Source organism: Spermophilus citellus, assembly GCF_964194105.1.
Source record: "Spermophilus citellus genome assembly, chromosome: 16".
Lineage (NCBI taxonomy): Eukaryota > Metazoa > Chordata > Mammalia > Rodentia > Sciuridae > Spermophilus > Spermophilus citellus.
In genome coordinates, this window is record NC_138196.1 from 42,458,838 (window position 1) to 42,527,556 (window position 68,719).

General features: G+C 39.5%; 1 protein-coding gene across 12 annotated transcripts; it reads left to right on the forward strand.

The window, feature by feature from the left end:
• Window positions 1–1,889: 1,889 nt before the first annotated feature.
• TRMT9B (tRNA methyltransferase 9B (putative)) lies at window positions 1,890–58,854 on the forward strand. Of its 12 annotated transcripts, XM_081268891.1 has the most exons (8): window positions 2,074–2,623; window positions 31,248–31,442; window positions 33,719–33,817; window positions 38,736–38,781; window positions 41,337–41,507; window positions 42,927–43,081; window positions 49,748–49,921; window positions 55,447–58,854. In XM_081268891.1, exons 6-8 carry the CDS (start codon window positions 42,928–42,930, stop codon window positions 56,478–56,480), a joined length of 1,362 nt encoding a protein of 453 aa, XP_081125017.1. In that variant the 5' UTR covers window positions 2,074–2,623; window positions 31,248–31,442; window positions 33,719–33,817; window positions 38,736–38,781; window positions 41,337–41,507; window position 42,927; the 3' UTR covers window positions 56,481–58,854. The 12 variants fall into 12 exon arrangements, with proteins under 12 accessions (XP_081125021.1, XP_081125017.1, XP_081125019.1 ...); XM_081268893.1 differs by lacking the exons at window positions 38,736–38,781; window positions 41,337–41,507; XM_081268896.1 differs by lacking the exons at window positions 38,736–38,781; window positions 41,337–41,507 and having other exon boundaries at window positions 33,761–33,817.
• The last annotated feature ends 9,865 nt before the right edge of the window (window positions 58,855–68,719 follow it).

Genomic DNA, 68,719 nt, shown 5'->3' on the forward strand with positions numbered 1-68,719 from the left:
GGAATATATTTAGATTCTAGCTCCTCTTTTTCCTCTCTTTGCTTCTGAGCCATCATATATGAGCAGCTTTGCTCTATCATACACTCCCCACCATGATGTGCTTGCTATCTTGCCACAGGCCCCAAAACAACAGAGCCAACCTATCATAGACTGAAAACTCTGAAATTGTGAGCCAAAATAAACTTTTCTTCCTCTTAAGTAACTTATCTCAGGTATTTTGCCACAGGAGCAAACAGCTAACACATTTTCTTTATTTTTCTTCCTGCTTCCAAAGAATTAGAAATTCAAGTCTGCAGACTTTAGAGATTCTACAGATCTGCTTCAGCCGTCTATGAACTCCCAGAATACATATGTAAATATCTTTATTATTTGTTTATTAGGTAGGGTGCCTCTAGAACTTCTGTCACATTCTTATAAGGATCTATTTGTACAAAAAGTTAAGAACCTCTACCATGCCCATATCTTGAAATCACATCAAACATACTTTTATTCTCCCTCCTCCTAAGCCAGTTCCTTGTATCAAAATTCCTCACCTGTCACTTCCTCTAGGATTATTTCCCTGACCACCTCATCTGAATGTGAATGTTTTCCTGAAACATTTAAAACAGGCCACTTTCCTGTTCATCACACTCTGTTTAGATAACATTCACTCCATAAGTATTGATTAGGTCTCTACAAAATGTCAGGCACTATACTATTTAGATGTGCTTTGTCTTGCTCTGTTGGAAGAGGCAGGGAACATTTCAGTATCTAATACTCATCCTCTGTACTGAAGTTGCAGCTTCACTGAATGGAAACGAAAATGAACAGTGACATTTCTAGTGGGTGGCATTCAGCTGAAGAAGAATACATAAAACCAGGCTCATGACCTGCCCTGCACCTCACCACTAAACAGGGGTGGGGGAGTGAGGGTACTTACAGAAAAAGGCAATGCCTATTTGGTTACCCTTGGCATGACAATAAAGAGGTGTGAGCAGCTGTTCCCTGTACCCCACCTCAATATACTGTGGCACTAGGAAACTGTTCCAGAATCAGAAACTGTCTGCTGATCTCCAACAGGCCCTCTTAGTACCACCCTGAATATACCAGTGTCTACACACTAGACATATAGCTGGGTCCACACAAACGAACAAGACTGGAAAAACAACTCAAGGTGAAGTGGTCCCTCCACCCCATGGGAACGGGAGTCCCAGCCTTGTACATAAAGGTCAACAGAACAGTTAAAGTACTAATCATTTGACTTGGAAAACAAGGTTTTTAAAAAAAAAAAAATACATAGACCCCTGATGACAACTGAGTAGTTTACTGATAGAGGTTGAATGTGATTACGCTAAAGACGTGGTGGCAGAGATATTCTTACAGAAATAAGGGGGTGTGTGTCTGTGTCCCCTTTTGGGGAAAAGCTTCTAGGTTCCATCCTGTCCTCTGATAGATGCCACTTGATGGGGCTCCTTTGGCAAAAACTCTTTAACAGATGGAGCATACTGTTTCAGGAAAACGATTCGGAGCGTCCATGCAGTGGCACTCTGGACTATGCAAAAATCCTCTGATCTAGTTATCTATCCCGTGTACACAGGTACCCAATGGGGGGCATTTCCGTTGAAGTAGGTGGCTGCCAGAACCAAATAAGAAAAGACGCGCTGAAGCGTCACGGTGTTGTCACCCCAGGTACTGCGTTGCAGCGCTTTGGGCCGACCAGGTGTACCCGCCTCGGTGTCCTCGCCCACTGAGGACAGGCCACGCCAGAGACCGAGCAGAAGAGCGAGGGGGAGGAGGCAGTTAGGTCACCCCCGGCCTCAGGCAGGGAGAGAGCGCTCGAGCCTCACTTCCCCGGCACGTTCGGAGGAGACGGGGTGGGAGGGGACACTCCCCCGGCTCGCCAGGCGTCCGCCGCCCCTCCGAGTCTGCTCGTCCTCCCGACCCGGAGACGCCGCGGGCCCGAGTTCCCGGACAGCCGGAGCCGGAGCGCCGCCTCCTGAGAGGTGAGGGCGGGTCTGGGAGGCGGGATGGTGACTGGGCGGCAGCCCGCGCTCCCAGGGCCGCGGGCGGTCGTCCAGGTACCGTTGGCGGGACTGCCCGAAGCACCCCGAGCTCCGGAAGCTCGTTTCCGCGCGGGGAAGGGTCTGGCGAGGGTGGTACTTCGGCCGCGGCGGAAGGAGCCGGGCAGCGAGCCTCGGAGCGGGAGGCCTCCGGGGCCTCACTCCAACTTCTCTTCCAGAGCCCCACATGAGCTCGGGCGCGCGGGCGCGCGCGCGTTCCCCGCGGCCTCGCGCGCAACAGCACCCCGCGCGCTCGCGCGCCCTCCGTCTATTTTTTTTCCTCTTTCTTTCATTCTCACGCTCCAAAATAGGTCAAGAGGTGGAAGTTACACCTAGAACCGCCCCGACCTGGATGCAAAAGAGCTTTTCTTCGGCAGCTCCCCGGAGAGCATTGTAACTATTTGGTTCGGAGAGCTTCCCGCCCCGATACCGTGCAGAAAGCGCCCGCGACCCGGGCGCTGACAATGGTCTGCAGGGGGGAGCCGCGAGAAGCCTCTTTTCCGCCCTAGTTCTGCTGGCTCTGCGCCCTTTGGGAGGAGAGGGCGCGACAGGTCGCCTTGCACGCCCGGGGTCTGACCGCCTGGGTGAGTTCCTGCTCTTCCTAGGCCATTCCAGTCACCGTGGGTGACCTGTTTACCTTGCAAACTTAGACACGACCAAAACCGGCGAGCCTGCGGAGCAGTAAGGGATTGCGGGATGTGCCTCAGATGGGAGAACCGATCTATCAGAGCTCAGAGCTGAAGGGGACACGGTTAGTGGCTGAGGCGAAAATGAATTTGTATTTTCGTGGAGTGCACGTGTATCTTTCCCTTCAGAACCTATCACTTGGGAATTGATTTTTAACTAGCAGGAGGCGGAGAACTAAGATAACTCGAAGGCAGAAAGTTTTCAAAGCTGAAGATGAAAATACGGTTTTTAGAAAGGAATGCCAAAATAGAATGGTAGGATTTATATAATATTACTTGTGTTCTCAATCTCCCTCTCTCTCTCTCTCTCTCTCTCTCTCTCTCTCTCTCTCTCTCTCTGTCTCTCTCTCTCTCTCTCTGTTTATATTGCTTTGGTTCTTTGTAATACATGATATAAGCAAACCATACTTTATGTAGAAAGGGGAAGATTACAAAGATATACGGGCAAAGCTTTATTTAAGTGGGTATGCATGAATTTGAATATACATAGGAAATTTCACATGGGGAAAAGAGCTAGAATGAATCTATCTATATAGCTTTGTATTAAGGTTATTGCAATATTACAGGTAACGATTGGTGTTGTTTCAGCAGAGGAAAACATTATTCGTGTGACTAATTAGCAAGTCAAATCCTTTGCCTTCCTGGCTAATGAATGGTTAATTTGTTTTGAAGTTTACAAGGGAGACTGTAGGTTTTTATGTCCTTGATTCCCGGCTGAAAATGCAGTGTAAACAACTCTGATATTGTGAGTGGTGCCTTAGAGATGCTCAGAAGAGAGGATCACTGGAGAAGGATGCTAGCGGCTCTGATGCCGTTGATTGCATGTAACTTATTTAAAGGAGACCTTGACAAGTTGGAAAGTATCTCGTCACTAAGGAAACTGCTTCAGAAAACTGCCGCTTTATTAATGTGCTTGGTCAGATTTGAAAAAGAGAACTCTTACAGACTCTCCCTAATTCAAAAGAAATCATATTTCTAGAAAGATTCAATTACTGTAATGATGTTCTTTGGAAATAATTCCCCCCCCCCATTTGGGGCATATATCTTAATATAGTTAAAGCATCAAGGTAGTTTGGAGGTTTCAATAAAATTTTACTTACCAGAGGGATGGTGACATTGAAAATACTTAGTCTGCATAGTTAACTAATTCTGCCTTAAAATGGAGGGTCAGGTTAGCAGGAGGAAGTCCAAGAACATCTTAAATCTCTGTTTATGTGTATTTTCCAAAGCCAAATCTTACTTATGATTAAAAGGGCTATGTAGAAAAGGTATTAGTCAGACACCGCATATAGTATTTCTGAGAGATGGGTGTGTGAATACGTCAATGCATTTCACTTGAAAGTATGGAGAACTAGGCTCCAAAATTTGAGACACATGTTGAAGGCTTTATCATTGCTTTGAAGAAGGCACAAGCTAGGGATGCTTAGCAATACTCAGAATCTAAATTTTGAGAGAAAAACACAATGAATTTCTTGTGTTTACTGCATGTGGATGTTGGGTTTATATTTTTAAGAAGGAATTGAGTGAATACTCTAATTGCAGTTAGCCCATGGTGTAACGAATGTTAAAATTAGGCTGTCAGCACTTGTCTGTGCAATTTTACGTTTTTACTCTTAGACAAATTAGGAAGTGTTCTGAAGAGTGGCATGCAAGTATTAAGATAACTGAAGAATTATGTAAGGACAAACTGAAGGATCTACATATTGAGCTGGATCTGGCATAGTTTGGTCCCTGGGAAGGCTGAAAGGAATAGTGATCCTACATGGCCATAGCTTTTGTGATTCTCTTCTCTTGATGGCATAAGAGAGGATAAAAGCCCTAGCTAAGAGCTGTTCAAAGAGGGGATAATGCCATTTATTTCGGGTACTTACATCTCATGCAGAGACCCTTCCAACTACTCCAGGGAGGCTTTTTAAGTTTGAACTAGATTGCCTGGAATGAAATTTAGCCTAGTGCCATTTCCCCATCTGTGAAATGGGCATAATGATCCTTCTAAGGTGGTTATGAGAAGCAGATGGAATAATGAGTGTGAAATGCTGAGTATACTGTTGGCACATTGTGAACAGTCGTGAAGAGTGGTTATAGTAAGAAGTAGCAGTGTTGATTTAATATCATTTCCCGGGGCTGCAGAGGGGTTGCTGCATAATTGACTCTAGAATTTAATATTTGAGTCAATGGGTCATTCCCCCTTCCTCTTCTAGTCAGTGTTGCCTAGGAGCTTGAGGCTAACACTGTCACACTTGCTTCTCCTCTACCCTAGACAGACCTTTGAGTTACCAAGGTTAAAGAGGTCACTTGCAATTATTTTTGGAGATAATGATGAGATAGATAATAGGGTAAGGGAGGAGCTTTCCAAGTGAACTTGTAAAATAAATTTTATGCATTTGCTTAACTAGTTTCTGTTAATGTCTTTAGAAATATAGTCTTGATAACAGGATGTTAATTTTTGGTTTTTACAAAATTTACATCCTTTAGGATTTAGAAATAGGGTCTAGTATTTAGACTGTGGAAAGGAAGTAGAAATACTATTTATTCAGCTTTTCAGGCATTCAACATTCCCAAGGCACCCAAGGCACTAAGAGCAAGAAAAACATACTTGAACCTTTTGCTTGCAGAATGCATGTCTGCTGGTAAGAGGTAAACCTATCATGTTAATCTTTACTAAGTGCTTTGCGGGGAAAAATGTCAAGGGAAGTACTATAGTCTAGGTGTGTGTCCCTCCGAAACTCCTGTTGAAACTTAATCCTCGGAGTTGTATGTTAATGGTATTTGGAAATGGGGCTTTTGGGGGTCAGAATAATGAGGTCATAAGGCTGGAGTCCTAGGATTGTATTAGTGGTTTTTAGGAAAAGACCCAAGTCACTAGGCTTGCTCTCTTGCCATGTGATACCTCTTTGGGACTTTGCAGAGATTCACCACCAGCAGGAAGTCCCCTACCAGATGCTGAGTAGAGCAATATTCTTAGATTGCCTAGCCTCCAGAACCATGAGATAAATAAGACTCAATTCTTTATGAATTACCCAGTCTTTGCTACTCAGTTATAGCATCTAGAAATGCATGAAGGTAGAAATAAGGAATTAGATCTGTGGGATAGGAGGTGAGGAATGCTTACATAAGGAAGTGATATGAGGGAAGAATGTTTAATGCAGAATAAACAGCACCTGCAGGGACCCTAAATGTGACTCTGTGTGTGTGTGTGTGTGTGTGTGTGTGTGTGTGTGTGTGTGTGTTTCAGGGAGAACAAAGAAGAGAGCAGGTACTTTTGAAGAAGGGGGCAAGACAGTATGTACGAGGCCGAAGCAGTATGTCTGTTATGAGAAACATTTTTTTTTTCTATGTAAGGCTATGGTTTGAGTAGAACTCTTAATTGTTTTTGAAACATATTACCTTAGAGTTTTTCAGACTACTCTACTGAATTATAAAAATGATATTTGTAATCTTTTATTAACTGATCAGAAATGAAAACAGTTTTACCATGATAGATTAATTTGCCAGCTCTTTGTATTATAGTCTGAATTTAAAATACTTTGGATTAATTTCTTTTTCAAATTGAACAGATTTCTGTTTAAAAAACATGTCATGGATACTTATAGCTATCATAATATCACACCCACACACCCACACACAGTCACCCCTTCAGTTTTAATCCATATCTATAGAAGAGCTGCAGGGACCGATTGCTTCATATTTCTCACATGGAAAGGTCACCAAAGTATCTGAGAGTCCCTGAGCCCAGCTCTGTGAGGTTGTGATATACACTCTGCAGAGCAGTGGCCGGAAACAACCTCCCCCTTGGATTGCTCTCTCAAGGTCATTTCAAGGACTTGGTGGGCAGTCCTCTTCCCCAAGTACATAGTATTATTCTCTGTTTTTTCCTTGTCTCCTTCTCTCTCCAGTGTTCCCTATGGTTATTTCCCAGATTTCATAAGTTTTTTCTTTTTTTTTCCCTCAATTCCAGACCCTAAAGTGCCATCAACCCTGACTTAGGTACACCTGACTGGTTTTGTATTGCATAACTGTGTTTGCCAGATGGGCACAACCTTTCCCCCTTCATGGTTCTCCCAAGGTATTCCCTTCCATCTTGGTGTACAGAATGCTCTCATCTCTGCCTTCACTTTCTCTTATCAGTAAGGTTGCAGATAAGGGAAGCAGCCCTAGCTACCATAAGCAGAAAGAGCTTTAAAAAGGGAATTAGTTGCTCACAGAGAAGGTTGGAAGGGAAAGTTGCTACTTATAAGAGATGAGAGGATCTTGGCTAAGCCTCATGAGGTGATTCTCAGGCAGCTTGCCTGAACCTGCCCAGGTTTGCTCCCATTACTGCCACAGGCTAGAGGCTGGGAATGAGAGCCACTGGAACTGCTGACATCAAAAGCACACTGTTTGGCTGTATTCCATTGATCAGAGAAGCTGCTGCAAAGTGCCAGGAAGCTAGTGACTGACCATTGCTACCAACAACAAAAACCAGCTAGCAAACATCATCCTTAGAAACCCTCCACCTCCCTTCTTCTCCATCTCATCTTATTGGTAGAATCTATTCCATGCCCAGAGTCCTGGGGGCAAGGGACTCTGGGAAATGTAATTTTTAGGCCTCTAGCCAGAGTTGTGAAATAATGTACAGTTGAAGGAGGTAGAAACAAATGTTAAGTGACAAGCCATCATATCCAACACATCTAAAATACAGTTTATTGGAGATTTAGAATACTTAATTTGAAGCAGGTTGAGATTGATTTTGGAAGATGTGTTACAGAAATCAAAAACAACCTAGTAGCTAGCATGGTAGCACGCACCTGTAATCCCAGTAGCTCAGGAGGCTGAGGCAGGAGGATCCTGAGTTCAAAGCCAGCCTCAGCAATTTAGCAGGACACTAAATAACTCAGTGAGAACCTGTCTCTAATAAAATACAAAATAGGGCTAGGGATGTGGCTCAGTAGTCAAGGGCCCCTAAGTTCAATCCCTGGTACCCCTTCCCCCCCAAAAAAAAAACCTAGTTACTAACCAGTTACTCTTTCAAACAGATGGATATTATAGGTTATAATTACTAGAGTAAGCATTAAGTAAATAAACAAAAAATTTATTTTAAGTGGAAATAAATTTTTAAGTAAAATATATTCCTTTGATTTGGATTAGTAATCAAAGTAAAATATTTTAAAAAATGATTTTTAAAATGGTTCTCCCCACCAAAGCTCCATATAGCCTTCCTATTTCATGAATCATAATGCAAAGAAAGAATATAGTACTATTATTAGAAATAATAGTCCTGACTGGCTAGTTTATTCATTAGATGTATTAACTGTGTACTTGTGTTTTTGCTGAATCTATCTTTTCTCTGTAACTTTCATTGTGTTCTTTTTAAGGATTACAAAGATAGACATGATCTATTTATCATAGATTAAAATAAGAGTATGCTTGAATTTACTCCAGTCACTTATTTTATACCCTCACACCTGTTCAATTCCCTTTTTTTACAAACCACTAATGTGAATATGATTGTATCTCTTCTATTCCTGGGTAATAAATTATCAGTTTATTTTCACTCAGAAATTACATGAGTATATCTAAGAAGAGTCTTGGTTGTTGGATAAAAATCATCTTGAATTTGCCTCTGATGCTTGGAGTTAGAAAAGACAGAAGGGTAGCTTAAGGAAATGAACTAACAGTGAATTTGTTACTGTTTGCATGCATTTTCTTAGATTGAGTATCTCAGAAGGTAAGATTATTCATCTCTTGTTAGGCGATGAAAGCATTTTAGTGCAGAATTACAAATGCTGCTGGGAGCAAATTATACTATAATATGACTGCATTTTGGGGTTCAGTGGTGATAATTTTGGCTCTACCCCAAGCCACCCCAGATTAACACATGAAGATAACACAATGCTCGTACTCTGTAAATGCAGCTTTAAGTCTTCCATCCAGGGAATAACTAAATTGAATGTTATTTGATCAAATAAAGGAGAGTAGGAGTATTCATCTTTGTGTTATAGTAATGCATGAACGCTCTCTCCCTTCAGGCACTTTTTCCCTTTGATTCAAATTTGTACAAACATTGGAGGCAAGACCCTGGGTTTCCCTTACTCTAGGTTATAAGAATCATAAATTCTTGTTTTCTCTTGCTGCATGGAGCTTGGTTGAAAATAGAGTTCTAATACAAAATTTCCTTCTGTGGATTGAAAATCAAAATTATCTTTTAATTTGCTAAATAGTCTATAAAATTTTTTTAGAAAATCCCAATCTGAAATCTCTCTCAGATTAGATCATTGATGAGCCACATGGAAGTGGGGGGGAGCTAGGTAAAGGGAACATGCATCTTTTTTAAGGCAAAATTTGAGGAGAATTAAGCAAAACTAGTATTTGAACATCACTGAATGATTTGTTTACTTGGCAATTCAAGAAGTGGATATTAAGAGCATGTTGTGTATGGAGAATGGTGACTGGTGTTCTATCCTTGAGAGGCAGATGGTCTAAGGGGTGGATAACAAAGGGTTGTGATAGTGGGCTCTCTTGTAATAAGCATGAAGAACATGGCTTTGTCAAAGAGAAAGTGGCATATTCTGTCATTGCAAGGTGAAAGATGGAATTATTTCAAACAAATATAGTTTTGACCTCAAAGAATAGTTGCTCATATTTTTAACAAAAATAAAAAGGTAGCTAAGAGGCAAAAAGTAACTGCAGTTCTTATATTTGTTTCTTCAACCCACAGAAATTTAAATAGGTGAGCTTGTTGAAAATCAAAGGGCTTTAGTATTTAAAGAGGTAATGTGTTTGTAAGAGAAAAGGACTGCTTTTGGTACTCTAATCAATGTTCAAAAGTAATCAGGTATCCTTAAAAAATTCTCAGACTCTGTAATTACTCACTGGTCATCAAATTTAGAATTAGAGTAATTCAACTTAAAACTAAAAAATAAATATTTAGAATTAGAGTAATTCAAGAAAATACAGAGACAGTCAGAAAAAGTCCTTCGTAAACAAAGATGGCAATGAAATGATTTATGCAGTTATGAACTAGATCTAAGGTGAACATGTCTACAGTGACCAACTTGTTGTCTAAACCAGGACACTCTAAGAATAAAGAGGACAGTACTAATATTTGCCCTGGGAAAAGAAGTATAAGTGAAGACTACTTAGAAAACTTTGAGTGATCAAAACTTATGGATGTCCAAGATTGAGGTGCTAGTTATCTCACAGGATTGCATTAATTTTAATATTGACTTTTTTAAAAAAAATCCATTGTGGTGAGATATGCATAACTTAAAATATATTATTTTAACCACTTTAAAAGTACAGTTCGACAAACAGCATGAAATACATTCCCATTGATTAACAATCACTGCCATCAATCTCCGGAACTTTTTCATCTTCTCAAAGTTGAATTCCAGACCCACTAAACAATAACTCCCCGTCTCCCTCCCCAAGGTCCCTAGCAACCCCATTCTACCTTCTGCCTGTGTGACTGACTATTCTAGGAATCTTACATAAGTGGAATCATACGGTATTGGTTGTGTTGTGACTGGCACATTTCACTTGGCATAATGTCTTTAAGATTCATCTGTATTGTAGCATGTATTAGAATTCCATTCCTTTTTAAGGTTGAATAATATTCTATAATATGTACCTGCCATACTTTGTTTACCCATTCATCTGTAGTTGGAACATTTCAGTTGCTTCCACCTTTTGGCTACTGTATATAATGCTGCCCTGAACTTGGGTATATAAATATCTCTTCCAGTTACTGCTTTCAGTTCTTTTTGGTATATTCTCACAATATTTATTTTATTTTATTTTTTAATATTTATTTTTTTTTAGTTTTCAGTGGACACAACATCTTTATTTTATTTTTATGTGGTGCTGAGGATCAAACCCAGCGCCCCGCGCATGCCAGGCAAGCATGCTACCACTTGAGCTACATCCCCAGCCCACAATATTGATTTTAAAATGAAGAAGTTCAAAATGGAGGAAAAAGAAAAAAAATTATTTTACTCTATAGGATCTTTCTGATCATGTTTCTCCAACACAGTATTGCTTCAGATTGGAGCCCAGCTCAGCCTTTGCAGAATTCATCAGAAACAGCAGATGTTGCAGATAACCTCAAGAAACTTCCTGCTGCAAAAAGCATCCAAGGTCTCAAATTTCATCCCAACACAGAAAGGAAGCTCTTTTTTCTGTCATAACTACCAGTCATACACAGACTACAGATGTTGCTAGGGGGAAAGGGCAGGCATCTTAAATATCTGATTCTAGGTCAGGCAAGTGGCCTTCAAGAGAACCAAAAACTAGAACAGCATGAGGTGGAACCCAGAATATTCCACGTGACCAAGAACATTTCTGAAACACAGGGGATCATGTACTTCTTGGGGAAAAGGGAATGGAACCAACTACTATTGAGTTGGGAACTGAAACAGATTCTACTTGAATATGGACCTTCCAGTTACAGAAAAAAGTAATCTACCTTTGACTGTGGATATTGATATCAGAACGCCAATGTCAAGAATATTGGTGCCTGTGATCTAAATTTAGCTAATCCCCTTATAGAAGCAGAGGCATCAAAATGTGACTATTCTTTGAAATTTTAAGTAGCTCTATTTCCACTGGGTAGGTATAGTCCTGGAGAATAATGTTGACATTTGGAATTGCTATATTCATTGGATGTAATTGTTCCTCCTCTCTTTAGGCAGAAACAGAACTCTGTAGTCAACAGAAGATACCTGTTCGTTAATAACAGGATCCTTGGAAAAAATTGATAAACTTTTGTATATAGGTAGTTACTGAACTGCAGAAAATACATTTGCAGAAGTTATCTGATAATCAGAAATGGTAGCCAAAAGCCAAAGAATTATTAAAGGTGCTTTCAGAAAAAATGGACCCCAAATTAGTGTCTTTCAGCTTCCTGGAATGAACAGTGTCTTCAGGTCTACTCTCATCGAACTGCTCCTATATCAATGAAGACTGGAAAATTAATAGGCAAGTCAACACAAAAACCAGCATGTGAATATTTGTAGCAGCTTTATTCATAATTGTCAAAACTGGATGCAATCAAGGTGTCCTTCCATAGGTGAATGAATAAATAGATTGTAGCATATCCATACAATAGAATATCATTTAGTGATTTAAAAAAAATGATCAAGCTACAAGAAGACATGGAGGAACTTTAAATGCATATTGCTAGGTGAAAGAAACCAGTCTGAAAAGGGTACATACTGTATGATTCTAACTATATGACATGCTGGAAAGGCAAAATTATAGAGATATTAAAATGATCATTGGTTGCCAGAGGGCTGGATTCAGAATGAGAGATGAATAAGTGGAGCCCAGGGAAGTTTTAGGGCCATAAAACTGTTCTGTGTGAGGCTGTAATTGTGGATACACAACATTATGCATTTTTCAAAATTCAGAACTGTGCAATACAAAGAGTAGATCCTAGAATAGACTATGGGTGTTTATTAATATTCACGAATCAATATTGGTTCATTAGTGGTAACTTAAGAATCACACAGATGCAAGGTTTTAATTTAAACATTTCATGAAACATTTTTTTTAAATGAACAAGAAATTCTATTTGGTGCTAGAATAGAAGATGTAGAAAGTGTTAACTCCAGGGGTCTGAGTGACAGCAGGTCCAGTAGTAAGGAGCAGAGCTCCAGGTCAAGGACATTAATATTTCTGTTGTTCCTTTCCCAGCAGAAACATCTTATCAGCTTCAATGTACCATAAGTGCAGAAATTTCTCCCAAGCTTTTAGCAGGAGAAGAGGATGCACTCAGCCAGATTTCTGAGCAGAGTTGCCATCCAGTTTCATATTGGTTAAAGGTTTGAGTTAGAGCCCACAGAATGCATTGACAGGCCAAAAACAGAGAGATCTACAGCCCCAAAGTGGCAATGACATCCATCTTCATGGCCTTCCAACCTTCTACTATTGATTTTTCCTACTGCAGACCTGAACAGATTCTCCACCCGGCTTTCCTCTGCAGAAAGCTGTTGAGGTTTTGTATCAAGTTGGCCGAAAAGCCAATCTAACTTCTCTTGTTTTGCTAGGAAGGAATATTGTGGTTGCTACATAATTGTAGGAAAGGAAGGAGATCATATACCATTTCCTTAAAAAGGCTAGATAGCCACTCCTGTAAGGAGGCAGTATATAGAAAAACCTGTGAGCAGAACTTTGAGTTAGATATTTTTAAAGAATCTTTTTTTTAGCCAAAGTAATTTATGATATCTTGTTTGATAGTTTGTCTATTCTGCTTGTTAAAATGTGGGTCTTTTGAAATGTAGTGGCAGGGTGTGCGAACAGAAAGTTTTATTCTCATTAAGATGATGAATTTGGACATAAAATGAATGGCTTTATGGGTGGAATACCATGTGAACCTCTGAAATGAGAAGGTCCTAGGAATCCTACTCCCGGTGCAACTAAAATCTGATCAACTTCATACTAAGGCTCTGTATTTTGCTATTGGCCATGTTTACCTTGCCAGCTTACTTTTTTAAGTTACCAACTTTTAACCACATTATTTTGAAGTTTGAATTATTCCCACTGCTCTGTGTATTATGACTGATTCATTAAAGTGAGAAATCAAAGACTAACTGAATAATTAAAAAAATGGAGGAAATACTGTTGTATTTGGACGTGTTAAATTTTATTGCAGGTAAATAATAATCACTGAAACATTCACATAGGTTATTGACTGTTTTGTGTAACATGTACTTTGGTTAAGGCTGTGTATGAGTAATGTCAGTTTTGTTTATTTGAACTAAACTGCAGGATGACATGGTGGATCTATGGACTTGTAGAATCAACACCCATGGCTTCCAGTCCTTGGTCCTCAAGAAACTAATTAGATAGTTTTTGTACTGGTTGATTCTCAAGTATTTACAAAACGACAGCTTTGGTTTTACACCCATTTGCTGAATTTTGCATCTGGTTTTCTTATGTCTAATCTCTTGAACTTCTCATTTTCCAAAAACTTGGGACACTATAAAACAAAGAAATTTGTTGACCAAAATAGAATGTTGGTCTTCCTAAGAAAATTTAAAAGACTCAAGTCATTTGTTGTCATGTTATTTCTGTGATTTTAAAACTAAGTTCCAAAAATATTGTATTTCATTATTTTAAAAACATTATTTCACATTTCAACATCACTGGCATGAGTGTGCATCTTCAGTGGAGGCATATCCTCATCTTTCTTGGCAATAAGTAAAATAATTATACATATGAGAAAACAGATGGCATCCTAGCTTCCATGAAATGTTGTGTATCCATTTACAAGAAATATTTCCATCCTGCCTCAGGAACTTCGGGTTGAATGTTTTTTTTTTTTTTTTTTTTTTTTTTTTTTTTTAGAGAGAGTGAGAGAGGAGAGAGAGAGAGAGAATTTTTAATATTTATTTTTAGTTCTCAGCGGACACAACATCTTTGTTGGTATGTGGTGCTGAGGATCGAACCCGGGCCGCACGCATGCCAGGCGAGCGCGCTACCGCTTGAGCCACATCCCCAGCCCTTGAATGTTTTGTCTTTACTTATTTTTTTAATTTTTAGCTTAGGACCCGAATACTGTTTTCCTGTTTGTTTACTTATTTTTTAATTTTTTAAAAGTAGATTATGATGGAACCCCTTGAGGGTTAAAGAAATGATATCTGTCCTTTTAAATGGAAAATAATAGACAATATGCTTTTACACAGTCTTACCTCTGAAGAAACAAACACAGTCATAAAATGGAGTATGGAAACTGAAAAAAATTAAACTTTCCAAAACAGTCTGGTTTATTCTGGGCACAGACTTAATAACTCCGGCTGCTAGGAGAAGTATAATTTGCTGCCACGGGAAAGCTTAAAATGTCAAACACATTCTTATAAAATACAACGCGAGCTGCCTGCAAATGAGACCTTTCTTTCAACTGGTCTATTTCCTATTTCAGTGCAGCTTTCATAATTGTGGCACTTACTCAGAATTGAAAGCCTCTGGGTGTGATGTAAACATGCAAATCATACTCCCTGCATCAGTTTTCACAGGTATTAAGCAGGTGTGGGGTGCTGCAGACAATGGGGGAGCTACGGGCTACTAAGGGGCTCAGAATATATAAAAGCAAACTAGCCCAGAAATGAACACAGAGCCCTGAAATGGTGTCAGGGAGCTCTGACTAAAATGCAAAAGGCTGGCTATCAGAGGACCGGTACCCAAGGACACAGCAGAGGTCACAGGTGCAGCCAGCCTTCCCCAGCATCCCACCCAGAGCAAAGAGCCTGTGAACTGATGTCACCAAGCCCATTTATCCAAAGCTGACCCCTCCTGACCCGAACCATATGACATGCTGGAAAGGCAAATGTTTTTCTTCATATTTTAGATAGGATTCCAACAACATTGTCTGATTTAAGTCCAAAGCAGACTAAATGCAGCAAATTAGAAAGTGGAAGCACTTACTGGAGATGGGAACACTGAGAATGAGAAGTGACAGCCAGCAAAGTAGGGCAGAGGAAGGATTAAGAAGTACACTTTGGCCGGGTGGCAAACACCTGTAATCCCAGCAGCTGGGGAGGCTGAGGTGGGAGGATTGCCTGTTCAGAGTCAGCCTCAGCAACTTGGTGAGGCACTAAGCAACTCAGTGAGACTCTATCTCTAAATAAAATACAAAAAAAGGGCTGGGGGTGTGACTCAGAGGTTAAGTGCCCCTGGGTAGAATTCCAGGGGAAAAAAAAAAAAAGTACACTTTGCCCTCAATATCTGTGGTTTCTCAGGGACTGAAAATATTTGGGGAAAAAAAACTGTGTACTGAACTTATACAGAATTTTTCTTGTCATTACTTCCTAAACAATACACTATAACAACAATTTACATAGCATTTTCATTGTATTTGATAGTATAAATAATCTGGAGATCATTTAAAATATATAAGAAGATGTGCATATGTTTATATGCAAATACGTAATTTTAAATAAGGGTCACAAGCATCCTCATATTTTGGTATCCATGGGTGGAGTGGAATTTCCAGAAATAAATCCTCTGGAACTTTATTAAGCCTGGGAGAACATCGCTGCTATTATTGTGGCAAATAAAATATGTTATTTATAGACTACTTAGAATAAAAGTATGTAAAATATGTTCGAAAGGTTTCCATGAACATTATTAAAATATCGAAAAGGATCAATCTCAGCTTTATCTATTGTTAAATATTGTGACTTAGCGTTTACTTAAATTGAGCTGGATTTCGACATCAGTATCTATTTATTTAGCATTGGACTTTCAGACTAATACAGATGGCACACACATCATCCATTACATATGATGGGAGCAGATCATGGTGCAGCTGGGACTTGTGGTCTTCAAAGTCCTGTTCTTAACTCCTGCCCCACTGATGGGGTTACCAGCATGCCCACAGGGTAGATTCCTGCTCAGGAGGTGTGAGCTGCCTGGGAAATAAGAAGTCTGAAATAATCAGTAAGAAATAAAAACAGATCCAGAAACTAGATATGGAAAGGGGAGACCTGATGGGTCTTGCAGTCCTGATAGGAGCTGGAACTGAAAACTGGAAAGGGCTTCCATTCTTTATATAAGGGGGAGTACATCAAAGGCAGAGATAAGGTTTTAATGGGAGGAGTCTTGGTTGGGTGCTTGCTTCCGGGTGTGGAACGGTCTTGCAGTAAACACCGTTGACTGGCACTTTGGCAAGCCACACCCATCTGGGAGAGGTTATGTGACTCCAAAGGGTCACCCCATCTCCGGAACTATGCTAGAGCTTGAATGGGAGGTAGGTAGAATGTCACATGATCCCTGGCTTTCCTGCCTAGTGGCTTCGACAGGGCTCAGTTTACACACGGCTCAGTTCACATGTGGGTCATGGATGGCTCCTGGCACTCCACTCTACAGCTTCCACACAAAGGCTGACCCTCATTAGATCACAGCGCAGTGGCAGGGATGACGACAATGGTGATTTGCCTGCCCCACCAATTTTTCTTCTATTAATGTTGACATGGAAAGTAGACTTACTCTTAGGCATTTGACCAACTCAGGCTTTCTCCATTTAGATTGTTAAATTCTCCCCACCAATGCACTATAACTAAATGGATCCTTTCAAATTAAAGTGACTCTTTAAAAAAATGACAAAACCTGCTGGTTTAAAAAAAAAATTTTTTTAAGTAGTCACTTCCCTGGTAGAATTACAATTACTAATCCACTTAGAATGCCAGAATAATATTAATACATTTTCAGAACATTCACTTTAGACCTAAGAGTAATTGTAGGTATGAAAGTGGTAACTGGGGCTTAACGGATGGACTTTGAAACATTATTGCAGGTTTACTTTAGCCATATCGTTGACCAGGCTGAGGGCATCTTTCAACACAGCTGCTAAAAAAAAAAAAAAAGACGACAGAATAGAACTATTTGTGTTTTAAGTGAGATACTACTCAGATCACAAAGGGCATCCAAGATCCAAGGGACAATAAAGGTCTGCAGAAGTATGTGAAGTCCCTGAAATGTGGCCTGTTTGATGAAGATGAGGTCAGGAAGAGGTGGGAAGATCTTCCCAGTTTTTATTCCTTTCATTTAGAAACTTACCGGCTACATCTTGTAGATGAAATTGCTATAAATGAAAATTTTTCCTCTCATAAACAAATATTAGCTAGTGCTTTAGTCAGCTTTTTCACTGCTATCACCAAAAAAAAAACCTGATAAGAACAATTGGGGGAGGAAAAGTTTATTTGGAGCTCATAGTTTTAGACGTCTCAGTCCACAGACTGCCAACTCCATGGCTGTGGGCCCACAGTGAAGTAGAATATCATGGAGGAAGGCAGCTCAGGACACGGCCACAAGGAAACAGAAGAGATCCCTGCTCACCAGAGACAAAATATATACCCCAAAGGCACACCTTCAGAGACCTGCCCCCTCCAGCGACACCCTACCTGGCTAAGATTATCATCTAGTTAATCCATTCAACTGGATTAATGCGCTAATTAGGTTAAGGCTCTTATGACCCAATTATTTCACCTCTAAATTTCTTGCTTGTCTTACACATGAACTTTGGGGGGAATGCCTCATATCGAAACCATAACATCTAGTGAAAGATACTTGAATAATTCAGGTTGATTTGTCATAAAGAGCTCAATGGCTTCTAATTAATTACCAAAATCTTTTCCTGCTTTTAATATGTGGCCCAGTTTTTTTATAAAATGAAATTAGGTTAGGAGGAATCTTAAAACAGGGATGTTTCCAGGTGTGAGCTGATGCCCACATGAATTCCATGTTCAGCTCTCCACTCATGGAGAACCCAGTCCTCAGAATGGTAAGGACAAGCCTGAGCATGAGGCTGCCCTCATGTGGCCGACACAGGGCTCCTTGTGTGTACCTCTTCCTCTATCAATATGTATCTTCCAGTTAGTCACTAGAAGAGATGATATGCAGCCATGCTTTCATTAACTACATGGGCCAGGTCTGCAATACTGCACTTGAGAAGTCTCCTATGTAAGCGTACGCTTATTTACATAACAGACCTCACTTGGCATATAGGAGGGACTAGTTCCAGAACCCCCAAGAGGACCAAAATCTGCAGATGCACTAGTCACTTATAGAACATACTTAAGTATTTGCATAACCTGCATATCTCCTCCCAGATAATTTAAATCATCTTTAGATTACTCATAACTCCTAATACAACGTAGATGCTATATGAATAGTTGTTACAATGGATTACTCAGAGAATAATGGCCAAAAAAAATCTGTACATGCTTACTATGGATTCTTTTTTTTTTTTTTCAAATATTTTTCATCTGAGGTTGGTTAAATCTGCAGATACTAGAAGGCTGATTATTTATATAAAACCAGAGTTCCTGCCTCCCTTGGTCACACCTAGGTTTTCCTCCTGGGCTCTGGGACAGTGCTACATATTTTTGTATTCACATAAGTTTATAAGTCCACCACTCTTGGTTTTTGTAATGTTTACTACACATATTTACATATTTAAATTTATTTATTTGTTTGTTTATCTTGCAGTGTTGGAGGTGAAACCTAGGGCCTCTTACATACAAGGTAAACTCTGTACCACTGAACTATACCCCCAGCCCCTGACATACAGGTTTAAATAGAATTGTTCTAGGTGCTAGATTCCCTAATTGATGCCAAGTTTTTCTTTTTTTTTTTTTTTTAAGGTCTTTCCTGGTGATAATTCCAATACTACTTGATTTTGTTCTAGGCATATGCAAACCATACTTCTATGAATAAAATTTTATGGAAAAAAAAACAAATTTCCTCCTCTAACTTCTGTAGACATGTGTTGTTATTAAATGGCTTGGTATGTTCTTCGCTCTCCTTGAACTTTTGTTTCTGGGGTTCATGTTTCAGGGGAAGCCTGTTTTCCCTCTGTTTTCACCATTTCTAAAGAAGCATTTGGCCAACATCCATTTATTTATTTATTTATTTATTTAGCGGTCCTGGAGATTGACTTCACACAAGCTAGGCAAGCTCCCTACCACTGAGCTACACAGTCCCAGCCCTCAGCCAACATTTATATTGCGGTTCTCTCCTTACAGTAAAGAGAGAACATACGTGGCGGTTACATTGGTAATCGTGTATTCTGTTCAGATCTCAGGCTGTTGCCTTCTGGGCTGTCTGACACAGTCTGGCCACTGTGTCAGTAAAAGATGAGCTGGCTGCCCCGAGCTGTATTCCAGTGTGTTTGATGATCTACGCAGCTGTCAATATAAATACTCTTCCACTGGTCAGGGTCTTACAAATACCCAGATAACTTTCTTACTACAGAAAATTATAATTTCATTTTGAAGTGGAACTAGAAATTGCCACCACAGATTTTTTCTTAGACTGCCTATTTACTGTCAATCACTTCGTGCCTTTCAGACCCTGGGAATCATGAGCATGGAGACTGTGATGAGAAAGATTTGAGTCTGCATTGTGACTACCAGTGTTTGTAAATTCTGTTGTACTCTTGGAAATTTAGAGAACATTTCTATATGAAGAATCAGGAGTCATAAAAAGGAAGGACACTTGAGAAATTATCTGTACTTCTTTATTTCTAAGAGGAGGCAACAGATACCTAGAGAAGCCAAATTACTTGACCAAGCTCATATTGCCAGGGAATAGCAGGCCTGGGTTTACAACCTGGGTATTCTTCTTCTAGCATAGTATTGTTGTTGTTGTTGTTTTTATCATCCCCAAATGCTGTGACTCACTTTTGAAGTTTTGTGAGGTTTAAACACATCATATTGATGCTTCAGTTTTCAATTATATATTAGCTGGATTTAAAATGGACTTATCATTAAAGCATCTAGAATAATATCTAGTATATAGTTGAGATTAAAAAGTATTTTATTTTATTGACTGAGTGAGCATCTCATGGATAACATACCCTAAGGCACAAGAAGAATATGGAGAAACTTGCACTGATAAAAATTAGTAAGCAAGAAAATCAATAAGCAAGATAAAAAGCAGAAAATAAATATTGCTAAAAAATTCTGAAAGAGAGTTTTGCAAAGTTGAGTTACTTATCTTCCTCTGAATATATTACCTTATATGTTATAAACACAGTTTTATAACCACATTTTGTGTGTGTATATTGAAATTAAACATTTCCTTTTCATTTATCCAATGAATATGATGGGTTACCTGCTGCAGGCCAGGTTGTGTTCAGAGTACTATGTGTATATTTTACCAACCCAAATTCCCTGGTGGGGTATAATATCATGGTATTTACAAACTAGTTGGAAGAAATGGACAATAAATAACTGTTGTAGGATGATGAAGAGGAAATCATTTCTTGTTTTTGTATTTTTCAAAGAAGTGTTAGGGTCTGGTCAGGAAAACAAACCACACTAGTGATGTTAGCAGAGAGAATTTAATGTAAGGAATTGGCTGGACCAATATTAGAGGAGTAGAAGTGCAAAAAAAGGAATAAGGTAGGAAGGAAGAGTGACTGCAGGAAGCGCCTCTCGCCGTGTTTGGGAGGGGCAAAGAGAAGAGCCAGGGCTTGTCAGAACCTGAGGACTGAAGGAGACCCAGACTTGGGAACTGAGAGGAGTTCCCTGGAGTTGGGACCCAGTCCTGTGAGGAGAGGTCCCTGAGCAGCTTGTGCTGATACGTGGAGAACACAGAACAGGTCCCCTGAGGATGTGGGACACAGGTCTCTTGGAAGGTCTTGCTTGGTTGGTGTGGTGCCTCTTGGGGTGCAAAGGGTTCTCTGGGAGAGTGGAAAAGACTGGAAGTTAAGGGTATACCTGGAAACAAACACTGCCACCCAGGAAGGCCTGTTGCTGGGCAACACTGGCAGGAAAATGACAGACAGGAGCTGGTCCCTTCTGCCTCTTGTGCCCACAGGGATCCCTATGGTGTCCCCTCTGGCAGAGTCACCTGGCAAAGAAAAAATGTTGTTTGTAGAGTTCCCACCCTCACTACACAGAGCAGAGTGTAGAAGGGAGAGTCCAGAGACAATTACTTGATAACAGGCAGGGTCCCAAGTGTGTTAGTGGCAGTCACTCCCCTGTCCTCAAGCCAGTTGCCAGATTACACAAGCAGGACTTGTAGAAGAAATGGCTGCAATTTATGGCTTATTGTGGTAAAATATACATGACAATATTTATCATTTTCACCATTCCTTAATGTGCAGTTCAGTGGCATTATGTACTGTCACATCACTGTGCAACATCACCTCTATTCATTTCCAGCACTTTCCACCCTTCCCAACTGTCCCGGCAACCACCATTCTACTTTTCATCTCTGCGAATTTGTTTGGGGAACCTCATGTAATTGAAATCATAGAGCATTTGTTCTTTCATGACTGGCTAATTTCACTTAGCATAATGCCTTCTAGGTCCATCCATGGTGTAGCACACATCAGAATTTCCTTCCTTTTCAAGGAAATCTGGTTCTGTGGCCCTTGGGATAACCCCTATGTTGAAGCAGTTGGGTGCTGGGGAGAGGATGCTTTGGGGGAGAATTTTAACATGCTGTGCTTGCTTCTTCCCTTGCTAACTCACATGTGGCTTCTTGGAAGAGGAGAGGGAGCTATTTGTCCTCATCTTCAAGCCAAGTGGCAGGGGACTGAAAAGGACCACACAGTGAACTCCTCATGTGCCTCCTGCAGTTTAGAGAGCTTTGTGGTCTGTGGTCCAGCTTACACCTGGAAAACCCAAAGGCCGGTGAAAGCAGCCTGCAGCAGTGGAGAAGGGGTATTATTCGGGGAGCACCGGCACCCTCACTGAGCTGGATCACAGGCGTGTGTGTGCCTTGGACTGGATGTTGGCCTCACAAGACAGATGGCATTGGTCTAGGTGATGGTCTCATCTGGACAGGTGAAGAGGTCAAGGGTGGAAAGTGGTGGACATATAAGGCTAGATGACCCCCTGCTGAAGGAATTGTCATAAGCAGTCAGCAGAACAATGACTCACTGTGTCAGGAAACTACAGGTGATAGGTCTTCAACCACGAAGGTCTGCAAAGAACCAGTGGAATGTTCCATGAGGACAAAATGCTCCAGCCTTCAGTTCCCACCATGCCCAGAGATCACTGACATTGATATCATTCAAAAAGGATTTGTATGGCTCCCTGACTTCTCCTTGCCAGCTCCTCTCCTCTAACCCTGCAGCCCTAGAAGGGCCAGAAACTAGCTGGAGCTGGGAGTGAGGGGGTCAAGAAAGACAGGAGACCACCATGCTCCAACTTCCTACCACGGGCTTTCTGATGGCAGCAGGCTGTTCTGGGGATGAGGAATTTCAAAGGGGAATGAAATCCGGAGCCTTGATTTTTACACTGGATGGGCAATATTAATTTCAGAAGGGGGAGCGTTTTGCAAATAAAGGGTTTGGAGAGCATTTTCTTAACTGAAAGTTAATGTAAAAATCAGTGGCCCTGCCTGGGTTTTCTTCAAAAGCAGCAGAAGAACAGGCCCCACGGGCTAGATTTCCAGGGACATAAAATTGCCTACAAATGCTGTTTGTGTGACATGATGGCTTTGCAAGTCAACGTTTTCAGTAGTGGGGAAGACCTCAGGTAAAACGAAGCAGTGTGTGGTCGTCTGGGGCAGCCCGATCTGCAGCGAAAGTGATGATCTGGGGTTGTGGAAAGTGGAGGACCCCGGGCCACCCCTGCATTCTTAGTGAAACAAGATTTCACCTCTTCTGCATGAAGCAAGACAGCAGCAGGTGACACTCTTTTCCTCTTCTTTTCTTGCCACCCAGTCTTCTGGATACAGCTCTGCAGTCCTGAGACAGGCAGATGTTTTGCACTCACCTAAAAGATCATAAGCCGGAAGTTGTCAACAAATAGAGACTTTTTAAAAGGACTTTGCCATAAGAGGAAGCAGTAAAATTCGGACCTAAAATAGACCATGATCTGTGATGATGTAAGAGGGAATGGTTGTGTTTTTTCAGTTAAGAGATCTTGAAGCGTATATTGACACTAATGGGAAAGATCCAGCCGTGAGGGGGGAAATTGATTAAGGAAATTGGAGGAGGGAAGTTGTTCATTATCCAAACAGGATTCCATGTACAGCTGATTGAGGATGTTTCATTGGATGGTACAGACAGTCTGTGCTCTTCCCTCTGGCAGGAAGAGCCACCTCTGAGAACAGATACAAATAGATGAGTGGGTTCACTGTTATGAGACCCTGGGAACCCAATGTTCCACTCCCTGGAACAACATACTTGATATATATAGCAGATATTAGGTTGCACATATAATTGTCAAGCATACGTAGGGTAACATTTAGAATTTATCTTTTGCTTCTTTCTTCTAAAAGTAGTGGAAGAGGAAAAAGATGCTTTTAAATAGATGCTCCTGGCTATTTGGGGACATTCATTCGCTTAACCACCTGTAATTTTTCTGTTGTGTTCAGCCCTCCGGGTTTGACTTTATAATTGTCTCTCTGGAACATATAGAAAGTGACTAGTTACAGATTTGGGGACATTGAGAGGTGGAGGGAAGGCAGAGGTGTGGAATGGGCAGCACTAAGTCAGGTGGAGAGAATTGTAGGGCCTTTTGGAAAATAAGGATTGTCCTTATCAGGCAGGGAGGAGGGGCTGCATCCATCTATTCTTATTGCTGTTCTCAGGGTCCCATCTTTTCTCCTGGACAATGGCCTGAAATACATGTAAAATACCTGGAAAGACTGCAGGTTTAAGTAATCAGTCAAGCCACTGGCTCTAACCAGGATTTTATTTTTTCAGTCTGTCCTGGCCATGTGCAGCTTCAAGAGGGAAGAGGATCAAGGCTGCTTCTTGAGCTAAGAATTAAGTGGTGAGAGTTTTCTTTCTTAAGTTATGCAGATGCCTCATCACCCCCTTATTTTCCAGGCTGTCATATATTCTCTGATGGGAGCAGCCTTGACCACCCCCCACAAACCTTACCTTATTTGGAAACTAATTCCTATGACCACAGGTCATGACTAATTAAATTAGATTTTAACGACCGTATACTGTTGGCTGCCAGGTTCCCTTTCTGGAATATTAATGATGCTTTTTGAAATTCATATTTCCCTAAATAGATTGAACAACAACTACCCATGCTTTTTTTTTTAAATGAATCAAAATTTTGAATTGCAAGCAATAGCAATTAATTCTGGACATCTTAAGCAGGGAAGAAACTTTCTAGAATATGCTGGGGACTGCACAGACTCAAGAGAACCCAAACTGGGAAATGGGACAAGGCAGTTGGAGAAAGACAAGGTCCCTTTGTAGTTGCAGTCACGTCACTTGGCCAGGCCACTGCCACCACTGCTATAGGCTAGTTGCAGCTGACACCATCATAGTGCATTGGCCTTTGGACATTTTGCTTTGGTTTTAGAATCCAGGGTTGACCAAATCTAGGTCACATGATCTGGCCATTGTGTTTGTTTCCTAGCACCACTGTAAATAAACTACCACAAACTGGGCGGGTGAGAACAACAGACATTCATTCTCTCACGGCTCTGGAGATATCTTAAATCAGTCCTCAGTGGGGGTAATGCTCCCCTTGAAGGTTCTAGAAGAGAATCTGTCCTTGCCTTTTCCTGCTCCTGATAGTCGTGGGCATTTCTTGGCTTGTGGCAGCTTTGCTCTCATCCCTGCCTCTGGGCTTTTCCTCTCTGCCTTCTCCTCTTCTACTTGTGAGGACAGTTGCCATTGGATGTAGGATCTACCTGTTACAAAACAGGATGATCTCATCTTGAGATCCTTAATTACATTTTCAGTTCTTTGTTTCCAAACAAAGTCACATTCACAGGTTCCAGTGATCAGATAGTGGACATTTTTTTTTTTGAGGGGGGTGGTGGAGGTCACCAGTCAGCTCCCTATCCCATCCCACCGGGGCCCAGGGAGTGGGAAATATTCTGTTTCAGAGTCTATGGTGAGAGGCAAGGCCCAGATCCCACCAGTACTCTACACAATGAGGTTGTTCCAACGGAAAACCCAGCAGGACGTTAGACAGCCAAGGTAAACAAAGACTGGCCACCCCAGTGCCAAGACCCAAGTGCTGAGTCTAATTCAGGAACAGCACAGGGAGTACCGGTGGTGAATCCTATCTGGGGCACAGGAAAGACTTCATAGAGAGATGACACAGCTGGGTCTCGGTTATATCAGTTCTGTGGTCTAGAGGAAGAAGAAAATTCCAGGAAAAAAAAAGAGAACAAAAATATGAAAACTTCAACTGTCCAAAACCTGACCTTAGGCTGAGGAGGTGGCATGGAGATGGGGAGATAGGTGAGAGGAGAGAGTCTGAGGTAGAATGCACAGGATGAGATTTCAACAACCCAGATTTCACTCCACCTTGTGTGCAAATGGAATCTCTTCCTGAAACCCAAATGCACAGACCTTATTTTTTATTTTAGTAATAACTCCTGGAATGCCTGTTTGGGGGTCAATTATATTGTAAATATATTCACATGAAAGAGGCTCCTATGTAAATCATCCTCACGTTTCCCCCTTAATCCCATTGCTGGAAGATCATTAGATGATTTATAGGTTTACAGATTTCAAACTGTCCTTTGCGGGGGGAAATAACTGGGATTCCTCATCTCCCATTCTGCCCAAACCATCCTTCCTGAGAGGAAAGAGGGAGAATAATGAAGGTTTTGCTTCTGCTCTAGGATTGTCATTCATAACAGCAGAACCCTCTTCTTGCAAGCTGCTGTTCCGGGATCCTATTCCTTTTATCTTAGCACAGACTGAGAGCTGGTTTTGTCAAATTGACACCAGCAGTGAATGCCTGGGGGAAGCCGGTGCTTTATTTTCATTTTCCTTAAATCTCACATTTGATTTTTCTTGTTCTTTTCTGGCATCCTCTAATCTACAAAATCAAAATGAATTGTAACACAGTTAGATCCAATATGGCCTCGGCATGGCCTGTGGAGGAACGACCTTCTTCATAAGGGATCTCATGATCAATATCGGGCTATGAGTTCTTGTTGCCTATTTTTTATATCCCCCTCCTGTAGCCACACACCCTCACGTTCCCCGCCTGCATGTTATCACACTCATGTCTTTTATTTAGATACTGGAGATAATAGCCTACTCCTCTCAGAAGTCCACTGAGACATGGAATCCTTGAAAATTTTCAAGAAAAACAAAATACTCTTAGGGAATATGTGGTCTCTCTCCTTTAAGATAAATTTCACTCCCATTGCCTATTTTCTTTCAACATATACTTCCTCCAGGTAACTTTATAGTCCCTGTTGGGATTATAGAGGGGGGTTATATTTTCCCAGTGTCACATATTTTGTTGTTTTGAAGCCCTGAGTTTGTTCTGCTCTTAGAATTTCAATTAGAAATGCCAGTTAGTTGTTCCTCTGCCTTCCGTGTTCACTGTGATCTCTCTGACGCATCATTAAGGAGTTCAGTGTAGAGCTGGGAATATTAATGAGGCTATTTCACTTGCCTCATTATTTAGAGGGAGTCAGAGTCACAATGTCACCCCCAAACTGTGGAATCGACTACTGCTTGCTATCTGTAATTTTCTATCAATCAGTCACATACTTGCTTCCTACCCTTGTAATTCAGCTGTCATGCTATGCTAGTCTTGTGTGAGCCTGTAGTTTCTAGACAGTGGGACCTTCCTCCCAACATCTTTGGCTCTTAGAGCTTCCAATGCCACTGTTGCCTAGTTGGGTGCTTAGTCAATAATTCTTTAATTCAATTCAGTTGCAGTAGCTGTGTTACCTCTTTATTGCTGACCAAGACACCTGATAAGAACAACTTAGAGGAGGAAAATTTTATTCTGTGCTCATGGTTTCAGAGGTTTAGTCCATGGGCGGCTGGTTCCATCCCTCTGGGCTCCAAGATAGGGCAGAGCATCATGGCCCTACCTTGGCATGGCAGTAGAAAGTTGCTCGGCTCAGGGCAGCCAGAAAGCAGAGAGAGAGGAAGGGAAGGGGCCATAGAGAACATGCACCCTTTTGGAGCAGCCCCCAGTGACCTAACTTCCTCCAGCCACACTCCACCTGCCTGAAGTTACCACCCAGTTAGTCCATTCAGATTTGGATGGACTGATTAGGTTATGGCTCTCATAATCAAATCATTTCACTTCCTGTATTCACACAGGAGCTTTTAAGAGACACTATCTAGCCGAACCATAATGGTAGCATTCTAATGCAGGTGGCTAGCTGCTCCTCTAGTACTGGCATTTACGGGAGTTAAATGTTCATGACCCTTGGTGTTCTGACCTCATTCCTTTTCTTCCTCTACACATTATCTTTTGATTTAATTTATGCCCTGGGCTGTAACTGCCAAGTCCTAGGATAATGATGATTTTTTACATGATCTCTAATCCAGCCTGCTCCCTGAGCTTCATGTCCATCTTACTTATACATCCTTCTGTTATTACAGAAACACTGCCCAAGCCTGAAAACCCCACCTCCTCTTGCATTCTTTCTGGTGGTAAATCAGCATCATACACCCAGAGTCATTGTTTTAACCTCTTTGTTTTTCTTTCTTCACCTGCTTATGTAGTAGACATTTATTGAACACCGTGAACCGCAGTACCAGACAAAGATGCAGAGATCATAAGAGATGTTGCCTCTGGGCGTTGTCTGGAAAGTGCTGAAATCAAATACACAATATAAAGAATTATACAAACAATGCATATCGTAATATAAAATATAACACATTGACCATCATGTTGGGATTTCAAAATCCATTAACAACATCTAGATTTTCCTATATTCTGTGTCCTACATATGCATAAATCTTAAGTAAATGTCTTTGGATATATTCACGTGCATTCCAAAGGAAGGGTTTCTCAGAGATTTTTAAGATTCCTACCAGAGTTTCCTATTGTTTACCTTGCAGATTTTTTCTTCCACCTCATTTTAGCACAGAAGTGGCACATCCAACTATGTCAGCCCCATGCTTACTACAACTTCACCTTCAGAGTGTCCTTTGCCTTAATTCTTCATCAGTCACCTATCAATTTAGTTCTTTCTCCTTTTTTACCCCTTTTAAGTATCTCTAATATCATTCTTTGTCTGAAGAGTTTAACCAGGTTCTTTCTCTGTCTTCCTTGTGATCCATAGGCAATGCTAATCTGCACCATCGCCCTAAGAGATTTCTAAAACCCAGGACCAATTTTGTCATTGCTTCTACTTAAATAACTTAAGGGTTCCCCATTTTATGTTCAGGATAAAATCCAGACTCCTTCGAAGGCCGAAGTAGGTCCTGTGAGATCTGACTCCTTCCTACTATTGTAGGCTTTGATTTCTCCTTCCCTTCCCTTCCCTTCCTCCTCTCTTCCCCATCAGCTGGAGTTAGGAATGTGAACTATGGAGTCAAACTTTCTGGGTTCAAATCCTGGCTGTGCCATTTATTAGCTGTGTTACTTTGAGAAAGTCACTTGTACTCTCTTTACCTCAGATTTTTTTTGTCTGGAAGGTGGGAGAAATAGTAATTCCTGTTTCATACAGTTATTGGGAAGATTTCAGTGAGCTAATGGAATATGCTAAACACTTACAAGAGGGTCTGACCCATAGTAAGTAATTAATATATTGTGTTACTATTGTTGTTGTTGTAAGTTTGCCTTAAATTTATCCAAAAAAATTGTGATTGGTCTCATTTCTTCCTTTGGGGGGCATAGAATCACCACCTTCAGCTGACCCCCTACCCATCTTTTGAGCTTCAGTTTGGCTGTGATCCCTTTGGGGGAGACTTTGTTGCCCCCCTCCCCCACTATAGGCTGCATTAGTTGTCTCTCCCATGTGCCCCTATGTTACCTGTGCACGCTTGGATCATAACTTGAACACTCCAGATGTGGGCCATTGGCATGTGTGATTTTGAATATTTGTGAGTGACCTAAAAGTTCATAATGTTTAGCAATTTATAATGAGGTTAATAAAATTCTATCTAAATATTTGTGATTATTTGGATAAAATAAAGCAAGGCATGAAGTTAGCAATTGTCAGGAGCTATCCATCCCCAAACTAAATTCTATATATTTCTATATATACTATATTTAAATTTTCTATTTCTTTGTATATTTCCCATATTAAATCCTGGGTTTCTGATTGATGGGGAAGGGATGTGGATATCTTTCTCTTTAATAATTTGTAAGTATCAGAATATTTTCCTGGCAAATACTTAATTAGTATTTGTTGAATAGATGAATGTATTTTTAAATTGACACAGAATTCCTTTTTTATTTGGGTACTGGGGATTGAACTCAGGGGTACCTGACCACTGAGCCACATCCCCAGTCCTATCTTGTATTTTATTTAGAGACAGGGTCTCACTGAGTTGCTTAATGCCTTGCCATTGCAGAGAATGGCTTTGAACTCTCAGTCCTCCTGCTTCAGCCTCCCCAGCTGCTGGGATTACAGGAGGGTGCCACCACCTCCGGCTCCTTTTTTTAATATTAAAAAAAAAAAACCCTGACTTTGCTGAGTCATAGTGTGAGGTATTGACCCTCTTCCTAGGACGATTCACACACATGACTTTACCCCAAAATTTCAGAAGGTTTAAGTTATGGAGCTTTGCTTGAGAATATGGCTTCCCATTTATTCAACAAGAAAGAAGAGAGGGAAACACATTTCTTTTCATTCTAAATATGCAGAGCTATATGGCTGCTATAGTAAAAGGACTTACCAACATTCAACTTTTTTTTTTTTTTAGATTGTACTATACTAGTTTATCCTTACCCAGCAAGTTCTTGCTAAAGATAGTAGGATTCATACATTTTAGAGGCAAAATTTTCCTGTGATTTTGGAAAATTAAGGGACATCAGTAATATGTGTAGGTATGTGTATGTGGGGGGTGTAAATTAGACATATAGAAAAACCTCCAGTCCCGCTCCCACTCCATTAGCTCACATAAGCCTTAATCACTATCTAAAATTCTTTTCATAGGTTACTCTTTCTAACTATGGTGTTGAACACTGTCTTGAGTAGCTACCTGAGAAGGCTAATATCTTTGGGCATAGGAAAGGTATATAGGAAAGATATATAGAGAGCAAGGTCAGCTGGGACAGAGGATGCCCAGGCCAGGTCTAGAAGGGCATCCAAGTAGAGAGCTGTTGGCTTGCAGCCCTGCATGAGGGTGAATTAACAAATGCATGCTCCTTTATAGATTCTAAAACTATATGAGGAAGGATGAGGTGCTTTGATTGGTAGCTCTTTCAAAATCCTTCTTAAATGTACCTTCTAAAGAGCCAGCTTCTATGACTCTCAATAGCACAGTTCATATACTCCCATATGGTTAGGAAAGAGTTGCCTCAGGGTGAATTATATATGCAGATTCCCAAGACCAGAGGGAAGCTTGCGAAAGCACACACAGATTGATGATTCTTAAACAGGGATCCAGATTGGGGTGAGGTGGGCAGCAGCCAGAAGTTGGGGGAAGCCACATGCATCCCATGCTGCCATCTTGAGAATCCCTGTGTAGTAAGAGGCACAGCTGGTGGTGGCAGTGGTGTACACACTAGAGATAGGAAGACCAGGAGAAGTGATTGTGATCCAGCCTTAGGTCCAGTCATCTCATTTACAGATAAGCAGTTAGGACCTGGAGTAGGGTTAGCGGGTTTTTCCTACCATACTAGGCTGCTTTTGGGATCTCATGCTCTATCCAAACGCTTTTATGTTACAAAGTGTTTTTTGGTATGCAAAGTACAATTTTTTTCAAGTAGCTAGGAACCTTTTAATGGGGCTCATGACAGGCTTATAAAAAAGAAAAAAAAGTTAAGTATGAACAAATGAAGAAGAACCAGGATTCCTTGTCAAAGTAATGGAAGTGGCTGATACTAGGAACAAATACGGAGCAGTCCTGTTGTATCTGTAGTAACATTGTTTTAAATAGTTGATATATATTTAACTTAGTTATTATATTCAGAGTTTACTATCCATCATTGTACTTTTTCCAGGAACAAGATGAAATCATTCAATTTAATTTGGGGAGAAAGTACTGTATATTTTACAGAAAGCTGAAGAATTGGTTTATAAACTGCTCTTGTAATTCTGGCACATTAACTTTTCTCTTTAGTCCCTTCATTGCTGGATGATTTATGCAGAGGTCAAGAGGCCAGGCTGGGCTATAGCTGCTTCAGTATTTCTGTTATGTAAAATGACCTCAGTATTTGTTTTTTCCTTGTAGGGCCTGTATTCCCTTCAGAGACTCCTACCAAGTGGCTGATCATGTGAAGGACCGAGCTATTTGATTTCATTCCTACTACTTTTCATTTACATTACACACTGAGTCATGAGAAACAACTGTCACTCTCCGAGGGAGGAAACTGCCATGATTTACAAAGTCAAGAAGTGATTTCCTTGTAACCACAAGATGACTCAGGTTAGTAGCTTTCAGCTCTTACTGCAATTCAAATACTGTGTTTTTGATAATGTGCATGTTAAATAAACCTAATGAATCCCAAATCCCATAATTGTAAATGCATAACAATGTGATATAAAGTAAGCTGAAGTTTGTTTGTGCACCAAGTAGAAAAACATTTGAAAATATTTTTTTTGGGGGGGGGGCGTGCAGGGGGTAAGGAAAATCTTACAAACATATTTATTTATTTTTGGTGCTTTTCTAAGACTTTAGTGATAGTTTTTTAAAATAATATAGAGATGTTAAGTTTGAAGTACCCATGAATTAAAAAGCATAAAAGCTACATATATTACATTTAAGTCTTTTTAATAATATAAAGGTTTTAACTGTCTTGACCAACTTGTATTTGGAATTAGGATTTGAGTGTATCTTTGAAATTTAATGCAGACATTTTTGCTCTTTCTCTTTCTCTAATACTTGTCTTCTATGGCATTTAAAATAGAGGAAGAATTTATAATACTTATAGTTGGCTTTAGTTATTAAAATGTGGCAATCATATATCTAAGGTATGTCTATAAAACAAATCACTGCTAGGGCAGGGAATCTTAAAACACAAAACAAATCCAGGTAAGCTCAGTCTCAGCTCTGCTTTCCTATGAGTGCTGCTGGGCCCATAGTAGTGTATTTATAATTTGTGACCAAAGACTTGAAGAACAACTTGCTGGAGTAAAGTATCATTGTTTTGCAGAGGAAGTCAAAGAAATAGCCCATTGATTCATTTGCTATATAATTAATTGTTCACACGCATATATATATGACCCATACATGGGATCCATGTATATATAGCTTGAATTATATTTATCCCATATATGTGTTATCCATAGATACATCATACATATCACATGTATGTATATATGTGTATGTAAACGTGTATGTGTGTGACCATGTATATACATGTGATCACACACATATGGATCAAATGTCATATCCACCCTCCAAGAACTTATAATACAGTTGCGAACACAGAGTTGGGAGCTTAAAATGGTATCAGGAGAAATGACCTAAAAGAGGTAGAGATGATAAATTTTCAATATGTAGAAATATAGGAGAGACCATTTTTATCTATAGTTATCCACAAAGCCTTTATGGAGCAAGAAGAAGCTGTGCTAAAATTTGAAAACCAGGTAATATTTTGAAGGGGAATGTGATAGGAGAGCATTTCAGATGATAAAGTTATAGATGATAGAGAAAGTTTGCTGGATTCACCAAAGGCATGAATAAGGGATAGTATAAGGGACAGTATACAAGACCCACTCAGGAAAAAGTGAGTAGATGTGTTAGCCATTTTCTGTTCCTGTGTAAAACATCTGAGGCTGGGTAATGTATAGGAAAACAAGTTTATTTAGCTTGTAATTTGGGAAGTTGAAAGTCCCAGATTGAGTGGCTGCATTATTTCAGCCTCTGGTGGGAGCCTGCAGAGCCACATCACAACATGCTGAATGGAGTGTGGCAAGAGTGTGCAAAAGAGGTAGAGTGAAGACACGGTGACACAGGAAGTCAGAGGAATTTAGGAGCCTGGCTTGATCTTTTCATAACAACTTGCTCTTGCAAGAACTGACCACTCCACAAGAACAACATTAATGCCTTCGAGGGAGGATGCCCTCATTACTTCATTACCCTGCACTAGGATCTTAAAGATCCTACCTCTTAAAGCTTCTACCACCTTAACATCACCATACTGGGACCAAACTTCCAGCTTGTGCAACTCTGGGGGACAGACCCAAACCCTAGCAGATTTCTTTGGGTGGAGCTGAGATTGCAGTTGTGGCAATTACAGTATCTGAGACAGGACAGGTAGGCTGGCCCCAAGCTGTGGAGGGTTTTCATGGCAACAGAGGACCCTTGAAGGGTTTTTCAACAGGATGGAGTATTAGTAAAAGGATATTGCAGGAAAAATAATCCAGCACTGGCCTGAAATAGAGTTCTAATCTTCTTCTTTGGATCCATGGGGTGGGGATTACAAATTGTAGGTAGAAGCCAGGCATGACACAAATGATTTATTGCCCCTAGGGACAGGAACCACTCTTGGGGACAAAACAAAGCCTTCTCAAACCTAGATCCCTATCTGTGTAGGTCAAGTGCAGTGTCTCATCTCTTTGATGACATATGAGGAAAACCTTTTCCCTGTTGCTGAAAATATTTGGCAACACTGAGGTGGATGGGTACTGGGGATTGAACTCAGGGCCACTCAATCACTGAGCCACATACCCAGCCCTATTTTGTATTTTTATTTAAAGACAGGATCTCACTGAGTTGCTTAGTGCCTCTCTTTTGCTAAGGTTGGCTTTGAACTCGTGATCCTCTGGTCTCAACCTCCCGAGCCTCTGGGATTATAGGTGTGTGCCACTGTGCCCAGCAATATTTTTACTCTTGATTTATGTGTGCACTTTGCAGTGATCATTAGGAAGTTATACACTTGGAAAAAAATCTTTTTCATTTTGTTTTATTTGTGGACATACCACGTATTTAAAGTTGCCTTGGAAATCATGACCGTTGGATATACACCTCAATGTTCACCCTTTCTGTCACTCTTTCCATTCCAGAAACATAGCATTCAGGAAGATCATTCAAGGTGGGGACTGATGGGAGGGATGTCTTACAGAGGGACATAAGGAAACTTTAGGGTGATGGATTCATCATCATGCCTTGCTGGCTTCCTGGGTGTATACATATGTCAGAACTTATCAAACTATACACTTTAAATATGTGCAGGTTGTTATATGTCAATTATACCTAAATAAAAGTATTTAAAAATAAATAAAAAAAATAAAAATAAAATTTAAAAATAAAAACAGAGATATTGCTCACTTGGCTGGAGTTTCATTCTTCATCTACTCATTAAACATATTTAGTCTGAGAAGCAAAGGGCATGTCATTTCAAAATGTGTCAGATTGATATATTGATTGTGTCAAGCGAAATCACCTGAGGAACTATAACTTCAGAATGGGCCATTTGACCTGTATATTACTACGGGCAGCAAGCCATGAAGATTCTTGTGGGACGGATGTCCTTCACATACAAGGTTGAGAATTCACCCCGATCACCATAGACTCATAACTGGGGCTGCAGTGAACCTGAATAAGCAAAAGTTGCCCTCATCTTGCACTTGCTTTTATGTCCCTGCCCACCATGTAGCTACCCTTACCCAGATCCATCTGTCCTTTCATTCTTTCCAAACTTACTACTTTTTGTCTAAAAAGCATTAAAAGTGCCATGCTTTAGTCATTTCTTCAGACTTCACTAGCTCGTGAAGATCCCCACGTACATGCAAAATTAATAAAACTTTTATGCTTTCTTTTTTTTAATATCTTTTAGTTGCCAATGGATTTTTTTAAATTTTATTTGTTTGTTCATATGTGGTGCTGAGGATCCAAACCCAGGGCCTCATACATGCTAGGCAAGCGCTGTAACCACTGAGCAACAACCCCAGTCCCTTTTATGCTTTCTTTTATTAATCAGCTCTTATATTAATTGTGTTCCTAGATTTCAATCAAAGATCTCTAAGAACTCAGGGGTGTAGAGGGTATCTCTTTTCTCCACAATACCTATAAGTCTAGTGCTAGATACTGGGGGCTAAATAAGCATACAAGAAAATGTTTCTTCTTTTAAAATTAAGAATCCAGTAAAAGTACCTAATTTTCTATGATAGAAGTACCCAAGTCTTCAATAGTGTATGATAACTTTGCAAAACATTTCAAGTCCTGTAGAATTTAGGCATTAAATCTTCTAGGATTTAGGCATTAAATCTTCTAAGATTGGAGAATACCATAGGAATTACTACTTTGTTCACAACATTAAATTAAATTTTTAAAATACGATATGAAACTGTATCCAGTTTTCTAATTTTTTAATAATACATCTACATGAAATAGGAAAGATTTATCAAGAAAAAATTAGTAGCAAGTTACTTTTTTAAATTTTTTTTTTTTGAGTTGTAGATGGACACAATATCTTTATTTTATGTTTATGTAGTGCTGAGGATCGAACCCAGTGCCTCTCACGTGTGAAAAGAACACTCTACCACTGAGCTACAACCCCAGCTCATAGCAAGTTACTTTCTAATAGGTCATTTTCATTATTTAGATAGTTAGCATTTCTTACAATGAGCTAAGCTATTCATTCCTTTCTTTGTTTCTTCTTCTTTTTTTTTTTTTGAAAAGCCTAAAATGCCTCTGGAGACCTAACCTTCCATGACAAGAAAACTTTCCTTGCAGAGAGCAGGGAAAGAGAATTTAGCAAGCCTGTGCAGCTGCTGCCAAGCAGCTAATCATGTTTAATACCCACAGCAAGTCCCATGGCTTTGCCTGAATTCAAGTGGGTGAATGTTATCCTAATCACATATCCAGAAAAGGAAATCCGAACACTGGGACTTCCCAATGGGCTCCTGATGCTAGAAGCAGGAATTGTTCATGTCCTTCTGACTATGCATCCTTTGGGAAATATATTAAACCATTTACCCCTCCTGTCAACTTCCTGTTCCTTTCTCCCCGCTCTTCCATCCTCCAAGAAGTAAAGACTGCAAGTAAAACAAAACCCCAAATACTTGGTGTAAAAAGTCTGCTGAACTAGGGTGGACTCTTCTGATGGTCAGGTCAGAAATTCTACAATATTAAGCATAGCGGAAATTATTGACTCTTTGTGTTGAAAAAGGTAAGGTGTAATCCTCAGAAGCCAAACCTCAGAGACTTGAACAAGAAATCCATGCTGCCATGACTCGTTCTTCTCATTTATCTTTCCTCTCAGATTGTCTTACCTGACTTCACCCTCTCTACCTGAAGACAGGTCTTTTCTGTACAGTACAAAACATGCTGCCAACACCTTAATCTTTACATCCTTCAGTTCTGTGATGCCAAAGGCAGCACCATTTCTTATTAGCCCCATACTGAGATATCTTAGACAGCCACAGTACTAGGCTCGCCTTTCATCACCAGCCCACTTCTGACCAATGTCTGTGGCCCAGGATATGGGACACCAAGAATGGCCAGGCCTGGGTCATATGCTCATCCAGGGAGGGCAAGATACAAATGATCAGAAGAAGGTTGATGATGAACAGAATTGGACAAATAAAAAAACAACAGCTATTCTAGTTCACTGAGTTGGATAAACCTCTAGGGGTCTTCTAAAATTGTAAATCCATTCATGCTTCCTCTCCCCATGTCTGCAACATAAAGCTTCCTGCCATTTCACTTCGAATAAAATCCAAATTAGTTCTGATTTTCAGGGCTGTACTTTATATGACTAATCCCTACCTTTCACATGATCTTCCCTTTTCTTGTGGCGTCAGCTACAGGAGCCTTCTTTCCCCAAGTATGTTTTAACCTTTGGGCAATGAAACTAGTTCACTTATCTTTACATGCTTACCTTTCTTATCCTTCACTCCCTTTGTCTGTCTGTCTTCCCCTCTTCTCTCTCTTCTTGTTCCCAACCTCCCAAAACACACACACACACACACACACACACACACACACACACACACACAGCAGGTTTATTGTTGGGAGACAATTCTCCACGTTTTGCTCTCATTTCTGCATGTGTGTATCAACTTTTGTTCTAGACTATCTTTTCAAGGATGGTTGGATAGCTAATGGGCTTGAAATTCAGCCACAGGGCTGCAAATGCCCCAATGTACTATTCACTGATCCTCAAAAAGAACTTGGAAGATTCAATGAAGAAGGTTTGGACATTTTATTACTCTCCTGCTTCTTGGTGGCAGCAGATTAGGATGCAATGGAGGGCCACATCACACCCACAAGCAGGAAGAATATATATGATAGGTTGCATGCCAACTGCACAGGTGGATTCCTTCAGATGTTTTTCTTAATGAGAACATTCTTTTACTTTACAACCAAGGTTGCTCTGCTTTGATCCTCACCTAAGGATTAGAGACAAGGGAAGTGACCAACTTCCCTCCTCCATTTCCTTTGTTATCACATTCTTTAGAGTCTTTCTTATCTCACTGCAAGCTTTCCTAAGGCACTGACTAATGTTTAACCCAACATGTCTCCTTTAGGCAGAGAGCAGATTTATCCATTTTTTTTTTCTCTGATAATAAAATGTCTCTCTTCAGGGCAAGAGTAATGTAGGTTGACTAGGAGCCCCCTTGTCAGATTGAGCTTCCCTGAAGTTGGAGATTCCTCATCTGTAATGCAAACTCACTGGTTGTAGATTTTCTGCCTCGGCATCATCTATCTGCATGAGACTTGAGGCCAAGGGGAAACATTGCGAACCTCAGCTCATGCTGTGTGCTGTGCTTTGAAAAATAACATCCTTTGTCCATGACCTTGGAGTCTTGTGCCTTCTTCCAGCATCCATGAAACTTGCAGGATACAATCTCAGATGTTTGGTGGTTCGTTAACATATGTGTAATTTACTTCCAGTCAAAATTCATACTTTTAAAGTTTACTTTTCCCTATGTTGTAACATAGGTCATACCAAAAATTAACGAAACCAAGCCTGGAGGTATAGCTCAGTGGTAGCAAGGTTGCCTAGCATGCACAGGCCCTGAGTTCCAGCCTCAGCACTGCAAGAAAACCACAACAATAAAAGTTGCATAACCAACACTACCATCAAAACATGGACTATTTCTATTGCCCTGAAAAATATCCTCATTCCCCTTTGCAGTCAGTTCTGACCCTCTATCTCAAGCTCTGGCAGACACTAATCAGAATCTAGTACATTTAGGCTTTCTCTGATAATTAGGGGGGAAAAAATCTTTTAAATTACTTCAGAGATTAAGAAAACAAAAAGAACTTGAACTCTGAAGCGTCAGCAGGATGCCTGCAATAGAAGCAAACAGGAAGGGAAAGCACAGACTGGGCTTTTTTTAGAGTCAGAATAAGAAAGATTTGCAAATGATTGATAGGTCATGAACAAGTATAGGAAGTATTAAGAAGTAGCTAAAAGCAGCGTGTTCCTGAATACCAGTCCGAGACCTAGGGAGGGCAAGCAGAGTTTGTCAGGGAAGGGGAGGGACAGCAGAGTTGATTTAATACTCAAGGGGTTCTTGTGTGCTTCCATCAGCTTCCTGGCAAAATTAGTTCCTACTTTCTGTTCTCAGTTTTGCTTATGGTGTTTTGTTGTTGCTGTTTGTTTTCTAGTGTTGGGGATTGAATCCAGGGCCTTGTGCATGCCAGGCAAGTGCTCCAACACTGAGTCACATCTCCAACCCTTACTTATTGGTTTTGTTCTAATGTTTACAATTTCTTTTGACTGTTAGCATTCTATTTTTTGTTTGTTTGTTTGTTTGTTTCAAGGTTCCATTGTAAACTTTACAAGACTGCTTGAATAGTAGCAATGAAGGTAAGATATTGTAACAATACATGTCTGCATCCAGAACACTAATTATTTGAAGTGTAAAATCATATTTTACTTTTCAATGTTTTGAAATGTTCTTTAATTAAAAACAGTGTACCTGCATAGGAAAGATATAGTTATAAGAAACAGAAATAAGCTGAAGTGAAGAATATTTTACAGCTAAAATGGGATGTGATGGAGAGTCAAAGTTAGGGAGTGAAGTACATCAAAAGCAAGCCCAGTCCTATAAAATCAACAGGTTTCTTGGAGTTGAGTTACCCTGAGCTGCTGCCTAGACCCCACACAGGAACTAAAACACTAAGATCAGATAAGCCAGGCACAGTGGAGCATGCCTATAACCCAGCTGATCTAGAGGCTGGGGGTGGGGGGAGTGTCACAAGTTCAAAGCCAGCCTCAGCAACTTAGTGAGGGCCTAAGCAACTCAGTGACACCTTGTCTCTAAATAAAATACAAAAAAAAAAAAAAAGTTGGGGATGTGATCTAGTGGTTGAGTGCCCCTGGGTTCAACCCCTGGTACCAAAAAACATAAAAAATAAACAAGAAGATCAGATATCAGTTATCCCTCTCAGTTTCCCTTTCTCCTCTCCACAATCTTTATAAAAAGACTGTGTCCTGCTTTTCTCACTATAGCTACATTTATTTTTCAGATCAGTTTTCTCCTGATTCATCTACATGTGCATGGTTTAAAATAGATTCCCAAACACAGGCTCCAAGTGACCACATCCAACCACCTGCAGGCATCTGACTATGCAGGTCCTTAGTTCAGCTCCTTAAGGCTGGACCAGACTCACCCATGAACTGTCTCCCTGTGGATCCAGTTTTCAGTGTGGGTCCAGCCAGCATAGCATCTAGCATGTGCTCCAGAAGCAGCTTCTCTCAGATACACGGTGATGAGCAACTGTTAGGCTTCCTTCTGACTCTTCATTTAAAATTACATGAATGTTGAAGGATACCCAGGGAATATAGTTCCCTTTGTTCTGGGGATACTCTTAAATTGGAAAACATTAAAGTAACATTTCCCAAAATGTCACCTGCAGAATATAGTTCTATAAGAAGACAAGAGATATTTAAAGAAAGAAAAAAGCATTATAGGCACAATGATTTTGAGAAAACCAAATTTAAAAAAAAAGTCAATTGGGACACTTTAGCAGGTTTCTCAAACCTATAGTATGGTAGTGTACATTTTGGATATCAAAGAAGGGGCAAAAATCTGGGGCTTTGACTCTTGACCCCTTCATCTGGAACACTTCATTGCTCTGGAATTTAGTAGTACACAGGTTGGGAAACTTGACTGAACTGATTCCATATTCTTGCTTCAACTGGAATCCTGTGCTTTTTTTTTCTTTTCGTTTTATTATTTATCTATTTATTTTGGTACTAGGGATAGAACCCAGGGATGCTTTACCACTGAGCTACATCCCCTACCATTTTATGTTTTATTTTGAGACAGGACCTTGCTAAATTGCTTAGGGTCTCACTAAGTTGCTGAGACTGGCCTATAACTTTCGATCCTCCTATCTTAGCCTCTTCAGTCACTGGGATTACAGGCATGTGTCACAGTACCTGTCATTTTATTTTACTACTATTTTACTATTACTCATGCTATCAAATTCACAAGGAATTTGCTTTTATAGTATATATAACATTCACAGAGAAAATTTTATAGGAGGGGCTGAGGCTTGGGCTCAGTGGTAGAGCACTCGCCTAGCATGTGTGAGGCACTGGATTTGATCCTCAGCAACACATTAAATAAATAATTAAATAAATAAAGGTATTGTGTCCATCTACCAAAAAAAAAAAATATATATTATAGGAAATTTAAATCCAGAGAGTTTTAGAAATAGCATTTTGGATAGCCCCGACTATATAAATCAATATTCATGGTCAGCAATTTATTCTGCAGCATTTAAACTTAACTATAAAATATAATAAAAATGAAATGGATTCATATTGCCAACTCATTTAAGAACAGCAGTCTCAAGGTTACTTATAGTCAAGGCCAGGCAACTTGGGGGAGAATTAAGAGAAATGTCTCCAAGTAGTGCTGTTCTGATACTACACATTCTGAACTTAAATTGGAACTATTTCTTAAATGCAAATTGGAAGGAATCAAGTTTATGTCAGTTGTCACTTAACATTTGCAAGTACAATAAAATTAAATGTATTTGTTCCAGGGTTCTCCAAATTATACCATCTGGTTGATTTCTTGAGGGGGGAATTTAAATAGACTTAAATCTATTGAGATTTTTTGATTTAAAAGAAAAGCATGCAGTGTTTGGATATTTCTCCTATGTGAGCAGTTAAAGCCAGCCATATATTTACTTTGTAAATTCCATTTGAAGGTGCCACATAAAAATCTTTCAATTTGCGTGGAAGTTTTGTCAGGCCTCACAGATTAGATTTATATGGTTAGCAGTCTGGTAGGGTGTTTTGAAGGGACTGTGGGCAGGCCCACCAAGATAAAAGACAGCCTATTGCTTCTAAAGAGTAAATCCCCCCAAAATCAATCTCTCTCTCTCTCTCTCTCTCTCTCTCTGCAGTAGAAGGAATGATGGAATTAGGTACATGGGAATTTGGTGATACTGGTGGGAATGATTGTTTTGTGCAAGAATCAACAGTGGATGCTTAAACGGGAGATGAACATATGAAAAACAGAATGTGTGGGAGTCACAAAGTATCTCTCCACCTGATATTTGTAAAATTTATAAAAGGTACTTTACAGTGACATGACCTGGTAGATGCCATTTTACCCAAGTGCCTCCCACTTCACAGGCTGGAGGTAGGGAAGAGAGGACAGAAGCTATCCAGGGACAATACTTTCTTTTTGTCACACTGAACAAGCACTCTTGGCAGTGGAGGGTCCCCGCCTTTGCCTCACTCTCCTGTGTGACATTTGTTGGGGGCCTGCTCTGCCTAAGTGCTAAAGATTCAGCATTATATAAGACAAGTCCCTGCCCTTTAGGGCCTTCCAGCTAATGGTAGAGATACATATCTAAATAAAACTATTACAGAACTTCGTGACACATACAGATATACAAGAGAGGCAATTGTCCAAGGGAAGGTGCTGAGCTAGCTGTTAGGCACAAGTAGGGACAAATGGGTTTTTTAATTATTGAAAATACTTTAATGCTGATTGGCAAAAGCCACCAAATCCTTGGCCTTTTCCCTGGGCTGCCCCTCACTCATACGTCACACTAGAATACAGGATTAAGTGCTAAGCAGCTGGGACCTCCAGGACCTGCCCTTGTACCATTCTCATTCCTTTCTAATTGACCTCGTCTCACAAGGAAGGTCATGCCAAGAATGAATAGAAGTCAGCCGCATAAAGTACAGTATCTATTTAGGTCCCTGGATGTCAGGGAATGTATCACTTACGAGAAACCATGGGTCATTGGGTGTTCCAGGCTCTTTGATACTGGGGGAAGATGTGAGAAATGAATCCTAAGAAGTAAGTTGAGGACAGATCAGAAAGGCTCTGCATGACCTCCTACACCAACTGTACTCAACTGGACACTATAAAATGCCTTTGGAGAAGTGGTAGCATTGTGAGCAACTCAATTAGATCTATATTTCAGAAAAAAAATAGTTAAGGCATAATTGAGGGAAAAGCAATGAAGAGTTAGAAAATGCATTTCCAGACTGTTGAAGTAATTCAGGCAAGAAATCAGCACCTTATTTAAAACAGAAGCAGTAACGGATGTGGAAAAATGGCTGAAATCCAAAGACATTAAAAAGGTAAAATTCCTAGGGCTTCTTGATTGGAGTGAAGAACTACTTGTTATAAAATGTTAAAATCTATTTAGCATCAGATAGAATGATCTTATCGGAAGTGAACCATTTGGTAAGAATGTGCCTGTGCTTCCAAAATTTAAGAATTCATCTTGCACAGGAACTTACAAGGATTAACTCATTCCCCAACCATTCTTTTCTGAAGATTAGCAGATGCATACTTTGCTAATCTTTTGTCAACCGTGCGGTTACATGAAGGTTTCCTTGCAGCACCGAGAAAGCGTAAGAACCCTGCCGCTTTTGCAGTTGTAGGTCCCTAGTTCAGGAAGTCTGCACCTCCCTCAGCCGCCTCTGGTGCGTTCTCTGACCTGCTTGCTTTGGGTGGGTCCTGCTTTCCCCAGGATGGATCATGAAGCTGCCCTGCTGGAGAAGCAGCACGTGCATGATGTCTATGAGAACACGGCCCCCTTCTTCAGTGACCTGCAGAGCAAAGCCTGGCCCCGAGTTCGCCAGTTCCTCCAGGAGCAGAAGCCAGGCAGCCTCGTCGCTGACATCGGTAATCCAGGCTTGTGCCCCCTAGCATGACGTATATTCCATCACGCCTGTTCTTTTCAGATTCATCTTTCATTTTTATTGTAACAAGAACCCTGAAATGGTGCCCTTGGCCTGCCCGTTCCTAGAATATTCTCTTTTTATAGAAGAAATGCATACCATCAAGTCACAAAGCAGATAGAGCACAGCTTCAAACCTACATTTAGATAGGGTCCATCTTTGTACATTCTCCACCAAAGCTGACCTAATCAATTGAATGAATAAGATAGAAATGATAGTGACAATGATAATTTCATATGTAGTGATGGTCATATTTATAAAATGTGTTTTATAGTGGAGACTCACCTTGGGTAAAAGAGCCAGAATCGTGGGGCTATGGAAGAGGTCTTACATCCTTTTATTAATCTCATGGTTCCTCTTCTCTTTTATTGTGTAGTTATTTTGTTATTAGAGCATAGCTTTAAATGGATAACATTTTCATAATCACTGATTTGTCTGGAAGACTTTAGCGCTGTATCTTTCTGAATCAAGAAGTGATAAACCACAGCTCAGTAGATCTAAGACTAAAATTAACATGGGGTTGGTTTCCCACTGAGGCATGCCTATCTAAAACTGCTTTCTAGCAATTACACCGTTGATTGTGCCCGTAAGAATCGTTAAGTCTGCAGTTACAATCTCTCAGTCTAGTTGACCCACTCAATAAGGGTAAGAGAAACACATACATGTCCACAGTTCCTGGCTTGTTATATGGTTATAAACAGTGTGGAATTTTTGGAAGAGGAGCATGTCACATTGAAATTAGGAGTCTTTGAAAAATACCACTGTAATGTCAATTTTTAAAAATAAATCTGATTTCAGAGGTTGGGGATGGAATTCAGTGTGGAGTATGTGCTCTGCATGCATGAAACCTTGGCTTCAGTCCCCAGCACCTCATAAGGGGGAACAAGATTTCAGAAGATGCAGTGATTCTGAAACTCCTACTACCCACAATCTAAGCAAAGTACCAAGACCTTAAAATTAATGGGGGAGTGGGTATTCAATAAATGGCTTTGGCACAATTGTACATATAATAAGAGAGTTACTTTCTTATAGCTTTCACCAAAATAAGTTCCACATGAAGCAAAGATATAAGAAAATGAAATCATTGAAGGAATAGATGATGATTAGTTTATTTAAAAATATTTTCCAAAGCAAATGGCCTCTCTGCATATAACACATATGCACACACACCTAAAATTATAAAAACAGAATTGTCATTATTCGTGGTATTCATGTTTTACGAAGTTCTCATAAATACAGAATTAGTGAATACTGAAACATTGTTCTGAGAAGAACATTTTTGTCCGTGTATCAATGCATAACCTTGAGTTCCTGTTTAAAGGCATCTTACTTACTATCTATTGTTGATTCATTAACACTGAACTCACAACAGCACATTATAACTCATACTTGAACAAAGCTTATCATTTCCATATTTTGTTCCTAAGAGACCTTACAGCCTTCTTCTGTTCTGAAAGACTAGACTATTTGGGGGCCTTTTGAAAAGAAAGATCACCAACAAAATAATCACAAAAATGCAAAAAACATGGCACTCGATAGATTATGGAAAGAACACTTATTTATAGTGCTGACCGAGATAAAAATCAATCTAGTCAAGAACAAAGGATAATTACATGTATTTTGGGACTTATTAGGATTGGAATCCAGGAGACACTGAATTTAAGTAGCCATGAAACTGTGCTCTTAGGTTTTGCAAGAAGATGCCTGCTTTTATAGCATAAATAGCAAGGCAGGTTGCTAATTACACCACTTGTTTGTCAGGAATTATGATTATAAGAAAGGAAATAGGCACATTCTCAGTCTCTGGACAGTTTTAAGGGGGAAGAGGAGTCTCACAAACTGTTGCAAAGACTGGTGAATTTCATTCCAGAAAATTGCATTTTGGCCCAGTTAACAAGAACAGTATGTCCTGGGGTGGTGTAGACAGCTCCATTTAAAGATCAGCTGCAGTTGTGTCTGAAACCTGGCTTAACAAGTTCTCCCAACGCCATTCTAAGTGCCTGGGATCAATGCAGCTCCACTTAGATCTCCCCTGGCAACAGCAGGAGAGCTGAAACAGGAAGGCCCGATACAAGGATCTTGGGCAGGTCAAAGTTTGGGCTGCTGTGTCAATGCACATGTCTGAGAGCGACCACGCAAGTGCTCAGACTTTAGGGTTACAAGTAAATTTTAACATACAAAAGAATAAGCAAAGATGAATCTATTAGGAACAAAGATCAACTGTGTTGATAACTTTCACTCCCATGGAAACTAAAAAATACTGTAAGACAAAAATCTAGATAAATATATAAATCAAGTCAAAAGACAAAAAAAACCTGAAGTATCTGCAACACATCTGATAGAAAAAAAATACATTATTTTCTTAATCTCCAGGACATTTTTAAGTCAATATAAAAAAAGGCCCAACATCCTATCATTTGTTATAGTAGGGTTAACCTGGAGGATGTTATGTTCAGTGAAATAAGCAGGGCATAGAAGGAAAATACTGCATGACTTCACTTATATGCAACAACTTTAAAAAGATGAACTTGCAAAGCAGAGAATAGAATAGTGGTTACTAAGGGCTGGGGCAGGGCTGGGGAGGGAGGGGAGGGAAATGGGAAGTTTTTGGTTAAAGGGTGCAGAGTTTCAGTTAGACAAAAAAAAATAATTTCAAAAAGGGGAAGAAAAATGACAACCAAGCTGGGCACAATGGCACACATCTTTAATCCCAGCAGTTTAGGAGGCTGAGGCAGGAGGATCTCCAGTTCAAAGCCAGCCTCAGCAACAGCAAGGCACTAAGCAACTCAGTGAGACTCTGTCTCTAAATAAAATACAAAATAGGGCTGGTGTTGTGACTCAGTGGCCTAGTGCTCCTGAGTTCAATCCCTGGTATCTCCCCCCACACACACACACACACACAAAATGACAACCAAAAGAAAATGGGAAAAGGATATGAACAAATAGTATTTTTTTAAGTTGCTGTTTACAAACTGCTTAAAGATATTTTGATAGGCAATCCATTGACAAGGTTCAGCAACAAAGACACATAAGGGTGCAAAACATCTTCATCCCAGTCCCTGGTACCAAATAAACCCATGCCCGAGGTAACCATGCTCTTAGCTTCTTATGTACCTTGGGTAGGTTATGTAAATATAAGTATCTTTGTGCCTCTAGGAATGTGTATGGTTGGGCATTTGTAGAGTTGCATAAGATTTAAAACTACATAGCATTTTATACTAATAGTGCCAAGTTAACAAACAATATGTTATTTTATATACTTTACTGCTATAAATTATGAGCAAATAATATTCTTTGAACACTTCAATGGGAACCAACAATTGGATCGGTAACAAATATTTCTCTGCCCGTTTGTACATATGTTTTGAATTTTGTATAATTCACACTTTTAAACTAGTCAATAAGCAGTAATGTTTTGATGACAAAAGGAAGGATATATTACAAAATAAAGTTAAGGAAGAAATAGAAGAAAATGAAAGAAAGGAGTCCAAAGGGATGAGCAGAAGAAAAGACAACCTGATAATATGACTATCTTCATAAGGAAAGTTGATTTCTAGGTTTTTTATGTTGCCAAAACTGACTGTTATGCTGTTTAATTTGACTACATTAGCAATTTATAATTAATTATAATGAGTTAAAACTAGTCAAACATGGTAGTAAAAAAAAAAATTCAGCAGTAACCAGGTTCCAGTTCCCAGACTGGAAATGTCTAGGCAGTTTCACAAGTTTAGTGGGAAGCTTTTAGTTAACTGAAATGTTATTCACCGCATCACCCCGTTCCCTAGCCAAGCTGATTAGCTGAGGTGTGTGGCAGGCACTCCCAGAGGGAAGCTAAATCTCAGAATCAGGGAGTAAATGAGCAGGAAAAGTGGCCTAACTAAAAACAACTTCAAAGAGCAGGAACACCACAGTACTTTCAGGCAGTACTGTGACCCGGGCAATTATGGCAATACCTTGACCTGAAACACATCATACATAAATGGAATATAATTTCTCATTCTTCTAGTTGTACATGATGTAGAATTACACTGGTCGTGTAATCATACATGTGCATAGGGTAATAATATCCAATTTGTTCTACTATCCTTCCTACCGGTATCCCTTCCCCTCCCTTCACTCCCCTCTGTCTAATCCAAAGTACCTCTATTCTTCCCTAACACTCCCCCACCCCAGTCAATTTTAAGTGCATCAGACATGGAGGGCATTGTGTGCTTTGAAATCTTCACTTGCATGAATTTAGAAAGTAGGAGAAAGTCCAGAGCTGGATTTTTTTTTTTTTGAGCAAAATTCCCTTTTTTTTCTTGACCCCAAAGAAAAGTATCCTAAAATCTTAAAAAAAAAAAATTAATATTTTTTTACTTGTTGATGTACCTTTATTCTTTATTTATTTATATGTGGTGCTGAGGATCGAACCCAGTGCCTCACACATGCTAGGCAAGTGCTCTGCCACTGAGCCACAACCCCAGCCCCTTAAAAATGTTATTTTTGTGTACATAAAAATTAACTTGTCAGTAATTAGGATTCCATTTGCCTCTTAACTCTCAAAGTATTTATTTTCAGTATCAATAGTCATTTTTGACTGACTAAATCCCATACAGCAGACACCATGCCTAATAGAATAAAACATTTCCTCATTCCTGGACTTAAGAAATTGTGTATAAAATGCATATAGTATTTGTCTTTTTTTTGTCATAGGAAAAGAGAATTCTCTTTCAGAGAAGATTTTAGTCAAGAACTCCCAATTTTAAAAATGTGATTCTGTTTCAAAACTTTGGAGAGAATGTTTGTATTAGTATATCAGCAAATATTTGCCCATACTGGACCAAAAACATTTTGTTGAATTGAGGCAATTATCTGTTCTCTCCTTTAGCCATAGTGTGGTGCAGAATACAAAATCCAGGAGACTGTAAGCATGCAGACACTTCCTGGTATCTCTCTTTAGTACTATGCAAGGTTATCACTTAATGAGATTTTATAAAGGAGCGTGATTATTGTGGACTGAAGCAAAGCGTGCCGCAGTATTCAGCTTCTGATTTACATTGAAAATAATGGAACAATTTAGCCTGGCAATATTCTTGATTTCCTTGTGAGGATGGAATCTTCCCCTCACTAGCATCTCAGTGTATGCACTTAGAATATGGATAATTGCATCATATTTGGAAGTTCCACTACTACCTTTTGAAGTGAATGTCATTAGAAATGAATATGGGATAAATCTAATGTCATTAGAAATGAATATGGGATAAATCAAGGATGCCAGGACATTGGAAAGGTATCAGACACTGTTTAAATTTGAAAATACCTCAGTTTCTTCTTTTTTACTAAATGTTTTCTGAATAGTTCCTTTCAGCAGTAATGGTTTATTAACCTATTTTTATTAATATCTTTAAAGTGATTTTCTCTTTCATTTTTCCAAATGTATCTTTCAAGCCAATAAATAAGCAAATGAATTTGCAAGATTTTTTTAAGTATAACTATCATCTTTGAAATATACAGGATTTCAATTTTAAAATACATTGTGAAATATATTTTCCCCATGATTACCTTCAAACAATGGGGCTTTTTCTCATAAGCATTAGGAACAGGGGATATGAGATCTAACGTTTCTAAGACCTCAGTCATTCTCATTGAGATAATAATGTTGCAAATGTTATATTTATCCATATGCTCTCCACTATCTCATCTGGCATCAGAGGACTTTAAATTGGTTTTTATTTTTTTAGAAGTTTGAAAAGCACCTATTAAGGAGGAGTTAATAAGGAGTGTCATGACGTATTACCGAAGCTGCAAACCAGTAGTCTTTGATTAGTGATAGATAAGTAATGGCAATAATATAATAATTGAATGAAATGATGTTAACAATTCTTTTTTTCATTCATTTTAGATTTTTTTAAAAATTTTAAGAAGTCCACGTGAGCCATCTTTTTTTTTTAATATTTTTTAGTTGTGGATAGACACAATGCTTTTATTTTATTTTATTTATTTATTTATTTATTTATTTTGATGTGGTGCCACTGGATGGCTTGAACAACACACACTAATTTCTCACATATGCGAGGCAAGCACTCTACCACTAAGCTACAACACCCCATTCAGATTTAAGAATTTTTAAGAGTGTGTTTTATTGTGTAGATTCTTTTATTTATAGCTACTGAAAGTTGCTGGCAGTAGTTGAACCTAGTGGGCAAATGATAAGAATCTTTGGAGAAGCATCAGGAGAACAAATGCTATAATATACACACAGGCACAGTGGGGATAGACGTTAAGCTAGAGACTGTACCCTGTCTGTCCCTTGTTCAGGTTGCTGAAACTGTCATTCCCAGCAATGGGCTAGCTAACATGTCTAGTTGTGCAAGTATGCTCAGTCAGTCCTAAAGGCATTAACTCAGTGACTATTCAAGAAATATTTTTTTTTCCATTCCATTTCTCTTTTCTCTTCTATATGAAAATATGTGAGTGCTCTCTGAAGCCTCTTCCTTTGCCTCCGTGAATACCTTCACACTCATATTCTACCTTGGTGATTTAATGTAAACTTCATACTGATGTGAGAAAAGTTATTTTCCTCACTCTCTATTAAAGATTGCATATAACACAGGCTTTTCTTTTATAGGCTGTGGAACTGGAAAGTATCTTAAAGTAAACAGCCAGGTACATACCCTGGGCTGTGACTACTGTGGACCTTTGGTAGAGATTGCCCGGAGTAGAGGATGTGAAGTCATGGTATGTGACAACCTTAATCTCCCCTTTAGGGATCAGGGCTTCGATGCCATCATCTCCATAGGAGGTAAGGCAGCAGGGTCACATGTTCATATTTTGCCATGAGAATAACATACATGGTTGAAGCTACTCTCGTGACTCAACATTTTTTCTGTATATAGAGTGGTCTATGTAATCCAATTTATCTAACTTTTTAAAATATTTCAGCTGCTTGAGTTATTTGGCTAACCTCAAATACATTTATGGTACATATGTTGTCATAACTATTTAAACCTTTAAGCTGTTATTCTATTATTTTTGGTAATTAATTCCCATTTCTTTCACTGATGAATAAGGAAATATTAGAGAAATCTTGCTCATTGAAAATGGTACTTTGTTCTATTGAAATGAAGCCAGGCTCCTCCAAAATGAAGTAGATTTGGGGGCGTCATATTGGCTTTTTCAGGCTACAATAGTGCCCTTTATTAACATAATTCTAAGACTAATAAAACCAAATGTTCTCAAGATCAACTGCCATTCACTGGTACTCAAGTTCCTGGAGAAGATGGGTTCCACCTGGTCCCAGATGCTATTCTGTTCCTTAATACCAGAAATTGTTTATGAGTACAGGGAATGAATTCCTCATATTTTTCCAACAAATATGCCCAGAAAACACATATACCAAAAAAAGAAAAAAGGTGCTTGAAATAGATTCCTGATACCTAATATGTTAGTCATTTATAAATGTGCTAGGAAACCTTGTATTTAAGGGAATCACGTGATATGCTCTTTTGCAATGGGAAATCTTTTTCAGAGTCAATCACTTGCTCCAAAACACTTAAAAATTAGTCTATTTGAATATAACAAGCTTTATCAAAGCAAAATGAGCTTACATAAAACTGACTACTACTATTCATGAAGAAATACAGAATAAGACTGTTTTCTCTTTCCTGAAATACACGAGGATTTGGTTGGTTCAACTCCATTACTACGCACAATTAGGGATGCCAGCCCAGATCCCATAACCTTGGAACTGATGAGAACTGACAAGAGGTGGTTGCCATGGGAACCTGCTCTGTGATGTCTTACTTCTCTACACTTGAAACTGTTTAGTCCATTTGGTTGTAAGAATCAGTCTGTTCAGGCTGCCGTAACAAAATATCACAGACTGGAGGGCTTGAACAACACGCCCTTATTTCTCACAGTTCTAAAGGGTGAGAGTCAGATCAATCAGGTACCAACAGAGTCGAATTCTGGCGAAGGCTCTCTTCCTGGCTAATAGATGGCTGCTGTCTTCCACCTTATTGCGGTGTCTTCACAAGGTCCTTTCATATGATGACACTATGCTGGTCACGGGGACCCTCCCTTGTGTCCTCATCTAAGTCTACTTACTTCCCAGAACTCCTGCCTCCTAACACCATCACGCTGGGGGTAGGACTTGGACATGAATCTTGGGGGAACATAAACATTACAAAGATTCTTGTTGAACGAAGCAACATTAGGCAATGTTTTGAATCTTTGGTGGGAAAAGATTATGGCTTAGTCATTCCACCGAAAGAACTAGAGATCAGACGGAGTTCTCTTTGTTCTTTCATTTGCCTTAGTTTTAGGACCATTGAGGATATCTACATTCAGGCTGTGCCACGGAGCCATTGCTGAGGAAGAGAATATTGACCAGCTTTTTGACTTTGAGTAAATGTTCCTTGTGAATCTGGGTAATCCTCTGTTTTCCTCAGAGAAAATGGAGTGTACTTGATGCTATGATTTGGATGCCCCCTCTAAAACCCATGTTGAAATTTAGTTGCCATCATAATAATATTAAGAGGTGGGACCGTTAGGAGTTTAAGAGGGCATGCCCCTTGTGAATGTATTAAGGGTGGTATGGTGGGAGTGGTTTCGTTATCACAGAAATTGACCTCAAATGAAAAGATCAGTTGGGCAGATTTCTCTTCTTTCCTGGCCATGGGATGCTCCCCACCGTGTTATGATGCAGCAAGAAGGATCTTGCCAGATGCTGGTCCCTTGATCTTGGACTTCTCAGCATCCAGAACCATGAGCCAAATAAACTTGTATTGTTTATAATTACCCAGTCTGTGGTAATCTGTTACAGCAACAGAAATGACTAGCATACCTGATTGCTATTCCAATTTAAGACGCTCCCTTAGGTGGAAAAATAGCACATATTTCTATAACCTGTAACTATGAATTAATGGGGTATGGTCATTTTCAGTTATGTTTCACATTTAGAACAAAAGTATAAGAAATTTCAGTAGACTCTTCATGTCTACATGTTTCCATTTTCCTATTTAAAATTTTTTATTTGGCACTTTTTGCTTATCTTTACATGAAAATTTTACTTTTTGGTATCTCTTAATAATAATATGAGAGATAAGCATCATGCCTAGTTATATATTCATCATGTGTTACTGACACATTAGAAAAAGAAACATTCTGGGGCTGGGATTATAGCTTAGTGGCACAGCACTTGCCTAGCATGTGTAAGGAGCTGGGTTAGATTCTCAGCACCGCATATAAATACAATAAAGGTACAACTAGGGGGTTATGTTACTCCTCTCCCCCATCCCTCCAGGACATTTGGCAATGTCTGGAGATATTTTTGATGGTTACAAATGGGTAGGTGAATGTGTGCTAATGCCATCTAAGGGGGCTTCCCCACAGCAGAGAATTATCTATACCCAAATGTCAGTAGGGTTAGGGTTTTACGCTAAGCCTATAACTTCTTTATGCCTAGAGAGATAAACACCACACCTAAAATTAAATAACAGTAAATCATAAAATATCAAGATATGACAGGACCTTAAAGGTAATCTTGTGTCACTTTTCACCCAATTTTGGAATCCAGTAATTGAATTCAACCTATCTATTTTCTAGGCTTTTAGCATCTTAGCAGGAAAATATTGCTATAGAAAAAAAATAGGCTTTAAGCTATTTTTTATTATGATTTATAAACAAGGGGATGTTTTTTCATCTTTTAAAAATTCAACGTAGTTTCCTGACATTGATATTTCAGATAAATTCTGTGTCCCATTGCAAATACACTTGCAATGCTTCTTAATAGATTATGTATATGCATGTGTGTCTCATTGTATATGTAATGAAGAAATCTTTATTTTTAACCTTTTTTTCCTCCAAAATGTTGATTTACAGTTGTTACTTATTACATGTTTAATATTCAGATTTTTCTGGGTGAAAATATGTTAGAGGTGAATTGTTACTTACTCATCAATAAATCAAAAAAGACTTTCTTTCTTAAAATATAAAACTTCTTTGGAAGCTGAATGGAATCCTGAAATATCAGAGACCTATCAGTCTACCATAAAATAATTCAGTTTAGTTGTTTTTTTTCCTTTGATAGCCTTTGTAAAGCAACACAATAAATTGTCACTAGTCACATGAATTATGTTCTATAAAAGTTCCCATGAACACAAAATTAGGAAATTTGTGGGCATTTGTGACCCCAGAAGGAATACAGGATGGGATTCCTGCAAGCTGCTGATCTTAGCATTTTTGTCAATATATATCTTTGTCAATAACCAATTGATACATAAACTTGTTTGATGTGTGTTTCTGTTTAAATTCACTTTAATTTTAAGCTCAGGCCAACAGCATTCTCAGTCATGCCTGGATGAAGCACATGTAGCTCCTGTGTTTTCTCCCTGGGGCACATAATGTCACAGCCTCTGTGCTTAGGAGCCCAGATAATAGGACAGTGCTATGCTCGGAGGCTGTTTTAAACGGGGAACTAAATAGACCATGAAAAGAGCACTTGTTTACAGTATTAGAGTTGAAATTAAAATGAGAAGGTTGCTTTGTTCCACCTCAGCTGGGAACATGTTCTTTGAAAGGCTCAAATTGCTTCTCTGCACAAGCTAATGAATGACCATGAGAGTCTGGGACTGTTCATTTTGGGGGATTACAAATAAATCTTAGCAAGTGGGCAAATTTGCAAATACAGAATCTGTGAATAATGAGAATAGGTTTTATTTTAGAAACGTACTCATAGTGTACAACCAGAGATCTGAAAAATTGTGCTCTATATGTGTAATATGAATTGTAAAGCATTCTGTTGTCATATATAACAAATTAAAATTTTTTTAAAAAAGTACCCATAGATATTTTAGAGTGCATCAGGCACAGGTTATGGTAGAGGTCAACAGCCCTGAACAGTGGTAGATAAGATATAAACATCAGCAATGCATTGCATCTTTCTCAGTTCTGACCCCTAGGCCTCCTTGTAGCTCAGTGACCAAAGAACTACTTCTAGAAACAAATGCTTTCAAATGAACCTTTTGAGGGTCCATAAAGGGCCCTCTCTCTGGGGACTGGGAAAAGAAGACTAAGGCCTAGTATGACAGAGTGCTTGGTCAAAGATCACAAGGCTAGCTCTTGATAGATCTAGGTTGGAATATGCTGGTGTCTTGTTCTTCAACACATCTAACCCTCACACCTCTAGCTTTCTCACACTGCTGCGTGGTAAAGATAGCAGGGTTTGTATGCTCTTGATTGGAATAAAAATCTGATGGCTATTAATACAGTTTGCCTCTTGCATGAACTACCTTTAATGGTTTTATCTACACATGAGTCTCATTTTAGATACTTAATATATCTCTGTGGCAGGTAAACTGCAGACATTAATATACCTAAAATCACTACGAACAGCAAGATTATGCTGAGCTTTAGAGCAGTGGTGTTAGCCACTGTCTGCCCTTACTGCTCATATGGGAGCCAGAGTCTCCCAGCTTTGCTTGGGACCCCTTTCCTCGCTGAGATATATAGTGCACTTGTGTTCATAAAAATAATTTGATGTTTTCTCTTGACACAATACTGTGATTAGATTCCTCCAGGAACTAACAGACTAACACTTTCTACATATTTTGGATAAAAATAAGCCTAGATAAAGGCAGTTTTGCTTGAGCCTCATTTTGAAGGGATTGGAAGCAAAATGATAATCTATCGATTTATTTTTTTAACTACACACAATTATAGTATACTAGCATTTTAAAAAACATGTAATCATTTGGATTTGTGGTAGGCTGATGTATCTTTGATATTATTTAGACAGAAAAGCAATCTTTAACATTTTTCTTGATTTTTGTTTGCTTTATTAATTTTATTGACACTAATAATTAGTGATGTTAATTTTTTTATTGCTATAGAAGTACAATCATTCATTAAAGCAGTGAGTCATTTTATAAAATCCTACCAGAAAACACTTACCTAACTTAGTATTCCTTACAATTTTAGTAATTCAGACCTGACCCTCTGGTTAAAAAAATTCACAGGATTTTGGAATGGGATCTCAGAGGTTATTTATTCTAGGCTTCTTGTTATGATTTAAGAAACTTAAAATTGATTGTACTTAAATAACTGGCCCAAGATTAGCTGCCTAATATGTACAGAAGCCAAAGCAAAAATCATGTCTCCCAAAACCTATGCTTTTTCTTCCATCTCTCCTCCCATGTAGGAAAGAAGGAGGTTTTACTATATGTCAAAATTTTATCATTGTTATGTGCAAACATATTATGTATGTATGTTAAGTGTGTGTGTTTATGTGTGTATACACACATTGAGATCTAGTTTTCTTTCTTTCAGTTATACACCATTTTTCTACAAAACAAAGAAGAATCCGAGCAATAAAAGAAATGGCCAGGGTTTTAGTTCCCGGAGGACAGATGATGATTTATGTTTGGGCAATGGAACAAAAGAACCGACATTTTGAGAAGCAAGATGTGCTTGTTCCTTGGAACAGGGCCTTCTGTTCCCAGCCCTTCTCAGAATCCAGCCAGTCCTGGAGAAAGAGGCAGTGTGGACATCCAGAAACAAGCCATCCCTACCACCCCCCTTGCCCTGAGTATGGCTGTTCCATGTGTTTTAAAGAGCGAGGTGATTCCAAACGGTCCCACAGCGTGGACTATGAACCTGTTATGGCTAGGACCTGTTGTGGAAACACTTCAAAGGAAGGTGAGGAAGAAAATGGAATCTATAACACATTAGGAAGATCTTTCCGTTCCTGGTTTTTCTCCAGATCTTTGGATGAGTCCACTCTGCGGAAGCAAATTGAAAAAGTGAGACCCTTGAAAACCACAGAAGTTTGGGCCAATAGCACTGTATCCATCCAGCCTTCTCGACATTCCAGTTTAGACTTGGATCACCAAGAGCTATTTTCAACGAAAGCATCAAGCTTAGATGAGGAAGTGTTTGTAGAAACTTCTCAAAAACACTTGGAGTGGCTGAGAGCTTCAGGTACTTCAAAGCACTTAAATGGAGACCATCAAGGAGAATATCAGAGAAATGGAGAGGGGACCCTTCTGGACAGCACCAATACCGATGAGAATCATGTGACTGCAGGTAGCTTAGAGGAAGGCAACCCTTCTGCCAGTAAAATATTGAGAAGGATTTCTACCGTCGACTCTACAGATTCCAACCCAGATGACACAATTTCTGTCCAAGACCAACAGCCTGACATTTTGGATTCCAGAGCCTTTATGCGCTACTACCATGTGTTTCGTGAAGGTGAGCTCTGTGACCTGCTGCAGGAGAACGTGACCGAGCTCCGTATTCTGAGCTCCGGAAATGATCATGGCAACTGGTGTATTATTGCAGAGAAAAAGGAAAATTGTGATTAATTGGGTTGTTTTAGAGACAACTTCTCCAAAAGATGAACCACGATCTTTTCACTAAGTTATATATGGTTACCTAAATTTGCATCCAATTTTATTATTTTTAAACCCACATATGCTTTGCTCCATAAATACTATGAACTGATAATCTTTTAAATCTTTGGGTAAGCACAACACCTTGTCCCTAAAGCATTTGACACAGGATATTTGTGCTTAAGTGTATATAAAAAGATCTGAAAAAGCAATAGAAGATGCACTTCAGTACAGTTTAGATTTTATTTCCCCCCAACGATGAAATTCTTATGAGAATATATGTATATTAGTTTTCAGTATTACATATTGATTTTAAAAGATTCTACTGTTAAGTAAACCTTTAAAAACAGTATTTTTATAAAGTAAGGGGGTAAATTCTGGTTCTCAGGTAATAATTTAGATCTATGTGTAAGATAACAAGGAAACCTATTGTGTTTCTCAGATGAACAGAATATTGAAACATGATGGGATATTTTATTGTCAAGGCCTGACTTCTACTTAAAGTCTTCAGAAAATTGAGAGACAAGGAAAAGAGAAACAGGTAGTGTTATAGGGACTCTTTTCAAAAGGAAACTTCCTTTTCTTTTGAAGAGAAAGAGGATATATAGGAGAGACTAGTTGAAGCATTGAAGCACTGTTTTATTTTAGCTCTGAGGACAAAATAGATTGCGAAGTTGCCGGATATTTGGCCTTGGTTGGGGGTTATAATGTTGTTGGATTTTTAAAAAACAATATCTGGGCATTGATCTTATTGAAGATGACTACATTCTATTAGTTACATTAGTGATTTTAGGTAGAACTAACTCCTATTACTAAAGGTTGAATTTCTTCCACTTTACAGCGAAATGAATAGTCTGGGTATTGTGGGATCACTGCATCTATTGAATTTAACCTTGGAGAGCTAGAGGATGTAGATCATCGTAGAACATTTGCCTAGCATGCATGAGGCCCTGGGTTCAATTCCCAGAACCACCCAAAGAAAATAAAAAAGATTTTTAAATCCATGTCATGGATTCTGAGACATAAAGATAATCACAATGGAGCTAGAGACAGGACAAACAAAAACAAATTGACCCAGGAATATGATCTCACTTCCTTAATGAGGAGAAATTGAAAAACCTTTTTATTTCTAGGACCACTGTAATCCTGCGTGAAAATCCAATTTTGTGTTATTTTCCCACTAAAAAATTAACTAAAACAGTCGTGAATGTCATTTGTTTTGGAGTTCTCTTTTCCATCAGCTATTGTGCTGTAACCTAAAATGATGTTGTTTTGAAGAAATTTCAAGGATTATTTTCAAAGTGCATCTGCAAATTATTAATATTTCTATCTTTTGGCTTCAAAATAAGATTGCGTCGTCACTCTTTTGGTGGGTGAGATTCTCTGATGGAAATGATACATATGATTTGTATCATTTGGTGCATATTTTGCATTAGAGAAACAAAGAAAGCAGACATAGAAGTGCAGTATAAATTAAAATTTAATTTAGTGTATCTTCCATTTTTCAAATTAGGACATTAAACCAAGAGCATAAGTGGTTTTCTTGGTGGAAATAAAAGATTCTGAGTCAAAGATGTTCTTACAACTGGAGCTTAATGGCCTTTTTATGATGAATGGATTTTTCCTCTCTCTGAAGTCTGTTGTCACATCTTGAATCCAGCCTTGCTATGAGAAATTTGAGCTTGAAGTCATCTCTTTCTGAGTAGTAGCCTACTATTTAAAGGTCATTACATGCAATTCAGTTTATCAGATTGTGCCAGAATAGCTTTTGAGCTAATCTGTATGACCAATCTCTCTCTCTCTCTCTCTCTCTCTCTCTCTCTCTCTCTCTCTCTCTTTCTCTCTCTCTCTCTCTCTCTCTCACACACACACACACACACACACACATACACACACACCACACACACTCACTCCAATTTGTATAGAAAGATGTCTAGAATGATTCTTGGGAGAGAATTATTTTCACATAATTTTGACAGAGCTGTAAATAAAATTCACTGATAATAGCAATATTTTTGCTCTTCATCTGTAGAGTACAAGAATTCTATGCATCAAAAATCACTTTGTGCATAAATATTTAACCTATGGTTGATAAGCTCTCTTTGGGATACCCATATGAAAAACCCTTAAATTCAGCTTTTGCCTTTGGATTGGAGGGGAGGGAGCGATGGGAGGCCATTAAAGAGCCAAACTAATGTAAATATCCTGACCATGTAAAAATCTTGTTCATCTTTAGAATTGTCCTCAAAAGGAAATGCAAGTCATAAATAAGTACAAATATAGACAACGTATTTGTAAGTGTTTGGTCAGCCTCCACTGGCTTGATTCTAGATTTTACCGATCTAGCTGAAGATCAAAGGGTGTCCTTCTGCTTCCTTCTCTTTTACTTGCTGGCATCAGTGTGGAACCCCACTATCTCACATAGAAGGGAGAGTTTGCAGGATTATTGGAGAGGCTTTTAAATAATTTTTCTGGCTCACTGATGCCCACTGAGCTATTTGAGGAATTTTCTGTAAACATCCAAATAATTTGAGAGGAAAATGCATTGACATGACCACAGGATACACCCAAAACAACATTATACTGGGAGCCGTACAAACAGCCTTTCTAAATTATTGGGTTGTAGTTGTTGGCAGAACAATGAAATAACACCAGCATGGAACAGGTAACTAACTTACAAGCCAGACAAATATTTTGGACCGTGGTATTGTCTTGGTCTCCTTTTCTCATCACACATTCCTATGCAGAATAGTGTCAGTATTTCAGTTTTCCTTTCTATTTCCTTCCTAATTCTAGATACCAAGAGTTCCTCTATATATAAACTGACCTTCGATTGAATGGGCAAAAACTGGAGGTAATCCAGCGAGGAAATAGTCAAAGTATAAATTAGCCAGGAACATGAATGTACTTGTTTATTATTGGCCGCAAAAAAAGAATGCACAGGTAGATATATATACACATGAGTGTGTATATATACACACACACACACACACACACACATATATATATATATATATATATATATATTTGGTTAAAGAACAGAAAGTCTAACTCAACAGTTGAAATTTGTGGGGGAGGGAATCCTTAAAAATGAGCTGGGAATGCTCAGTTTGGGAGTAAGAGGGAAAGAAGGACCAGTTGCAGCCTAGGAAGAACAAGTTAGGGCAAGCCTCATTTTTCCTTTTCTGTTACATAGAAAATTTTTAAATAATAATAACAGCTAGCTTTTCTTCTTCTCCAACATTGCCATGTCAAACTGGAACATTTTTCACATTTGTTGTATGTCTATTACCATGTTACATTCTTTAGTTTGAGAAAAAGAATAAAAACCCCCTCTTGTAGAATCACAATGCACATAAGCATTTTTAAGGCCTATTATAAGTAAACCCAGATGTATTTAACTGAGCTTGCCTTGAGCATAATAACATCCTCTAGCACAAATGCTCTGTGAAAATAATTTCACCAAATAATGGGTCCTATAGAGTAAAATGCAAATTCTTTTGGATGGCATTCAGGCCCTTCATATTTCAGCTCTGACTTATTTTTTAGCCTTCTGAAATTGCACCTATGTTTCCTATTCTGTAATCTGCGATTTTAAACAATGCTATCATTATAAATTACATAACAACAAGTAATTGCCCCACCCCCTAGGTATGCATTCAGATTTAAAATACTATAATTGTAAGCCTTCTCCAAAAAACAAATGCATGAAATGGGTTTCCTTCCATTAAGCGACATAAGAGAGAACTGTTATTGCACACCCATCCAACAGATGACAAAGCAAGGGAATAGAAGAGAATTATAGAAGCTTTAGTGGGCCCCATATTGGAATGCTTAATTTTCCTCATCTCAACCTTAGCTCAGATTTATAATTCCTGTTTTGCTATTATAAATTCCATTTGCAACCTCGGTTATGTACAAAACTGGAATGGGAACATTTAAAAAGAACTCTCATCAGCCAAAGATTAAAATTGTAATGAAAATAGAATATATTTGGCATGAGAGCACGAACAGAAACCTAAGATTGTAATCAAAGAGAAAATACCGACTGAATTGTACAGTTTTTGATTCACCAGGGAACCCATGGTATGTGAATGTGACACAATTGGAATGTGAATCATTTCATTTATACCCCATATTCTATCCCCTCTTGATAATACAGGTTTTCCCCAATTGATTATGCACAGATAATGAGTCACTTTATCTGGGAAGCATCGGAGCTGTCCTATAATATGTCTCAGGGATCTGAGACAAATACATAGTTGTTTTTCTTTCAACTGAAGTTGGAAAAAGTAAAGCTTACCCCAGAGAAATTCATTAATTAATCTACATGAAGCTGTATTTTCTCCACTTGGAACATTTCTTTTTCTATGGATATTACCTCCACACAGGAAAAACAGTGAGTCACTGCAATTCATCTGTAGCCAGTGTAACTGAATGTTGAATTCCCAGAACAAATTACAATTACATTTATGTTTACCCAGGAGAAATTTGGTGAGAAGGACAGGCATTTTTCTTATGGGAGCTAATCATACCACTTCCACCTAAATTTTCTAGCTGGAAGTGATATGATTATGAATGGATAGAGAGGAGGTCCATTAGCAAAGGTTTGCTTTTCTACTCTATTCATATAGAACACTGGCAATACATAAAGCTCACTAATGTGGATCTAAGTGGAATATCTGTGACACTCTGAATATGTGTATGAGACTGTCCCATTTTCTCTAGATGTTCTTAAATATGTATGTATGTAAATATGTATGCATATATATATTCCTAGATGTAGACATGTTTGCTGTCATTACTGACCAAGGAAAAAGTAGAGCTCTCTTGTATACTTGCAAAAGCATTAAATTAATAATTACCATAGAAAAGTATTTCATGGAATAGATTTTTTTTTTTTTTTTGCTTCAGGAAAATTTAAAGAGGATTGTTAGATGTTATTATGTCTCTTCTGGTGTTGACATGTGTATTTGTGTCAAATGTGCAAAAACCTTTTTTCCTACAATATATGGTTACTTCAGCTTTTCCCAGAGGAAGCTAGCAATAGTTCTAAAGCACAAATTGATATAGACTATCTTGACTCCTGTAATTACTTGAAGATATTTTGTTTGAATTAGCCAATTACAGACACATTTTGTATTAAATATTGTTTAAAATGGCATAATTTGTATGTTTATGATATGTATTAGGTTGCTTATTTCAGTTATGCATCATGTACTTTTTAAAAATATCCCCAGATGAGCAGAATTGTTCTTTCCTTCACTCTTGAGTGTGATAGAACAGGTGTCATTTGAGTCAAACAGCCAACTCTCGTAACACTTCAACAGGACCAGGGACGCTCACATTGGAATTCTGTTATCTTTGTCTAAAGGAAACCAAGTTAACCATTTAACGATAGATTAAAGGGTTAATAAAATATTATTGACTTAGAAAGGACATATTTAAAGATCAATAAAAATGTATTAGACTATACCACGGTGGCTGTGTATGAAAATATGATACAAATATTGAAAAATATTTTTTTAATGTTGAAAGTCATTAACAATTTCAACAACGTTGAAGTATTATAAGTCATTTTTTTTTAATGTTGCTTACAATGTAAGTGCCTCTGACCTGCTCCATCTGTAGGTTGTCAGATCATTGCCAGCAGAGAGAAGGATTTGTGTTGGGGACTGCTGTGGCTATAACACAGCTCAAAGGAGGTGCAATCTAGTAGCAGATGGTGCCCTGGCATCCTGTAGCCTGACAGCTCCTCACCTGGGAAGTCAGAATTGACTCCATCTTTTCAGAGGATTGGTTTGGCCCTTCCAGTGTCTCTGCTTGAGAGACTAAAATGATAATGAATGAAAAGTAACACTCTGCTCTGATCTTTTGTCAAGAATCAAGGAGACCTCAGTCATGTGCTTTGGACTCTTGGGCATGAGTCTCCTGGTTTACAAACACCACAAGTTATTATCTTTAGAAGCCATCATTGTGCTCATCTTCCAGTTTGTAAATGTCTTAAGTATCAATTCAGCTTCAAAATTGTAAAGTCTCCTTACTGTTTTTTGTTGGTTTTTTGTTTTGCTTTGTTTTATTTTTTTGGTACTGAGGATTGAACTTGGGGGCACTCGACCACTGAGCCACATCCCCAACCCTATTTTGTATTTTATTTATAGACAGGGTCTCACTAAGTTGGTTAGCACCACGTTTTTGCTGAGGCTGGCTTTGAACTCACAATTCTCCTGCCTCAGGCTCCCAAGCTGCTGGGATTACAAGCCTGTGCCACCTCGCTGGGCTCCGATACTGTTAAAAATCAGAAGGAAAATGGGCTGGGGTTGTGGCTCAGCGGTAGAGCGCTCACCTCGCACGTGTGCAGCCCTGGGTTCAATCCTCAGCACCACATAAAAATAAATAAATAAAATGAAGATATTGTGTCCAAAAACAACAACAACAAAAAGAAACCAGAAGGAAAGTGTCAGCTTCAGGACCAGCTTTCTCCTGTACACTCCATTCCCTTCCTGTCCCCAGGGGCAGGGCACAGAAGACAACAGGGAGGTGTTTGCACACCAGGACACGGGAAATTGTCAGAGGCCTTAGGAGCCACTGATTCCAAGAGCGAGCAACCTGCCAAGCCAAGAACCAGACTTGTGATCCCCCTTCTGTGGTGCTGCTCACCACCTCACATTGAATTCTTTCAGGTGGCTGCAGCCTTCATTCAGATCTTTGTCACTCTCCATCCCCAGTCCAGGTCCTATTTCAGGGACTCGATCCTGGTCTGACAGCTCCACAGTGATCTTCTTCTTCACCATCTGACAGCCCTTTGCATTTAGGCTCCTTTACAACACTCTTTGCCACATTCACTTTGAGCAAGGACCCTTCCTGCATCCTCCTGCATTTCCCCCTAAATCTCCCCAGTTTTTGTTTTTAAAGAGAGAACTGACCAAAGCCATGCCGGCTCCAGTCACCTTTCTACCTTGGTTCTTTCTCCTCTCTCACTCCTTACCCTGACCTCCAGGAACAGTCTAACATTTCCCACTTTAAAGAGCCTTCTCTAAATGCGTTATAAAGAGGCTCCCCACCCACCCGTGACTCCCAGCCTGCTTTTAACATGTGGGGAAAAGGAGCTCCCACTTTTTTTTTAGTTGTTCAAAACATTACAAAGCTCTTGACATATCATATTTCATACATTAGATTCAAGTGGGTTATGAACTCCCATTTTTACCCCCTATACAGATTGCAGAATCACATCGGTTACACATCCACAATTTTACATAATGCCCTATTAGTAATTGTTGTATTCTGCTGCCTTTCCTATCCTCTACTATCCCCCCTCCCCTCCCATCTTCTCTCTCTACCCCATCTACTGTAATTCATTTCTCTCCCTTGTTTTTTTCCCCTTTCCCCTCACTTCCTCTTATATATAAATTTGTATAACAATGAGGGTCTCCTTCCTTTACCATGCAATTTCCCTTCTCTCTCTCTTTCCCTCCCGCCTCTCGTCCCTGTTTAATGGTGATCTTCTTCTCATGCTCTTCCTCCCTATTCTGTTCTTAGTTGCTCTCCTTATATCAAAGATGACATTTGGCATTTTTTTTTAGGGATTGGCTGGCTTCACTTAGCATAATCTGCTCTAATGCCATCCATTTCCCTCCAAATGCTATGATTTTGTCATTTTTTAGTGCTGAGTAATACTCCATTGTGTATAAATGCCACTTTTTTTAATCCATTCATCTATTGAAGGGCATCTAGGTTGGTTCCACAGTCTAGCTATTGTGAATTGTGCACAAAGCAGAGACTCTGCGTCTGATAGAAGAAAAAGTTGGCTCCAATCTACATATTGTGGGGTCGGGCTCCAAATTCCTTAATAGGACACCCATAGCACAAGAGTTAATAACAAGAATCAACAAATGGGACTTACTCAAACTAAAAAGTTTTTTCTCAGCAAAAGAAACAATAAGAGAGGTAAATAGGGAGCCTACATTCTGGGAACAAATTTTTACTCCTCACACTTCAGATAGAGCCCTAATATCCAGAGTATACAAAGAACTCAAAAAATTAGACAATAAGATAACAAATAACCCAATCAACAAATGGGCCAAGGACCTGAACAGACACTTCTCAGAGGAGGACATACAATCAGTCAACAAGTACATGAAAAAATGCTCACCATCTCTAGCAGTCAGAGAAATGCAAATCAAAACCACCCTAAGATACCATCTCACTCCAGGAGCTCCCACTTTGGCATTGGAAATCTGTTCCCTGGATCAGCAGGTCAAGAGGGCAAGGTCCCAAGTTCGTTAACTTACAGTCCTCAAGCTTACCTCTCTGGTCACTCTGGTTTACCTTTCCTGTCTCCGCCTGGAATGAGTTTTCAGATTTTTTTGTGGTTTTTTGTTTTTGTTTTGGTTTTGGTACTGGGGATTGAACTCAGGGGCACTCAACCACTGAGCCATATCCCCAGCCCTATTTTGTATTTTATTTACAGACAGGGTCTCACTGAGTTGCTTAGTACCTTGCCGTTGCTGAGGTTGGCTTTGAACTTGCGATCCCCCTGCCTCAGCCTCCTGAGCCGCTGGGATTACAGGCGTGCCCCACTGAGCCCAGCATGTGTTTGAGATTTTTATTTGCATACTGATGAAAACTAATGATGTATGCTTGGGTCCTCAGAGTTCGTTGTTGAAGGGTAAAAATGAAAACCAGCCATGACCAATATTTGAGTGTCTGTTACGGCTTTTTTCTTTCTCTTAAAAAGTAAAAGATCATAGAAATTGACTAAGTATAAAATGAAGAGCATAAACTGAGATAGAAAGGGAAATCCTTTACTTCCTCCATTTCCCCACTGGAAAATCAGGGTAGTTAGGCCTTCATCAAGACAATTTTGAGCCGTCTTGATGCAGAGGAGTGCCAACAGACACCATGAAGTCAGCTCCACTCATGTCTTTGAGAGGCCAGGGTTCCCAAAGGGCTTGCTCATGGAGACTGCTATAATGAAAGAAGGTTGGAGAAGCCATACTAGGTAGAAGTCAGCTGGGGCAGTGAGCCTGGGCCCCCTGAGGAAGAAGCAACCTGATTAGGAATGGCCCTTGTGACCAATGGAGCATGAGCCCGGCCTCCATGGTGGCAAAGATTCCTGTGTTCAGGTTTGCCATGAAGTGAGTAGAGCTGTCCCCCCTCCCAGATGGAGGCAAGATGGTTGGAAGCCTGTGGTCATGCTCATTAGAGGCAACTGAAAGTCTCTCATCAAAACAAATGTCGTTGAACCCACAAAGGACCGTGAAACTCCCACGTGAAGCTGATTGGTAGGGTGTCCCAATCCAAGACCACACTGCTGTTTTACTAAGAAAGGAACTTCAGTACAAGGACTGAAGTGACTTGAACAGCCGGACATAGGCAGAGGAAGTAAGGAAATGACCCCAGTGAGGAAATGACCCTCACTCATCTATCTTGTGAGACCTCAGCCTCAAAGGGGGTGATCTATACAGAACTATTAGTTTTTTTTTCTCCAAAATGTTATGTTGGGACCCAAAGTGTGTAACCACCCTGAGGAAGGTACAGAAAATACGGGGACAGAAAAGAGCTTGTTTCCCTATTGTTTTAAAGATGTGATTTCATTCTACAATTCTTTATATGTTTGATAATTTTTGAACAGTTCCCATGGACAAGGGGCTTTCTAGGCTCTATTGGAGACTTACTGGAAATAAGGCTGAGTCCCTGTTCCTGGAAAATTAAAACGTGTCAGGATAGACAAGATATGCACATTTCTTTCTGGAATATTCTCTTACTCTCCACTTGGCCTGACTTAATTATGTTTCCATCTCTACTTCCACGTGCCTTTTTCAGATAGGCTGTTGGTGTTCCAGTCTCTACCCCAGACCAGACACTAAGTTATGTTCCTACTGTGTCCCAGAGTCACCAGTATAGTGTTCCTTTTGAAATTCATCACACACATTTACTTCTTTTTTTAAAATGTTCGTTTTAGTTGTAGTTGGACACAAAGCTTTATTTTATTTTTTTTAAGTGGTGCTAAGGATCGAACCCTGTGCCTCACACATGCTAGGTGAGTACTCTACCACTGAGCCACAATCCCAGCCACACATTTATTTCTTTAGCGTATCTTTTCTCTCCAGAGTATACAAGTCTCATGGGCAGGGACCCGTTTGCCTCTTTCACAGCAGTGCCCCTCGGTAGCTGGCATAGCACTGGTGTAGTCGGGAGGACTCAAGACATAAGGGTGAAGGAAGAGCTTATTGTTGCTCTTAGAACACAGCGGTGCCCAGAGGAAGACAGAGAGAGCCATGGACTCACAGGGGGAGAGGAGTTTAAAGGAGGTGACACAAGGCTTACCTTTGGAGACAGAATGTCAGTGGCTAAGGAGGGCAGGGAATTTGACAACAGAAGCCAGGAAAGGGAGGTGATGATGATAACAACGAAGGTAGCATTTATCATGTGTGCACTACACACCAAGAATGTTCATCATTTATTTGTTACATCAACCTGGAGGGTAGGTAGGTATCAGTGGACTCCATCTCTAGATGGAAACTAGGATTCAGAGGTTGGTTAAGTTACGGGCCAAAGCCAGATCAGTGGAAAATGAAGGTGTTCAGCTCTGCACTAAGATGCATTCCCATGAAACCTTAGTTCTACACATGAGAAGGCAGTAAGAGGTGGAAAAACTGGAGAAGCAGGTTGCATTTTGACTCTTATGGGTCTTGAATGCCATGCTAAAGGATTAAGAGTTTAGACGTTAGCCTAATATATGTATTTATTTCTTTGATTACTAGAGAGGCTTTGAGGATTTGTGAGAACATTCCTCTAGAGAAAAGAACAGGATTTCCCTGTGTAATTGATCTTTTACTTCCTGGATTTGTTTATGTAGTTCCTTGTCTTGGAAAGCTGGGAATGGAACCACCATTTGACCCAGCTATTCCCCTTCTCGGTCTATTCCCTAAAGACCTAATAAGAGCATGCTACAGGGACACTGCTACATCGATGTTCATAGCAGCACAATTCACGATAGCAAGATTGTGGAACCAACCTAGATGCCCTTCAATAGATGAATGGATAAAAAAAAAATGTGGCATTTATACACAATGGAGTATTACTCTGCATTAAAAAATGACAAAATCATTGAATTTGGAGGGAAATGGATGGCATTACAGCAGATTATGCTAAGTGAAGCTAGCCAATCCTTAAAAAACAAATGCCAAATGACTGCTTTGATATAAGGGGAGTAACCAAGGACAGGGTAGGGACGAAGAGCTTGAGAAGAAGATTAACATTAAACAGGGATGAGAGGTGGGAGGGAAAGGGAGTGAGAAGGGAAATCGCATGGAAAAGGAAGGTGATCCTCAGGGTTTTACAAAATTACATATAAGAGGAAATGAGGGGTAAGAGAAGAATAATACAAGTGGAAGAAATGATTTACAGTAGAGGGGGTAGAGAGAGAAATGGGGAGGGGAGGGGAGGGGAGGGGAAGGGGGATAGTAGAGAATAGGATAGACAGCAGAATACATCAGACACTAGAATGGCAATATGTAAATCAGTGGAAGTGTAACTGATGTGATACAGCAATCGGTATACGGGGTAAAAATGGGAGTTCATAACCCACTTGAATCAAACTGTGAAATATGGTATATTAAGAACTATGTAATGTTTTGAACGACCAACAATAAAAAAAAGAAAAAAAAAGAGAAAAGAACAGGAGGGGGTGGGGGGGGTCTGAGATTTGAGAGTCAGCAGCAGGGGAGGCATACATCCAGAATGAAGAGGAAATGAACTGGAATCTGGTTAGAGAGTCCGGGAAGAGGAAAAAAGAAACAATTGCTCCTAAATTCCCACCTGGCTGCCCAGGAGGCTGAGACGCTCTTAAACAAAGCTTGACAGAGAAGAAACCCATTGCAGGAAAGGTCTTAGGAAGAAATGTAGAGCCAGGGTGCCCTCTTCTGGAGAATTAAAGCCCAGGGCCAGAGCAATTTAAATGCTGTTCCAGAAGCAATAAGGTTGAGTACAATCAAACTGGTCTTTCAAACACCTGATAACCAATGAGCTGGTAACCAGGTAGCAATTCAGACAGATCTAGTTGTGCATAGAACAAGAGACTGCCAAAGCAAGTTATTACATCTTCCAGTGCATACCATTTCAGACCCAGGAGTTATTTTAGAGGCAGAATTCACTTAAGAGTAGAAATAAATATTATCAATGGAGGAAAAATGAAGGAAACTCTGAGA

What these genes read in the sequence shown, in the direction of transcription:
- TRMT9B (XM_081268895.1), top strand. Translation starts at nt 42,928, where the DNA reads ATGGATCATGAAGCTGCCCTGCTGGAGAAGCAGCACGTGCATGATGTC. An exon ending in CAGCCTCGTCGCTGACATCG is followed by an intron (nt 43,082 to 49,747) that starts GTAATCCAGGCT and finishes TTTCTTTTATAG; the next exon opens with GCTGTGGAACTGGAAAGTAT. An exon ending in TGCCATCATCTCCATAGGAG is followed by an intron (nt 49,922 to 55,446) that starts GTAAGGCAGCAG and finishes TCTTTCTTTCAG; the next exon opens with TTATACACCATTTTTCTACA.